Source organism: Anolis sagrei, chromosome 6 (assembly GCF_037176765.1).
Source record: "Anolis sagrei isolate rAnoSag1 chromosome 6, rAnoSag1.mat, whole genome shotgun sequence".
NCBI lineage: Eukaryota > Metazoa > Chordata > Lepidosauria > Squamata > Dactyloidae > Anolis > Anolis sagrei.
In genome coordinates, this window is record NC_090026.1 from 119,803,882 (window position 1) to 119,875,970 (window position 72,089).

Here is a 72,089-nt window from a genome sequence, read left to right on the forward strand (position 1 = left end):
GCCCCACCCCAGCCATTCCACAGATATATAAACCCATTGTCCTAATTCCAACAGACCTCACTACCTCTGAGGATGCTTGCCATAGATGCAGGCGAAACGTCAGGAGAAATGCCTCTAGAACATGGCTCTATAGCCCGAAAAAACCCACAAGAACCTAGTGATTCCAGCAATGAAAGCCTTCGACAATACAGAAAATACTGTGTTTTCTGATTGTCTTTGGTGATCTCTCTGACCATCCCCTCCCCCTCGTGACCTCCCCCCCCCCCCCATGGGTCCTGGCCTCCAGGTTGAGAAATGCTGGTGTAGTGAATGCAGTTTTAGAAAAGGACATTGGAAAATGAGGGTTCAAATCCCTGTGTGGCTATGAAAAACCACTGGTTTTCCTTCAGCAAGTCATGCTGTCTCAGCCTCAGAGGATGGCAAAGGCAAATCCCCTCTGAACAAATCTTGCTAAGAAAACCCAATGACCGGGTCACTTTAGGGTTGTCATAACCCATAAATAATTTAAAAGCAATCAAGAGTTATGCATAAGATCCCACACACTAAGCTGGCCGTTATCTCTTTTTGTGCTTCTGCTGAGTTATTGGTCCAGTAGAGGGCAGCGGTTAATATTTTGATGACCCAGTCTTAGCCCCAATCTGGAGAGCACTTGAAAGAAGACTTGCCAGGATTGTTGCAACAACTGGTTTATAGAAGTTTAGTTTTTGCTTTTAAGATAGTTGCCATTTCTAGGTAAGACAAAAAAGAAAAGATATGCAAAATGCACTGCTGCTTTTCAAATCGCCCCCTCTTCCTCCTCCTTCTCCACCACATCTACCATGTATCATATCGGTTTTGTCTCCCATGTCCCGATGCTGTGGGCCTTCTTATACTGCACAGCAACCATACTGCAGCTTCTGCCCCAGCTTCTGCCAACCTAGCAATTCAAAAACATGCAAATATGAGTAGATCAATAGGTACCACTTCTGCGGGAAGGTAATAGTACTCCAGGAAGTCATTCTGGCCACATGACCTTGGAGGTGTCTATGGGCAATGCTGGTTCTTCATCTTAGAACTGGAGATGAGCACCAGTCCCCAGAGTTAGACATGACTAGGCTTAGTGTAAGGGGAAATATTTCCCTTTTAACCATGCCAACTGGAGTTTCTGGGAAGGATAGTCCAAAGACAGCCACTTTCCCATAGTGTCCACTATTCTGGCACTTATTTTGAAGTTCGCTTGAGCTGAAACTTACATGTGGATCCAAGTCCTTCATTTTCTTGCTCAGACCAGTGCACAATCCAATTTCAGAGGTCAGGAAGTAGCTCATGAACTGCTGTAGCCTATTAAGATGATTGCTTGTTTACTATGTTATTCCTCCACAACTAGAGTGAAGAAAAACCTCAAACAAGTATAAAATAATGGCAGATCCATTTTGATAACAACTTGAATGAAGCCACTTATTTTAAATTAGGGTATATGAGTGCACTCCCTACCATTCCTCCTTTGGCCAAAGCTTGATGGCGTCACTCAAGCTTGGTTCTGCCCATTTGTTCCAAGCTGATAAGATCTGATGTGATTATTTTTCTATGAAACACAGTTAACCAGAAAGGCGAGATAGCAATTAAACCTGCAAGCCTGTTTGTAATTTGATACTGTGATTCCTGACTCAGAAGTAGGTCCCACTGAGTTCAATGGGATTCTCTTCCATGTAAGTGTGTCCAACGTGTTGGAGCATGCAAGGAATCGGTTAGTGTGTGTGTCAACAGTTAGTGTGTGTGTCAATTGTAAAATAAGATGTATGGAGCTGATTGGTTGGGCAATGCCTGGGGGAGCAGGCTGAGCCTGGCACTTTTGGTTACTGTTACATTTTTGTTCTGGCTTGAGCTACATAGGTGCTCAGAAAGAAGAAGAGTGAAGCAGAGAGAGGCAGCGTTTTGGAGTGTGCTCTCACTTCATGAGCTGCTGAAGGAGTTTATCCACATGGACAAAGAAAGACCATTTTAAATCTATATAAATAAAAATGTAATGTTCGTTTGTGGGATTAACAGAACTCAAAAAACCACTGGACGAATTGACACCAAATTTGGACACAAGACACCTAACAACCCAATGTATGTCCTTCCCTCAAAAAACATTGATTTTGTCATTTGGGAGTTGTAGTCGCCTAAGGGCTGAGAAAAGCGGTATATAAATTAAGTAAATAAATAAATAAATTCTGAAACCCACCAATGATGGAATTGAACCAAACTTGGCACACAGAACTCCCATAACTAACAGAAAATACTGGAAGGGTTTGGTGGGCAGTGTCCTTTGATTTTGGAGTTGTAGTTCACCTACATCCAGAGATCACTGTGGACTCAAACAAGGATAGATCTGGACCAAACTTGGAATGAATACTCAATATGCCCAAATGTGAACACTGGTGGAATTTGGGGAAAATAGAATCTCGACATTTGGGAGCTGTAGTTGCCAGGATTTATAGTTCACCTACAATCACAGAGCATTCTGAACCCCACCGACAATAGAATTGGGCCAAACCTCCCACACAGAACCCCCATGACCACTAGATTGGGCCACAGCAACGCGTGGCAGGGGAAGGCTAGTCTCTCATAAAAGGACATTATGTGAGTTGATGCAACTGATCACATTGTACATAAGTTGTTTTGAACTATGAAGAGTAACCTACTTGTTCTTTATTTTCTCTCTCTGGCAAGGCAGTGTGTGGACTGACCAAACATGAACTACACGTGGTTTACGTATTTTACATTACGCCACACAATGTATTTATGAGTAAGTTTGTTTGCATATGACTGGATCAGTGTTGTAACATTACTTTTGATAGGTCACCTTTTTGCATTTTGTCAGACCACGGTCATTTCAACCAATTTCATATTGATGAGATCTGCTGAGCTTTGACCACCTTCTCTTGGTCAAAGATTTCAAAGAGGAACCAACCTTTGTAGTTAAGGCCTAGTGCACTGTGGGATATTCCTGCTGGGAGGATCAGTATTTTTTAAATAGCAGAAATCTCTGATGTACAGCCTCAGAGAATCATTTGGAGAATCACGTGTGAAACTTTTCTCCTGTCCCTCTGAGCATGGTCCATGCGTAGATATTCTCTTTGAACTTGCTTCAGTACATTGTGGCAAAGAGTCACAGGCTGAGTACTAGTTTCAAGGAAACATAAGAAGAGACCTTCAAAGTTTGGTTTTTACCTTGGAATATCAGCCTTGTGGTTTTGAGGACATAGAAAGACTTGGGGGCCTAAATTCCTAAGGGCACCAGCTCTCATCTCATCTTCGAAGCTGAGCAGGGTCAGCTCTAGTTAGTATTTCAATGGGAGATTGCCAAGGAATACCTGATGCACATTCTTTCAGAGGAAAGAATGAACAATCTACCTCTGGATATTACTTGCATGAGAAAACTCTGTGAAATTCATGGTTTCACCATGAATCAATAGGTAACTTGAAGGCACATACACATAGAGACATCGTCAGGCACATGTTTTGGAAATAGCAACCTTCCAAGCCTCCACTAACTGTTTGTAAATGTTAACCTATATTGTATGTACATTTTGGTTTGCCAGTTTGACTGTACCTCTTTGGTGTGGGAGGGGCTTCAGACAAAAGACTCAATTTTGTTATATACTAGGGTTGAATGACAAGTAATGCCTCCACCTTCATTACTTGGGTTTGAATGGGAATGTTTTAATAAATCAAAGGCAGAAATAATCCTTAGAATGTGCTCTTTAACTAACACTGTTAACTGTTCCTCATAATCACCAGACAATTGGATACATTTCTGCCAACAATGAACAAGTTTTCTGAAGCCGTCACGGAAGAAGTCGACACTCTGTTTCCACAACCAGCGTCTCACAGTTCTTTCAATGTCTTCATCAGAAGCATAATTGTGTCCCCGCAGATCTTCTTTAATTATCGGGAACAGATGGAAGTCAGACGGTACTAAATCTGGACTGTATGGAGGATGTCATATGGTGGTGAGATCCAGTCTCTGAAGTTTCAAGTCTGTACACTTTTATTTTAGGAATCAGCATCCTGGGTACCCATCATGCACATATCTTCCAATAGCCAAGCAAAGCAATAATGTGACCCATACGTTCTTATGAAATGCTGATTATTCCGATTATGCTTGAAATGTGACCCACACATTCTTGTGAAATGCCAATTATGCGCAGATGGAAGCATTGATTGACCATATGTGCAGGGTTCCATACTTGGCACTTTAAAAACACAACCATTCAATTCTAAGGCTTCTCACCAAAATGGAACTGTAGAGGAGAGTCTACTGAACAGGCCAGTACCTGCCACATACCAGTACCACCATCTGTTGAGGAGTTACGAAGGTGGAGGCATTACTTTTCATTCAACCTTCGTAGTTTGCATCAGACCTCAGTGGAGGTGGATAAATATTCTTTTTGGATTTTAGTAGAGAAGAATGACTTCAGTAAGTACAGCTATACTTAAAGAATATGGACAATTAATTAAGTATCATACCCTGTGTACTCAATACAGAGAAGAAACTACATCTTAACTAACTGAACTCTAATAAGAAATGTGCCTGTATATATATATACAAGAAATTTATTAGTAAACCTGAGGTGCTATTTTTCAAAGAAGACTTTGTTTTGTCTCTTGTGTGCATGTTTTAAAAAGGAGGTTTTAAGGGAGAGTAGATGGGCAACTTCAACTTCAAAGAAACAACTGTCCTCTGCTCATCCAATACATTTTTGTAGTGGCATGTCTTTATCCTTGGCAGTTTAAAGATATGGTTCTTCAGTTTAACAGCTGAGTTACCTGTGTGCCATTACATGAATGCTTATGAATATCACTTGTTCAAAGGGTTGACTTCTAACAAGGTCATGCTTTTCTTGACTAGTGGTTTTCAGAAGGTGGTCTCCACATGTTCATGGAAATTCACATTTGCCAAACGGATGTGACATCATTTTTACTTTTTCAATAAGGTTATGGTGCACTTCTTTCCAATAGGTTATGGAATTTCCAATAAAATGCCAGTTCTCATTCAGAATAGAGAATTAAAGTGTATTTATTTGTCAATATTTTAATTACTTTTCAACTCGACAATATTTTAATATTACAATTTAACATAGAATGATAGAATCATAGAGATAGAAAGGACTCCAAGGAACATCTAGTGCAGGCATGGGCAAACCTTGGGCCTCCGGGTGTTTTAGAGTCCAACACCCACAATTCCTAACAGCCTCAGGCTGAGGGGAAAAGGGGGGCTGAGGGGGAAAAAGGAAAGGGCCTGGGAATTGAAGTCCAGAGAGCTTGTCCATGCCTGATCTAGTGCAATGGCCTGCCATGCTAGAATCCACAGCTAAAACACCCCTGAAAGATGGCCATCCCATCTGTGTTTTAACATGCCCAATGAAGAACAGCCCTGATTCTCAGTTACCATCAGGAAGTTCTTCCTAATGTTTAGGTGGAATCTCTTCCTTGCAGTTTGACTCATTGGTACAGATCCTACCCTTTCAAGCAGCAGAAAACAAGCCCACTTTCATTATCTACATGACAGTCCTTCAGATGTTTAAAGATAGGGATCATATCACTTCTCAATCTTTTCTTCTTCAGGCTACTTGTTTGGTTCTGTTTTAGGATTATCTCTTTTTGTCTGCCTTTACTTGTACATGCTTTTACCTGTACTTTATTTAATTTTCCTGTGAATCACCTTCAGTTTCAGTAGCCTCTTTCTGTGTTCTTGGGCATCACCTGGATTCTCCAGCATGCATTCTTCTAGTTCTCTTTGAGTACATAACTGCAAATAATGGCATGGCCAGTTACATCACACATATTTTATTGTTGTTGTTGTTGAAAACACTGGTGAAGCAGCAGATGTGTCAGCTGATAGCTTCTGTGTTAGTAGAATTGTAAATCCACTTTGGACTCTAGTCTGAACTTTAAAAGAACTATACTAGAAACTCCTTGTAATGTTCTGAATGTATTAGAAACTGTTGTCGCAGTTACTAGATATATTAATGTATAGTTTTATATGCACTGCGCAGTAAATATTGTATGATAAGGATCTGTCTGGAGGAGGTAAAAGAAAGGAATGTTGGCAATGACTTCTGAATTGCTGGATGATTATGAAGATTTTTAAAAGGCAGGTGTCTATGCCAGTTAGGTTAGGTTAAAAGTAGAGTCTGTTAAGATTAGGATGGTTAGGAGAGTTAGTCCCAGAGATAGAGATTAGTTAGTGTTCTGTCGTGTGCTGGGCCTGTAAAGAATTTCCTTTAGAACAGGACGTGCAACTTTTGCCCAGCGGGAAGCCAGGGGCCCCAAAGAGAAGTTCTCAGAGGTTTTCCACTACAAATGATCTTTAGATGGCTTGTGAAGTATAACAAAGTCCTTTATTAATGAACAATCAAACAGAAACTTCTCTTGTCTTCAGTAAAGATAAACAAATGATTCCAGGCTTTTATGCAACTGGTGGCTTCCTAAACTTGCCCATGAAGGACAGGCAACTGTCTTCAATAACTTCTTCTTTACTTTAAAGGAAAGTCCCCTTTTTAACTTCTCCCAGGCTGACTGTAATCTAACCCTTACTGATGTGGGCTCCGCTACCGGGTCGAACTGCTTCTCGAATGCAGAGTGGACCTACCAGTAAAGGCTTAGATGTTTTCCAGCTGGAGTTCTTTGGTCTTTAGGGCTGTTTCCCTGGAAATCTTTGGAGACTCTTAAGACTGTTCTCCCCCGGAAAGTCTTAAGGGTTGAAGCTTTTGTACAGGGGAAGCTTGCACACATCCTGTACATTAGCTTTCCTTGCTGAGACTAACTAAAAAATGGCTCCCTTCCCAATTGCCCTGAGCAAGGGGCGGAGCCAAAACTTAATGATGATGGACAGGTGACTTGCCCTATGGCTGCAACCAAAGGAAGCCACCTATCTGCAGAGTCCCTGAAACCTTGGACTGCAAACAAACATTTAATACAAAGCAAATAAAGTTGGAGCTCCTGGTACAGCCGTACCAGAACAGTTAGAAGCAGCTCAGAATGTCTGGCTGCTCCTGACACAATAAATAAAATAAATAGCTCAGAGTTAGCTAGGAGATTTGTGTGTGAGGGAGCAAGAGATACAATTTAGGTGTATTACATAAGTAATCTATGGTGTCATTCACTTTCTGTTTAATTTCATTTTTTATATAATATGACCCCTCTATCCCTAGGCAATATACTTCCAAACTTTGCTTAGAGAGTTGAAACCATGGATAATAGTAAACCCTATTGGAATGAAGCCACCAGCAGCCAGCCATTATCTGTTTGACAAATTTAAAAATTTATGACTCTTTAGATTGGGTTGTGCCTGTGGATTGCTTTCAACTCCATAAGAAGACTATTTGTGTGTGGACCTCCCTGGTCCTTAAAAATAATTTGCCCTAAAATTTATACTTCAGAATCCTCTAGAAAGCATTATCAGTGGTGGCTTCTGTGACAGTCAGCCAATGAATGCACTCTGGTGTCTTTAAAGGAGCTCTCAATGGGGGCAATATTCAGCACCTTGGATAGCTACTTCAACCTCTCAAATCTCAGAATGGGTTAACTATGCCCTGGTCATACCCACTGGCTGTCCCATATTAGCTATCTTGGGTGATTTTTATTTCTTTGGTCCCATTTTAGACGGGAGAAAGGGCTTTCTTTCAAACAGTCACCAATCTCCCCTCTTCCTGGAACTATCCCTTTCTAAATAGGACCATGGAACAACAGACTGGTTCAAGATTGGGAAAAGCGTACGGCAGGGTTGTATACTCCCACCCAACCTATTCAACTTGTATGCAGAACACATCATGCGATGTGCGGGGCTTGACAAATGCAAGGCTGGGGTGAAAATTGCTGGAAGAAACATTAACAACCTTAGATATGCAGATGACACCACTTTGATGGCCGAAAGCAAGGAGGAGCTGAGGATCCTTCTACTCAAGGTGAAAGAAGATAGTGCAAAAACTGGGTTTCAGTTAAAAATAAAAAAAACCAAGATTATGGCAACAAGAATGATTGACAACTGGGAAATAGAGGGAGAGAACATGGAGGCCGTGACAGACTTTGTATTTCTAGGTGCAAAGATTACGGCAGACGCAGACTGCAGCCAGGAAATCAGTAGACACTTACTTCTTGGGAGGAGAGCAATGACCAATCTTGATAAAATAGTGAAGAGTAGAGACATCACCCTGGCAACAAAAATCCTCATAGTTAAAGCAATAGTATTCCCTGTAATCTCCTACAGATGTGACAGCCGGACCATAGGGAAGGCTGAGCGAAGGAAGATAATGCTTTTGAACTGTGATGCTGGAGGAAAGTGCTGAGAGTGCCTTGGACTGTGAGAAGATCCAACCAGTCCATACTTCAAGAAATAAAGCCTGACTGCTCATTGGAGGGAAGGATATTAGAGGCCAAGATGAAGTACTTTGGCCACATCATGAGAAGAAAGGAAAGCTTAGAGAAGACAATGATGCTGGGGAAAATGGAAGGAAAAAGGAAGAGGGACCAACCAAGGGCAAGATGGATGGATGGTATCCTTGAAGTGACTGGATTGACCTTGAAGGAGCTGGGGGTGGTGACAACCAACAGGGAGCTCTGGCGTGGACTGCTCCATGAAGTCACGAAGAGTTGGAAATGACTGAACGAATGAACAACAACAAAATAGGACCAGACTGTCCTTATTTCCAAAGTTTTCTCTGCTGTATGTTTTAGGAGAGTACGATTCACTAATTTTAGCCCCACAAATGAGAATGTAGAGATTGTGTGTCAGAAACAGTGGATGCAGGGTAGGTACTAGACATGTGCATTCGGGGTAAACCTTGTCCCATTATGTGTCCCAGCTTTTGTTGGGTGCCTCAATGCAATTCTTTTGATTTGGGGACCCAGAAGAACTCTTGTATGTTGGAAGCAAGTGTGAATGTTGCAATTAATCATCTTGATTAGCAATGTAAATCCTTGCAGCTTCAAGACCTGGCTGATTCCTGCCTGGGGGAATCCTTTGTTGGGAGGTGTTAGCTGGCCTTGATTGTTTCAGCATTGTTTCATGGCTGGGATTCCCCTCTTTGCAGCGTGTTTTAATGGGGCAGTGGGAGAAGTCCCCAAGGATGTGCCTAATGTTATGATGCCTCTTTCATTGCAAGGGAAAGTATCAAAGCCATTTTTCCTTGACAAATATCACAGATTTTTTTTTTGAAAGATTCCAAAAATCCAGCTTTAACACTTGCTAAAGTGATAATTGTCCTTGATAGGAGGTGAATGTAGAAGGAGCATTTATTAAAAGTGTGATTAAACAACAGTTTCCAAAGCCACGCAAACCAAGCATCTGGCTGGGGTTTCCCCCTCCCTGTGCTCAAAAAGCTTCTCCATCGGCTGTGTTGGCACTGCATTCATAAAAGCAAATCACATCAAGCCATTGAACCTTGGGAAGTTTAAAAATAAGACCTCAACCAACTCAGCTGCCAGAGAAGATGTTCCCTGCCCTTAAATAATGCAAAGTAATAGGCTACCAGTTCAGTTATTTTTAACTTTAAAAAGACAAAAATAGATGAGATCTCTCCTCTTTTCGGTGACTGAATCATGATGTGGAATAATGAAGGCAATGCATAATGGTGGTGGAGCGGAGGTCTCTCACAGTTGGGCTTACCCAAGGGGGGGAGGGGGGGAGAAGCTGTGGAGGAATTCTTACCATGGTAGAGGGATTTTGCAATGGAACTAGATTCTGCAATGGAACCTATATGGTTCCAGCCAGTTTACTTGTCTGAACATATCTCCCTCAGAGTTTACAATCATTGGGGGAGGTCCTGCTCTCGATCCCACCACCCTCGCAAGCGTGATTGGTGGGGACGAGAGACAGGCCTTCTCAGTGGTGGCCCCCCATCTGTAGAACGCACTACCCAGTGGAATCAGGGCAACTTCTTCTCTCCTCTCCTTCAGGAAGAAACTCAAGTCTTGGCTTTGGGACCAAGCATTCGGGCAGCTGGCTGAGCAACATCTGTAATGACTCGTGAGAACTGTTAATTAAAAGACCTTGGACTGGAACTCTGGACTATGATTTAGATTTGTGGACTCAGATTTAGTTGTGGTAATATTTTAAGGGCCAATATTTTTAATGTATTTTATTGTCTTTTAATGTATTTTTATAGCTGTTGATTTGTTTGTGTCAATTGTTGTGCTCTGTTTCTTTGTCGGCATCTAATGACTGCCAATGGCAAGTCATCCTGAATTCCCCCTTCAGGGGTTGAGAAGGATGGGATACAAATGCTCTGAATAAGTAAATAAATAATAAAATATGAACAGGGAGGTCCAATGGGACAACCCATGGGTCCAATCCAAATGTCCAGGTTAGGGACAAAACTATGGATGTGATATTTTCTCCAGTGGTGCAGGGCTGACACTACACAAAAGGAGAAAAAGACAATTTCCAGGGATGAGACAAGTTACTTTCTGGGCTAAAAGATCCAGAATACCCATCAATATGGTTGCTAGGAAAGTTGGTGTAGAGATTGTAGGAATAGTCATCTGGAAAAGCCTGTGTTGCCTTGTGTAACATCTGGAATCCCACGCCTTCCCTTGGACCTGTCCTCTGTAAGACACAGGAGAATTAGGAGTGCAGAAGACATAGCATGGTCACTGCTGGAGAAAGAGAAGCTTCACAAAGACTGCAGTCAGAGAGACTGGGCACAGTGCAGGAGGATACTCAAAGAGGCATCTAGAAAAATGAATGTTTGGGCTTGAAATGTTCTAAGATAATGTGAGATGAGAAGAAGAGAGCTGTAGACCAAGGTGTGAGGAAGGCCAGAAGTTCTCCAAGTTGTTTTGAAGGCCTTGAAGGAGAATGTCCACAAGGACCCTTTGGTATCCCTGCACAAAGCACTAGAGCAGTGGTTGTCAATCTGTGGGTCCCCAGGTGTTTTTACCTACAACTCCAAGAAATCCCAACCAGTTTTCCAGATGTTAGGATTTCTGTGCGTTGAAGGCCAAAACATCTGGAGACCCACAAGTTGAGAACCACTGCACTAGAGAGAAACAGTAATCAGTTTTTACAACAAGGGGAAAATGCATGCCCTTGAAGATGTTGCTAAACTCCAACCTCCAGCATTCCTCACCACTGGCTTTTCTGGTCAAGCCTGCTGGGATTTGCAACATGTGGAAGACCAAACAATTCCCATCCCTGTCTCAAACTTTCACAGTGGAAGACGGCCGTGACAGAATAGTGGTGTGAGTGGTGGCCTCAGTTCAGAATGGTAACACATTTTTAAAAATAAACCATAACAGTTAGTGAGTTCTGGTTGCTGCAGTCCAAACACTGCAGTATCCAATGCTCTGTGAGGGGTGAAAATCCTCCGGTACAACCTTTGAACCAAGTGGTAGAGCAGGCATGGGCAAACTTTGGTCCTCTAGATGGGCAAACTTTGGTCCTCAGCTCCCACAATTCCTAACAGCCTACTGGCTCTTAGGTAGGCTGAAGGGCCAAAGTTTGTCCATGCCCAAAGTAGAGTGAGTTGCAAGTGCTGAATGAATAACAGAATCATAGAATCATTGAGTCAAAAGAGACCACATGCATGATTCTGTAGCAGTTCAAGTGGTGTCAAATTAGGACAGGCATGGGAAAACTTGGACCCTCCAGGTGTTTTGGACTCCAACTCCCATAATTCCCAACAGCCTACCAGCTGTAGCAGTTCAAGTGGAGTCAAATTAGGACAGGCATGGGCAAACTTGGGCCCTCCAGGTGTTTTGGACTCCAACTCCCACAATTCCTAACAGTCTACCGGCTGTAGCCGTTCAAGTAGCATCAAATTAAGGTGCTGGTTTTGACCTACAAAACCCTGTACGGTTCTGGTCCAGTGTATCTGTCCGAACGTATCTCCCTCTACGTCCCACCTCGGAGTCTGAGATCATCTGGGGAGGCCCTGCTATCGACCCCATCACTGTCACAAGTGAGGCTGGTGGGGACGAGGAGCAGGGCTTTCTCAGTGGTGGCCCCTCACCTGTGGAACTCACTCCCGGGGGAAATCAGGGCATCATCATCCCTCCTCGCCTTTAGGAGAAAGGTGAAGACTTGGTTATGGGACCAGGCCTTTGGGCACTCTGGCAATTAAATCAGACAACCAGGCGAGTAAGACCAGCAGGATTGATGAAGTGGAACGTAAAACTAGATCTATGAGTAGCGAACGCTGACCATGTAAGAGGAGAAACTGGGTTTGTATTTGGTTTTATTGATTTTATTGATTTTATGGTTATAATGTATATTTGGTGTTAACTGTGTATTGATGTAATTTTGTGTTGCTTGTTTTTATGATGCAAGCATCAAATTGTGCCTTGCTTTTGTAAGCCGCCCTGAGTCCCCTTCGGGGTGAGAAGGGCGGGGTAAAAGAACCCCAAATAAATAAATAAATAAATAAATAAATAAATAAAATTAGGACAGGCATGGGCAAACTTGGGCCCTCCAGGTGTTTTGGACTCCAACTCCCACAATTCCTAGAATTGTGGGAGTTGAAGTCCAAAACACCTGGAGGGCCCAAGTTTCCCCTTGCCTGAACTAGGACCAGTCTGTGAGGCGGGTGGGATGCACTCTGCACATGCCCAGGAGCCCGCGAACCTCGCCTGCATCATTGCCGGGATTCGGAGGCGATTCCCCAAGCAAGTTCGGACTTCCGGCACGAATAAGTATGATGTTGTTGTTGTTGTTGATGATGATGATGATGATGATGATAACAATAATGATGAAAAGAAAGCGTTTCGAAGCACCCTCTTGGAAAGGCCAATGGAGAGGTGCGTCCCTAGAAAAGTAGTGGATCCCAGGAATCACTTGCGCTGCCACTCAACGGAGGATCCAGCGGAGTTGCGCCTGTGCCGAGATAAAAGCGCCGTGTGGACAGGGAGCCTCCTGCCGTCCCCTGGAGGTACTGGCACGAGGGGAGGGCGGGGCGGAGGGGCCACGCGAGGAGGAAAGCGTTTGTGGAAACACACTTTTCCTCATCCCCCCAAAATAGAAAAGGGGGGATATGAGGCCGGCCAATTCCCCCCAAAAGTCGCATCGGATTTAGGACCAAAGTGGGAGAGGTGAAGGAAAGGGGGGGGGGGCAGATAAACAAGGGTAGGAGGGGCGAGAATGAGGAGGAGCAGCCAAGTGGACAAGTGAAGTCGGAACAGGATCGTCTTCCATGTTCAAACCCCTCCATCCTCTTCGGAAGAAAGAACATGAGGAAGAAATTCCTAACTGAGAAAGCTGTTCAGCAGTGGAACCCTCTGCCTCGGAGTGTGGTGGAGGCTCATTCTTTGGAGGCTTTTAAGCAGAGGCTGGATGGACATCTGTCAGGGGTGCTTGGAATGCGATTTTCCTGCTTCTTGGCAGAATGAGGTTGGACTGGATGGCCCACAACCCCATTCTGCCAAGGTCACAAGGTCTCTTCCAACTTTGTGATTCTACGATTAGTTGGAGTTACCCACCCTCCTTTTCTAAACGCTTGGGAATCTCCTTGCCCCTCAAAGAAGTTAGACACTGGCAGCCCTCCTTTGAATCTAGTTGATGTACTACAACTCCCAGAATCCCCCTTCCATTCAACATGGTCACAAGGGAGATGAATGGACCCTCAGTGTCCTTAAGAAGGAGGGACAGGTAACTGGGAGCAAGTAATTTTTGTGTAACTTTTTTTCCAGAGCCCATCCTTTGTGTTTCCCTGTTAGATGGAGATACATAGCAGCATCATGCAACTTGAACTGGCCTGCTTCTATGCTGTAAGCTCCTGGGATTTGTAGTGTGGTGAAGGGCTTAGGGTGGTGTCCTGGTTTGAGTGTTCGGCTAGGATCCTGAACATCCACTCAGTGACCTTGGCCAGGAATACTCAGAGGAGAGCAAGGGCAAAGCTCTTCTGAATAAACCTTGCCAAGAAATTGGATTGTTGTGTGTTTTCCAGGCTGTATGGCTATGTTCAAGAAGCATTCTCTCCTGACGTTTCACCTGCATCTATGGCAGGCATCCTCAGAGGTAAGACCTCACAAAAGCCTGCCATAGATGCAGGTGAAACATCAGGAGAGAATGCTTCTGGAACATAGCCATACAACCCAGAAAACACACAACAACCCAGTGATTCTGGCCATGAAAGCCCATTATTGACCAAAAGCCTGATCCCAGAGCCAAGTTTTTAGTTTTTTCTGCAGGCCAGGTGGAAGGGAGGTGATCTAATTTTATTGGGAAGGGGGTTCCACAGACAAGGAGCCACCACTGAGAAGGCCCTGTTTCTTGTCCCCATTAGTCACGCTTGCAAGGGGGGTGGGACCAAGAGCAGGGCCTCCCCTGATGATCTTAGCCTCCAAGATGGATCATAGAGGAAACCTGGACCAAAACAGTTAGGGCTTTATAGGCTAAAGCCAGCACTTTGAATTCTGTTTGGTAGCAGACTGGCAGCCAGTGGAGCTGATGCAATAGAAGGGATGTCCTCTCCATAACCACCCAACTTCCTTCCTTGGTAAAATCCCTCAAGGCTGCATATATTAGGCCTTTCCTAAGCATTTACCAGTCATGAATCTGCTGAGCTTCAGTAAAGTTGTAGTTTGGGATATACAGATGAAGATGCAGAAGCTATGTCATAAAAAGAAAGGTGTGTGGTGATACTTCTCATGAATGTTGTGTGTGTGTGTCAAAGGGATGAACTACTTTGTTAAGAAAGAAAGGAGGTAGGAGTCTAAGGGAAGGTGGCAAGGTCTTGAAAATCTCTCTGAGTCTCAAAGATTGATTCTAATTATAACCTTAAAGAATGATAGTTAATGAAGCTACCAGAACACACACTCCTCCATCATTTCCCAAACTTTGGTCTTCCAGATGTTTTCAGCTCTAGCTCCCAGAATTCCTGACTTTTAGCCAAGCTAGTTGGGGCTTCTAGGAGTAAAGTGCAAGAGAGCTGGAGCCCAAAGTCTGGGAATCACTCCAGCCTTTTTGTCATCAATACAGACCTCACAACAATCACAATGGGTGATGGGTATTGTAGTCTGACATATTTCTGGAAAGCCCAGGCTTCTGGATACTACCTGGCCCAATAAAACCTAAGAGAATGTGGATGATGATGATTACTTTTAGTTGTTGAAATCCCCATATCCAAGATGCAAATAGTGAGCCTAAATACCCTAAAAGCAGCACATCCTTTCTGATCTTGAAAGCTAAGCAGGGTCAGTCCTGGTTACTATTTGGATGAGAGATCACCAACGAATTCCCTGGTGCTGTAGGTGACATTTTGGAGCAAGGAACTGGCAAAGCCATCTCTGCAGGTTCCTTGCCTAAGAAAAGTCCTGTGCAATTCATAAGGTCACCATAAGTCAGCTAACAACTTGAAAGCACTAAGGATTCTTCCACACTGAAGAGTTACTCCTGTTTGATACCATTTTAACTTCCATGAGCATATCCTGTGGAATCCTGGGATATGTAGTTTGGAAAGAAACTGGAGCTCAAGTAGAGAAATTTTAAATGTTTGTTCCTATACTACAATTCTTTGTCTTTCATAGGATGCACCTTTGTCAATCGAAGCAGTCTAGAATTGGGTATGGAATGAAAGGAGGGAAGGGGGGAGGGAGGGATGGGAAGGAAGGGGAATGAAGGGAAGGAATGGAAGGAAGGGAAAGGAAGGAAGGAGAAAGAAAGAAAGGAAGGAAGGAAGGAAGGAAGGAAGGAGGAAGGAGAAGTAAGAGAAGGAAGGCAAGGATTGGAAGGGAAGCGAAGGGAAGGGAAGGAAATGGGAAGGAAGAAGGAAGGAAGGAAGGAAGGAAGGAAGCAGAATTAAGAGAAGGAAGGCAAGAAAGGGAAGGGAAGGGAAAGAGAAGGAAGGGAAGGAAGGAGAAGGAAGGGAAGGAAGGGGAATTAAGGGAAGGAAGGGAAGGGAAGGAAGGGAAGGGAAGGGAAGGTAAAGGAAGGAAGGAAGGAAGGAAGGAAGGAAGGAAGGAAGGAAGGAAGGAAGGGGAAGGAAAGGGAAGGAAGGGGAATTAAGGGAATTAAACGAATTAAGGGAAGAAAGGGAAAGAAGGGAATGGAAGGAAGGAGGAAGGAAGGAAGGAAGGAGAATTAAGAGAAGGAAGGCAAGGATGGGAAGGGAAGGGAAGGAAATGGGAAGAAGGAAGGAAGGAAGGAAGCAGAATTAAGAGAAGGAAGGCAAGAAAGGGAAGGAAAGGAAAGAGAAGGAAAAGAAGGAAGGAGAAGGAAGGGAAGGAAGGGGAATTAAGGGAAGGAAGGCAAGGAAGGGAAGGGAAGGGAAGGGAAGGGAAGGGAAGGGAAGGGAAGGGAAGGGAAGGGAAGGGAAGGGAAGGGAAAGGAAGGAAGGAAGGAAGGAAGGAAGGAAGGAAGGAAGGAAGGAGAAGGAGAGGAAGGAAGGAGAAGGAATGGAAGGAAGGAAGGAGAATGAAGGGAAGGAAAGAAGGGGAATTAAGAGAAGGGAAAGGAAGGAAGGAAGGAAGGAAGGAAGGAAGGAAGGAAGGAAGGAAGGAAGGAGAAGGAAGGGAAGGAAAGAAGTGGAATTAAGAGAAGGGGAAGGAAGGAAGGAAGGAAGGAAGGAAGGAAGGAAGGAAGGAAGGAAGGAAAGGTCTTGTTTAGTTGACATGGGTGTTATGTTGGGTCATTTTTGAAGGGAAGCAAAAATTATTCTTCAGAGAACTTTGGCATTCAAAAGTAGGATATTACATGGTACCAACTTGGGATGGGATATGGAGCTGTACAGCCTGGCTCTCCATAGTGAAATGAGGAGAACTCTCCAGTTCCTCTGACAGCTGTTTTTGGCCTCTTCCCGAAGACACACACAGAGACCCAGCCAAAGGGTTTCACCATAGATGAGTTTCCTCTCTCTGGGGCAACTGTCTTCCCATTGATTTTTTTAATCCAAGTGACTAAGAGATTAATCCCTATGCAGAGTTCATCCAGGCCCAGGAACTGGAGTTGTTTGGAGGGTGTTTGTTTTCTTTCGATGTGTTGCTTCATTTTTAGTCTTTTTGCTGTCATCATATGAAAAAAATAAAGGTCTTTAAGGCCCAACTAAGTTGACAAGCAACATCTGAACCACGAGTCTCTCAGGTTGAAAACATTTCCTCTTGTTCAGATGTCTTTTGCAAAGAGTTAGATGGGTGTCAGGTTGGGAAAAGGGGGTGGGATGGCCTCCTTGGCGTCCATCCTGCTTATGGTGACCCTCTTTGCCCCAGAAAAAACAATTCTTCACCCCGTCTCCCCTGAGCAGGACAAGATGGCTTGGCTTTAAAGTACAAGGAACTCTTAACAGAACCAGTTCAAAAGCTGGCCTGACAGCAAGCCTGGAGTGGATAGATCTGCCGCTTAGAGGGAAGAGCCATGGAGTTCAATGGAATCCTGGGAGCTGTGGTTTGGTGAGACACACTTTGACACAGAAGGTGGGCGACCAAAACCACAACTCTCTTGATCCCATAGCACTGAGCCATGGCACTTCAAGCGGGGTCAAACTGCATTCATTCTATAATGTAAATACAGCCCAGGACACCTTTTAAAGGGATGCCAAAGACTGCTTCTGCAAAATGGCATTGCTCTACCTTCCTTGGAAATAGGATTGGGACAGGGCCTCATTGAGCAGCATGAAGCAAAGGCCTCAAGGAGCAAGGTTGGGGTTGGCTAACATAAAAAGGCAGAATATGCTGCTTTTGGAGGTATTTTGGAGTTTGTTTTTGGAACTTCTAGAGGGGTTGGCCAGGCCTCTTTTGGGAGTGGAGTGGAAGAAAGAAAAGGAGAGGAAATGTCCCCTCTGAAGAGAGAAAGAGCATTGGACAGCCTAAGCTTGGCATGGGCAAACTTGGATCCTCCAGTTGTTTTGGACTTCAACACCCACAAATCCTAACAGCCTCAGGCCCTTTCCTTTTCCTTAAGTGGCTGAGGGGGACAAGGAAGGGGCCTGAGGCTGGGTTGCTGTGAGTTTTCCAGGCTGTCTGCCCATATTCCAGAAGCATTCTCCCCTGACCTTAGCCCACATCTATGGTAGTAATCCTCAGAGGTTTTCAGGTTTGTTGGAAACTAGGCAAGTGGGTTTTATATACCTGAGGAATAATGTCCAGGGTGGGAGAAAGAACTCTTGCCTGTTTGAGGCAAGTGTTAATGCTGCAATTGATCACCACGAGGAGCATTGCAGCTTCAAGGCTTGGCTGCTTCCTGGCTAGGGTAATCCTTTGTTGGGAGGTAGCCCTGAGTCTGTGAGGAATGGTGGGAGTTGAAGTCCAAAACATCTGGAGGGAGGGCCCAAGTTTGCCCATGCCTGGCCTAACCTGATGGGCTATAAATATACTTTCCCTACTTGAATTACATTTCATAGAATCATAGAGTTAGAAGAGACCTCATGGGCCATCCAGTCCAACCCCCTGCCAAGAAGCAGGAAAAATGCATTTAAAGCACCCCAACAGATGGCCATCCAGCCTCTGTTTAAAAGCCTCCAAAGAAGGAGCCTCCACCACACTCTGGGGCAGAGAGTTCCACTGCTGAACGGCTCTCACAGTCAGGAAGTTCTTTCTAATGTTCAGATGGAATCTCCTTTCTTGTAGTTTGAAAACATTGTTCCTTGTCCTAGTCTCCAGGGCAGCAGAAAACAAGCTTGCTTCCTCCTCCCTATGACTTCATCTCACATGGCTACTATCATGTCTCCTCTCAGCCTTCTCTTCTTCAAGCTAAACATGTCCAGCTCTTTAAGCCACTCCTCATAGGACTTGTTCTCCAGACCCTTGATCATTTTAGTCACTCTCCTCTAGACACATTGCAGCTTGTCAATATCTCTCTTCAGTTGTGGTGCCCAGAATTGGACACAATATTCCAGGTGTGGTCTAACCAAGGCAGAATAGAAGGGTTGCATGACTTCCCTAGATCTAGACACTAGACTCCTATTGATGCAGGCCAAAATCCCATTGGCTTTTTTTGCATCACATAGTTGGCTCATGTTTAACTTGTTGTCCACGAGGACTCCAAGATCTTTTTCACACGAGGTAGTATAAGAAGGGAGCTCTAAAGGATTTGAGATCTCCAGAGCTTTTTAAAAAACCATTGAAGTCCTCCCATTGGCCATTCTGTCTGGAGAATTCGGAGCTGAACTTCTGAAAGTGTGGCTTCTCTCCGGCCTCCTTTGGGAAGCAGGGTTGGCTCCCCACTTCCTCCCTTCGCTCCCTCTCTTCCTCGCCTCCCACTTGTCTTATTCCTCGCGTGTAGTTATTGATCTTTCCTCGGTCACTTCCTCCCCTCTTGCTAAGCTCTGGTTTGTACATCTGGGAGGCTTGAGATCCACGGAAGGCACAGGAGATTTGGCTCCTGAAGACCGTGCCGACTAGGGCGCATTGCCTGCCCCCCTTTTCCTTCCCAAAGAGAAGGATCCGAAGCCCGTTTCCCTCGTGGAGAGGAGTGGGTGCGTGGAGAGGGGGCTGAGCCCGAAGCCTGCCTTGGTTCACCCTCCTAGCTTCATGGGAAGGAAACTTTTTCTCGCGCAAAGTTTCTGCGGCTTCTTCTCCCCTAGATACTTTTTTGAGTTTGGAGACATGACTTGGAGGTCCCAGAATCCACAGTCTCGTCAACTTTCGGGTCGGGTGGATTCTGGGAGCGGTGGTGCAAAATCAAACCAACTAAGACGCAACTTGTCCGAGTTCGGAAAAGTTTGGAAAAGTTTGGAAAAGTTTTCACGGGACGCCTCGAAACTTTCCAAACTTTCCTTCCCACAGATCCCTCAAATAGACACCAAAGACGGCAGAGTTGGGAGCAGAGGGTCGGTAGAAAATACTAATGAGGCATTCAAAGTTAACTTTTTGAAGAGGGTCGACTTTTTTTAAAAGTCGGATTCACCCACTCTTGGATAGGAATCCCGAGTTCGCTCCCTCGCCTCTCAACGAGTTAGGAAACGAGCCGAGGCGTTATTCTGTCTTCGTTTCCCGGAGAGTAAATGCATTTATTTCTATGGACGACTTTCCCAAGTAAGGTGGGAGTTTCACGCAGGGACAGCCTCATTTCCAAGAAATCAACAGGTGGAAAGATCTCCAAACGAGAGCTCCAAGCCCTCAGAATGATCAAACGTGGTCTCCTTTTGACTTCTAGGAAAGTTTCTGGGAGGCTTGAGATGTCTTGAACGTGAAGAATATCTAAGTGCAATTGTTCAAAAATAAATATCCCATCCATCTCAGTATGTGGAAAAGTAGGTCCATCCCAATAAGTAGTATATATGGGGGAAATGGTATTTCTCAATCCACCCCAACCTATGTGGAAAGACAGGATTTATCTCTCAATCTACACCAGTAAGTAGAAAGAAGTAGGGTTATTTTTTATTATTATTTCAAACCCAGCTCCCAATATTGATCCACTCCAAGTCCTTGAGTCAGTGACCTGCTGTTGCGGAGTTGTTGGAAGGAACTCTGCCTTTCCCCCCACATGGAGAGAGGTGCCTTCCCTCCTGGAAAGAAGACCAACTCCGCTGCTTTTCGGGCTGGAGTTGCGGGCTCCCATCTCCGGCGAGGCTGCGTGGATCTGGGCGAGCGCCTTTGTCTGTCCCGAGTCTGCTGCATCTCCAGCCAGAGAGCCACTCATGCCGCATTTCCCTCCGCGCCACTCACTTGAGGTCTGCCTCTGACGTGTGAAGAGGCTTTCCGCGCCAGGGAGAAGGAAGGAAAGGGAAGGGGAAGGGAGGAGGAAAGAGGGGAGGAAAGAGGGAAGGAAGGGAAGGGAAGGGAAGGAGGGAGGGAAAGGAGAAGGAGAAAAAGGAGAAGGAAGGAAGGGGAAGGGGAAGGTAGGAGGAACGAGGGAAGGGAAAGGGAGGGAGGGAAGGAGAAGGAAGGAAAATTAAGGGAAGGAAGGGAAGGAAAGGAGGGAGAAGGAAGGGAAAGAAGGAAGAAGAGAGGGAAGTGAAGGGAGGGAGGGAGGGAAAGAGAAGGAAGGAAAGAAGGAAGGAAGGAAAGAGAAAGGAAGGAGGAGGAGGAAGGGAAAGAAGGAAGAAGAGAGGGAAGTGAAGGAAGAAAGAAAGGGAGGGAGGGAAGGAGAAGGAAGGAAAATTAAGGGAAGAAAAGGAGGAAGAAGGAAGGGAAAGAAGGAAGGAAAGAAGAAAGGGAAAGGAAGAAGAGAAGGAAGGGAAGGAAGGGAAGGAAGGGAGGGAGGAGGAGGAGGAAGGGAAGGAAAGAAGGGGAAGGAACAAAAGGAAGAGAAGGAAGGAATGAGAAGGATGGAGAAGGAAAGTAAGGGAAGGGAAGTAGAAAGCCCTGGGAAGCCTTACCTGGGGCTCCGATCAATACCCTCAGAATGGGGAGCAAGCCTCCTCTTGCCTCGCAGCTCAGCCCCATTTTCCTCCAAGGTCTCCTTTGGGGCGCCAGGACTCCTCGAGATGTTTAATTGCTCCTTCCATAAAATATTGTGTGTGAGCATGGCTGCCCACACTCACATTCGCATTCTATATTGCACCCTACAGGTGGTGAAGCCCAATTATAGTCGTAAGTACCGTAAGACCCATTGTAATCAATAGGGCGGACAAACGAGTTGACTCAGAGACCTCTATTTTTTCCATTCCTAATATGTAGGTAGGTACCTCACATGTACCTGTGTACACTTCTCCAACAGGGATTCTCATAGATAGATAGATGTGTGCCTTCAAGACACCTGTTGACTTATGTTGACCCCATAGGGCTTTTTGGGTCGTTCCTTCCTCTGAAATGCATCCCACAGCCCCTGATATTCCCTGGTGGGAAGTACTGACCCTGACTCGTTTCCAAAATCAGGTGGGATCTGGTGCCTTTGGGGCATTTAGGTCAGGAAAGAGAGGGGGGTGTAGACAGAAGGACCTTAAGGCAACCTATTGGGAGCTTTTGCTGGTTCAGAAAGACTTTTGCCCTGGCCATCCTCTGATGTGGGGAGAGCCTGGTCTCCAGAGTCCACGCGGCTCAGGTGCAGATATATCCGTGTATCCTTCCCTATATGACACACAGGGAGGGATAGGCAGGCAGACACACCAAATCAAGAGAGACGTTTCTGTCCTAATCCCCAAACTCGCTGTCAGGTGCCTGGCTGAGCGGCTGGCTCCCCTTCCACGCCTTCCTCCTCCTCCTCCTCCTCCCGACCAGCATCTGCTCCTCTTGCCCTAGAAAAAAGAGAAAAGTTTCCGAGTGGATGGAGGGCCGAGAGGGAGGCAGGAAGGAAAGCAAGCAAGAGCAGCCTGGTTGGGGGGCGCCTCTTGTTGCGGGTGCGCCTCTCCTTCTCCTTCTTCCTCATCATCCTCACCTTCTTGTTGTGGTTGTTGTGTTGTTGTTGTTGTTGGCCTCCTCGAGGGTTAACGCCTCCCTCCGCCGGCGCGCTCCTCCCGCCTCGTCCAATCAGCGCGCAGCCCTGGCAGCTATAATATCCCAACTAAAGGCAGGCTCCTTCGCAGCACACAGCGCAGCGCCCGGGCGGCGGAGCTCCCACTAGAGACCCACGAGCGAGAAAAGGAGAGAGACAGAGAGAGAGAAGGAGGGAGAGCAGAGAGAAAGAGAGAGCAGCTCCCCGCCTTCCTTCCTTCCTTCCTTCCTTCCTTCCTTCCTTCCTTCCTTCCTTCCTTCCTTTTCCTTCCTTCCTTCCCTCCCCACCCGAGACGCGTGGCTCCCCTGGCCTTCCCTCTCTTCCTCCTCCTCCTCCTCCTCTTCCCCGCCCCACGGCCGGCCTTTCTCTGGGGCGTCCCGTCCACTCCCGCACCTGCCACGCAAAGGATCGGACGCGGAGGAAGAAGGAGCGCAGAGAGAGAGACAGAGAGACAGAGAGAGAGGCATCGCACCATCGCAGAGGCGCAGAGCGATCCCCGAGCCTCCGGGAGTTGCTTCTCGGGGGGAGGCGGAGGCTTGCAGCCGGCTCCCCCCTCCTGCTCCCTCCTCGCCTCCTTCCTCGCCTCCTTCCTCCTCCTCCTCTCCTCCTCCTCCTTCCCGGGCCGGGATGCGTCTGCCGGGGGGCGCGGGTCTGGCGTGGGGGGCGCCTGCGCTCCTCCTCCTGCTCCTCTGCCCCTCGGGCCTGGCCTGCGGCCCTGGAAGGGGCTTCGGGAAGCGGCGGCACCCCAAGAAGCTCACGCCCTTGGCCTACAAGCAGTTCATCCCCAACGTGGCCGAGAAGACGCTGGGCGCCTCCGGGCGCTACGAGGGCAAGATCAGCCGCAGCTCGGAGCGCTTCAAGGAGCTCACCCCCAACTACAACCCGGACATCATCTTCAAGGATGAGGAGAACACCGGCGCGGACCGGCTCATGACCCAGGTCAGTGGGGTTCCCCCTCTCTCCCCCCTGCAGACCCCCACCTTGCTTCCCTCTCGCCTTTCCCCTTTCAGGTGTTCAGCTGGAGATAGTCGAGGTGTGTTTTGCCCCCCTCTCTCTTGCTAGGGACCTGACTCATTCAGAGAGAGGGTTTGCCCCCCATTCAGACCTTCCTCCACGCCCGGGGCGGGTCTTGGCTTGCCTTTCTAGCTCGCCTTTCCACCTGCGGCAGGTCGAATTGGTCCTTGGCCCTCTCAGGCTGGCCCAGGCCAGCCAGTGTGTGTGTGTCCCCAACTCAGACCTTCATTTAGGGCCCCCTTTCTCGCTTGTGAGAGTGTGTGTGTGTATGTGTGTCCAACTCAGCCTTCATTTAGGGCGACCCTTTCCCGCTTGAATCCCCATAGCCTCCCCCTTCCTTTCCGAGGTGCTTCTTGGCCCTCTCTGGCTCGCCTCTCCCCACCTGCTGACCTAAGCCAGCCAGAGAGAGAAAGAGGTATTCCCACCCATTAGGGGCCCTTTTTTCGCTTGACTTCCCCACTCGAGCACCCCCACAGCCTCCCCCTTCTTTTCCGAGGTGTTCCTTGGCCCTCTCTGGCTCGCCTTCCCTCAGCTGCTGATCCAGGGCACTCAGAGAGAGAGAGGGGGGAACCCTCTCCCCATTCAGACCTTCATTTAGGACCCCTTTTCTTGCTTGACTTCCCCACTCGAGCATCCCCACAACCTCCCCTTTCTTTCCGAGGTGTTCCTTGGCCCTCTCTGGCTTGCCTTCCCCTAGCTGCTGACCCAGGACAGTCAAGAGAGCAAAAGAGAGGGTTTTCCTCAATTCAGACCTTCATTTAGGGTCACTTTTATCCCTTGATTTTTCCACTCGGACATCCCCACACCTCCTCCTTTTCCGAGGTGCTCCTTGGCTCCCTCTGGCTCGCCTCTCCCCACCTGCTGACCCAGGCCAGTCAGAGAGAGGAAGAGGTATTCAGACCTTCATTTAGGGGGCCTTTTATTGCTTGCCTTCCCTACTCGAACACCCCCACAGCCTCCCCCTGGGGAGAGGGCTCTTTGGCCCTCTCCCCAGCTGATAGCCCAGGCCAGTCAGAATGGGTTTCCCCATTCAGGTGGATCTTGCTCCCCACTAAGTTTGCAAGAGGAAGAATAAGAGCTGCAAGGAGAAGAGGAGGAGGAGGAAGGGCGGAAGGCTTCCCACCTGCGTGCCTGCCGTGCCTGCCTTTCCCTGGGATGGAGGAGGAGGGGGAGGCGCAAAGACTCGCGTGGCGGGCGTGGGGTGACACTCGCGCCACGCCGATGCCCTTCCCTGCCACTTGGTTGGTCGGTGGGTTGGTTAGCCGGTTCTGACTGCTTCTCTCCCCCCCCCCCCCACCGCTCTCCCTATTCCTCCTCTTTCCCAGGATCCGAGGGGAGCCCACGCCACGAGAGAGAGAGAGAGAGAGAGAGAGAGATCCCTTCCTCTCTCTCTCCTTCCTCCCCTCCCTTCCTGCACCTTGCGCTTCCTGGCCAGCCTCCCTTGAGGTCCAGAGGCCCAGAAGGAGAAGGGGATGGAGAAGGAGAAGGTGGGGGCTCTCTTGCAACCCACGCCCTCCTCCCCTTCTCTCCTTTTCCTCGCCATCCCCTCGTGGGCCACTGCGCCCAGATGAGCATTCAGAGATCGATTTCCCTTTAAGGATGCTCCCCCATTAGACCTGCTTTCCCACCAAAGGCCGGGGGGGGGGGAGAGGAGAGGGGGAGGGAGGGACGAGTAACTTAACCAGCATTGCATCACTTCAATGGAGGAAGGAGGGAGAGAGAAAGAAAGAGAAGAGCTCAGACTGAGGACTCTCTCTCTTTCTCTGTGTCTCTCTATGAATGAATCCTCCAAGGATCCAAGGCTTCAGACCCAAGGCTAAAAATAGGAAGTGGGTTTAAGGGGTCCATCCTTCTCTTCCTCTTGATGCGGAAGCTTGGGCTCTTCCATCCCTCTTCCGCCTTCTTCCTCCTCCTCTTCTCCTCTCAGTTCCGGAGTTCCTCCAAACTACCTGCCGCCCAGCTTGGCATCCTTCCTTCTTTCCTTCCAAATATAGGTCAACAGTCTTTCTGCCTCCTTCCTTCCCTCCCTCCTTCCGCTATTCATATGTTTAAGCCCCACCTTCGGGTCTCTCCTGGAGACTGAGGAGGCCGAGTGGGGATCGTGGAAGGGGACACAGAGACGGGACCCCCTTAAATCCCCCTTTTCCTCACCCTATTGGGTCTGCCACTCTCCTTGCTTCTCCTTCTTTCCCTTCCACCTGCTTTCCCGCACGTCCAGGAGAGAAAGAGAGAGAGAGAGAGAGAGAGAGAGAGAGAGATCTCCTCCCGACCACCTTAAATCTCCCGACTGTTACCTGGGGAGGGAAGCAAGGAAGGAGGCACGCGCGATGCCTCCACAGAGAGCGGGAATAAAAGGGCGAGGGAGAGGCAGAAGGAGGCAGATCCTTGGTCAGAACCATGGGGAGGGTCCCCGGCCCCATCCCGGCCCCATTCAGACCCCAAAGCGGCAAGGAAAGGGGCGCGAGAGCGAGACAAGGGCGCAAAGCGTGGAAAGGCGCTGTGGGTTGGCTCTGCGTCGCGTCGCTTGCTTGGAAATCCCGGCCACCTCTCTCTCTCTCTCTCTCTCTCTCTCCTTCTGTCTCTCTCTCTCTCTCCTTTTCCTTCTTTCTTTCCCCTCCTCCTCCTCTTCCACTCCTGCCGATCTGCCGAGACGCGAGCTCAGGCTGAGCCTCGTGCGGCGGCGGCGGCGGCGGCGAGTCAAGCCCCTCTTCCCGCATTTTCAGCTCCACTTACTCCTCGCGTATCGATCGCAAACGGCTAGGATTTCAGCTTGTATCCTTTTGAAAGAAGGCCCAGGAGGAAGGCGGAGGCTGCTGCTGCTTCTGCTGCTCCTAGGATCCTAGGAAAAGCCCCACTCCTTGGGAAAAAAGGAAGGGAAACACGCGTGGGGAAAGCGCGCGTGGGTTTGTGCTTGCGCGCGCGTGGAAAGCTGTGCGCCGAGCATAAAAACCCAAAAAAACAGTGGAGCGTTGAGACAGTGTCTTGCCTCCTCTATTTCAGAATAGCAGGGTAAGGAAGCCCTTTTTCTCTCCGATTCCCACGCGCGAAGACTTCTCGGGGGTTCCCTTTCTTCCTTTCCTCCCTTTCCTTCTACATGGCTGGCCTCCTTCTCCGCCGCATTAGCTGGCAGCGCTTGAACTTCTGACCTTCTGTCAAGTTCCCTCGGAGAGAGGAGAGGAGAGGAAAGGAGGAGGGGAGGGGGGAAATGCCCGGCCGCTTCCACGCCACGCGCGACTCCCGGGGAAGACGTCCCTCTTGACACGCGCAGCGTGGCCTGGGATGAGGAGGGGTTGAGGAATCCTCAGGAAGTCCTTATGCCTCCCCTCTCACGAAGCCTAAACCCTAACCAGACACGCGTGGGAGCCGGGGTTGTTGGAAAGAGAGGGATCGATGTGTGCCTGAGGTTTAAGGTGGTGATGAGGGGTTGAGGAAACTTCAGGAAATCCTTATGCCCTTCCTCACAAAGTTTAAACCCGAGGCAGACACGCGTGGGAGCCGGGGGTAGTTGGATAGAGAGCGACCAAGGTGTGCCTGAGGTTTGAGATGGTGATGAGGGATTGAAGAAACCCCTGGAAGTCTTTATGCCTCCCCTCACGAAGCCTAAACCCTAACCAGACACGCGTGGGAGCCGGGGTTGTTGGAAAGAGAGCGACCAAGGTGTGCCTGAGGTTTGAGGTGGTGATGAGGGATTGAAGTACTTATGCCCTTCCGCACGAAGTTTAAACCCGAAGCAGACACGCGTGGGATCCGGGGGTAGTTGGAAAGAGAGGGACCGAGGTGTGCCTGAGGTTTGAGGTGGTGATGAGGGGTTGAGGAAACCCCAGGAAGTCTTTATGCCCTTCCAAGCCAGCGTGGTTGGAGTAGGACATGGTTTCTGATCCTGGGGAGAGATTACTTGGCGACCTTGGCCGAGGCGTGCTCTCTCGGCCTCGGCCTCAACCTTCCTCCTCCTCCTCCTCCTCTTCCTCTTCCCAGTCTTTGCTGGAAAGCGCCCTCAAGGCTGGACTGGGTCCACTTTCCGCCCCGGCGCTTGAATGCCTGCCTACTCGGTGACGAGTTAATATTCAACTGGGAAGAGGGAGAGGGAGGGAGAGAGGGAGACTGAGAAGGAGCCTTGGCATAGGTGACATCGGCTTCTGGTACAGGGAGGACTGTAGAACAACTTTCTGTGGTTACTGGGGGGGGGGGGGGGGGAGTGGAAGATACAAGCCAACCCCTCCCTACATGGCACAGCTTTAAAATGGAAGTAATTTCCTTTGATGAAGAGTCTATATTGTAGAATTTATGAAGCCTGGGAACACTTTCATGACCTAGGTTCTATGCTACAGAACAGTGGTTCTCAACCTGTGGTCCCCAGATGTTTTTGGTCTACAACTCCCAGAAATCCCTGCCAGTTTACCAGCTGTTAGGATTTCTGGGAGTTGAAGGCCAAAAACATCTGGGGACCCCAGGTTGAGAACCACTGCTATAGAGTCATGAGAGTTATAGTTTTACAAGCAGCAAAGAGTGGCGGTGCATCAGTAGACTACAAATCCCAAGATCCCATAGCATGAAAGTGGTGTCAAACTGCATTAATGTACCCTTAGTGTTTTGGACTTCAGCTCCCACAATTCCTAAGTCTAAAGCACCTGGAGGACCAAAGTTTGCCCATGTCGGCCTTAAACTCAGGACAAGGGTTGCATCAAAGTTTGCCCCATACCTTTGTTGGTCCCTTATATCCCTTATATCTTCCCTCACACTATTAGGTTTTTATTATTTTGAATTTGTGCCACAAGTTCACAGTTCACTTTAATGCGCAATTTAGCTCTAGTAGTCCTAATACCAGTTATCTGCAAATGGTAGCGGCAAAACCTGCTAGATGTACTCTTTTCCACAGCACACACACCATTAATACAACATTTTGGGTTGTGGTATCAGCCACAGAAAAGCAGAATAGAACCCAATCCTGTGAGATCACCCCTTCACTTCTATTTCCCAACCTCCTATTTCTCAAATAGGAGGCAAAAATATAATTTGGGTTGTTGTAGGTGTTTTCGGGCTATATGGCCATGGTCTAGAGGCATTCTCTCCTGACGTTTCGCCTGCATCTATGGCAAGCATCCTCAGAGGTAGTGAGATCTGGAACAGATCACTACTTGCCATAGATGCAGGCGAAATGTCAGGAGAGAATGCCTCTAGACCATGGCCATATAGCTCGAAAAAACCTACAACAACCCAGTGATTCTGGCCATGAAAGCCTTCGACAATACAAAAGTATAATTTCCCACCAGTTAGTAAAACTTGCGAGCCCATCTTTTTCTGTAGGTTTGAGGGTGTGTCTACATTGTAGAATCCATGCAGTTTGATACCACTTAATCCTGGAATGTGTAGTTTGATGAGGCACCTCTGATCTGTGTTAAAAAGACAGCTAAAGCTACAAGTCAGAAACAGGACCAGGAAAACATTACTCCAGAATGAAAGTGTCCACACCAGTCTGCCGTCCATGGTCTCAGGAATAAGGGGGGGGGGGGGGGATGAGGCCATGCCTCTCCAAATACATTTTCCTTCCCTCCTCCAAATTTCTAGCATTGGAAAGGGAGAGAGAGACACTGAATGGTATTCAAGTCTCAAGCTTAACCTTTGCTGCCTTAACTTGGTTTGGCCCTTTTTCTTTGGTGCTAAACTCTACTTCTAAGTGTGAGGCTGGATCTTTCAGTTCTTGCAAGGCTAGACTATAGTCATTTAGGGGGGCTTAGTCCTTAGAGGGGTACTAATGCCCTCATGACTCACTGTTCCCACTGTATATCTGTATTCCACTCTGAATAAGTATTTTTGGCCCAGGAGTTGGAGATGCATCTACACTGTAGAGTGAATGCAGTTTGACACCACTCGCTCGTTACTATGGACTCATGGGGAGTTGTAGTTTGGTGAGGCACCAGCACTCTTTGGCAGAGAAGGTGAAAGACTTTGTAAAACACAACTCCACACATAAGATGGAGCCATGGCCCTTCAAGTGGCATCAAACTGCATTCCGTCTACAGTGTAGATGCTGCCCCAGTCTTCTCAGGTGACACAATATCTCCATTCCAATTTCCCATAAGGAGAAAAGGCCACCAAAGATTCCCACCCCTAATTCTGTAAATAAAAAAAGGAGGAAGTGGAGAAAAAGACCATTCTGTTGTGTTATCTTTGCCACATTTGTGAAACTTTTTACTAAAGTTGAGAAAACCCGATGTCAGGCTGGATCTGGGCAGCATTAAATGATCAGTATAGACAAGGCATGGGTAAACTTGGACCCTATTGGCTGATAGGAATTGTGGGAGTTGAAGTCCAAAACACCTGGAGGGCCAAAGTGTGCCCATGCCTGGTATAGAGCAGTATTATATAGTCCAAACTGTTAGTGTATGATCTCACCCCAGCCTAAGAGGGCATCTACACTGTAGAATTAATTTCATTTTCCTGTGTTTACAATGTGAGCGGCTTTAAGTCTCAAGTTTGAGATTGGGAAAAGCGAGATGTAAGTAAATATAATCACAAGGAAGAAAAGGGTTGAAACCTAGGGGAGAGGCAAAGGGAGAGAGAGCGACCACCTCCCTTTTTTCACTTTCTGAACTGTAAGAAGTTTTTGGATAAGTGGAAACTCTCCTGTCCTGAGATACCGGGCAGGAGAAGAGGGAGGGAGGGAGGAGAGAAGAAAAGGAGGAAGGAAGGAAGGAAGGAAGGAAGGAAGGAAGGAAGGAAGGAAGGAAGGAAGGAAGGAGAGAAGAAAAGGAGAGAGGGAGGAAAGAGAGAAGAAGGAAGAAAAGGCGGAAGGAAGAAAAGAAGGAAGGAGAGATTGAGGGTAGAAGAGGAGAAAAGAAGGAAGGTAGGAGAGCAGAAAACGAGGAAGGAAGAAAGGAAGGAAGGAAGGAAGGAAGGAGAGAAGAAAAGGAGGAAGGAAGGAAGAAAAAGAGGAAGGGAGGGAGGAGAGAAGCAAAGAAGGAAGGAAAAAAAGAAGGAAGGAGGGATGGAGGGAAGAAGAGAAAAAAAGAAAGACGTAAGGGGGGAAGGAGATAAGAAAAGAAGGAAGGAGGGAGGGGATGATAGAAGGAAGGAAGAAAGGAAGGAGTGAAGAAAAGAAGGAAGGAAGGACGGAGGGAGAGAAGAAAAGGAGGAAAGGGAAGATGCTTAATCCTGGATAGCCCCCCTGAAGCCCACCTCGAAGGTCGAAATCGAAGCAAGAACTGCCTCTACACCTTGGACTGTTCTTTGACACCACTTGGGCATAGAAGGCTACAGGCAGACAATGTCAAGCTACATCTCTTATGATGCCACAGCACTGAGTTATGGCATTGTAAGAGTTGTAGCTTGACAACGTCTGTCTGTAGCCTTTTCTGCCCAAGAATGCTGGTGTCGCACCAAACTGCAAATCCCAAAATCCCATAACATTGAGCCATGGCAGTTCAAGTGAGGTCGAACTGCCTCTAAGCTCCACTTCATAGTGGGGCCAAACTGCATTTATTCGACAATGTAGATCAGGCATGGGCAAACTTGGGCCCTCCTTCCAAGTGTTTTGGACTTCAACTCCCACAATTCCTAACAGCCTCAGGCCCTTTCCCTTTCCTTCCGTGTCCTTGCTTTGAAAGCAGGGATTCTTGTTAACTACTTTGGGGAAACTGCTGGAATCCTCAAACTCTTTGTCGTGGATTGCAGTTTTCTTCTCCAACTCTGGACTCAGCTTGCCTATCTTTCTCACTGTCTTCTTCACTTGATTCCATGAGATCCCTAGAAATAACAAACGGGAACACGCATCTTGGTTCGTCTGTATACAGGAAGGTGTAAAACCACAACTCCCATAGTTCCATAGCGTTGAGCCTTTGCAGTTCAGACCTTATCACACTAGAGAATTCTGGGGTTTATAGTTTAGGAAGGAAACTTCAACAGCCTCACTACAAACCCCAGAATTCTGCAGGAGGCAGAAACCGGATTTAAAGTGGATTCATTCTCTAGTGTGATGAAGTAAGTGTGTTAAACTGCATTCATCCTACAGTGTAGACTATACTCCATGCACTGCCTGGATTGCTGTAGCCTTTCCTCAGATTCTGGAGGGTTTCCTTCTAAAGCCAGGGTGCTAAACCATGGCATTAATGCAGTTTGACACTGTGGATTTTAATTCGTATTTAAACTCTGTGTATGTCTGTTATATGCCATTTAATAGTATTGTATCTCTTGTTGTAATGATGTTGTAACCCGACTCCAGGGATTATTATTATTATTATTATTATTATTATTATTATTTAGTGTTTAGGCCAGGCATGGGCAAACGTGGGCCCTCCAGGTGTTTTGGACTTCAACCCCCACAATTCCTAACAGCGAATTGTGGGAGTTGAAGTCCAAAACACCTGAAGGGCCCACGTTTGCCCTTGCCTGGTTTAGGCTGATGGATGGGTTCTCTCTCTCCCCTCCTTCTTCTAGTCTTCCCTCCTTTCCCTACTCGGGGTAGTAAGTAAGTGAGTGAGTAACCCTGTGCCTTGCCTTGTGCTTGCTCACCACAGCGCTGCAAGGACAAGCTGAACGCCTTGGCCATCTCGGTGATGAACCAGTGGCCCGGGGTGAAGCTGCGCGTGACCGAGGGCTGGGACGAGGACGGGCACCACTCCGAGGAGTCCCTCCACTACGAGGGCCGCGCCGTGGACATCACCACCTCGGACCGGGACCGCAGCAAGTACGGCATGCTGGCCCGGCTGGCCGTGGAAGCCGGCTTCGACTGGGTCTACTACGAGTCAAAGGCCCACATCCACTGCTCCGTCAAGGCCGGTGAGTGGGAGCCGCGTGGAGGTGGTGGTGGGGGAGGAGCATCATTTCATCAAAACCAAGGAGAATGTTGGCGTTAAGTACTTACTACTAGTAGTAAAGTTATCGTAAACGCTTTAGTGCAAAGCGAGTATTTCACATTCATTTGTGTTATTTCATCAGCAGCAAGGAAAATGTTGGGTGTTAAGTACAAACTAGTAGTAAAGTGATAGTAAATCTGTGCAAAGCAAGGAGTGTTTCACAATTTTGTTATTTCATCGACATCAAGAAAAATGTTGGTGCTAAGTCTTTACTACTAGTGGTAAAGTGATAGTAAATTCTTCCATATGAAGCGAGGGGTATTTCATTCATGTTATTTCATCAGCAGCAAGGAAAATGTTGGTGTTAAGTACACACTAGTTGTAAAATGATAGTAAGCACATCTGTGCAAAGCGAGGAGTGTTTCACATTAATTTTTGTTCATTAACATCAAGAAAAATGTTGGCGCTAAGTTCATACTACTAGTAAAGTGATAGTAAATGCTTCTGTGTGAAGTGAGGGGTATTGTATTCATTTGTTATTTCATCAACATAAAGAAAAAAGTTGGTGTTAAGGACATACTACTAGTAGTAAAGCAATAGTAAATGCTTATGTGTGAAGTGAGTATTTCATATTCATTTATGCTATTTCATCAACATCAAGGAAAACATTGGTGTTAAGTACTTACTAGTAGTCGTAAAGTGATAGTAAACAATTCTGTGCGAAGTGAGGAGTATTTCACATTTATGTAAACACTCTTCAGTTTCCTCAAACTCCAGTGACAGCAGGTTGTAAGAGTTGGTGCTAAGTGTGTTGTATGTAGTAAACTGATAATAAACACTTCTGTGCAAAGTGAGTACAGGGTGCTTCAAAAAGATGGACTCAATTTGAAATTGCTCCTGTTGTATTTCCCATTCATTTATTAAAATGAACGCTACAGAGTAGAATAGATCTAGTTCTCATTGAACTCTCCTGCCACCCTGACTCCTCCATGGTCTAAAACTCTGGTGACAGCCCTTTGTAAGTAAATTTTTTTTTACTATTAGTAAGCATGTGGTAACAATTCTAGTGCAACGTGAGGAGTATTTCATACTCATTAACTAAAACTAATACTACATAGTAGAACAGAAGTAAGCCTCACTGAGCTCTTCTAACACCTTGGCCTCATCAGTTGTCCAAAACAACAGTGAGCAGCACTGCCTGTAAGAGTTGGTGGTCAATGGTAAGAACTTACTACTAGTAGTAAGTTGATAGTAAATGTTTCTCATGCAAAATGAGTATTTCATCTTAAATTATTAAAGCTGACACTATGGCAGGAAAGTCCTATGTAGTAGAAAAGATGAAACCCTTAATAACCTAATGTTTGCTCACAGTAGTAGCCACCAGTACAGCTTTTGTAATACAAGCTGTTTATACCTTATCCAAAATGCATGTGACCTGAAGTGTTTTGGATTTCAGATTTTGTAATACTTCTATATCCATAATACATTATAGTGGACATAATATTGAGTCTAAACACAACATGTATTTATGTTTCATATACTCTTTATACATACAATCTACAGGTAGTTCTATGCACAATATTTTAACTAATTTTGTGCATGAAACAAAGATTGGGTATATTTATCTGTCATTAAGCACCTATATGGACAATTTAGATTTTGACATATTTTGGAATTCTATATAAGAGATGCTCAACCTGTAGTAAAACCTATCCATTTGGGGCCAGATGGAGACCTGAGTGGCCATTGATTCATATACAGCAATTATTACTATTAGGAGTATTTTTACCACAACTACTTGTTTATTACCATATTACTACTTTACTATCATATCCTATCCAGATACTACGCAGAGGTGTGTGATTCTTGTTCAGTCTATATTAGGGAAATGGAGCTCAGCACTCTGGATAGCTCCTTTAAAGTTTGGACTAAAAGCCAAAGTGGACGTGTTGACCTGTCGATAGGAAAGCTCCAATTAGTATTGAGAAACAGGGGAAAGTAATAAAAGGGATAGCAAATGGATCATAGGGGATAGTGAGGAATGAAGAGGGTTATTTCATGATAGAGTAAGAAGGATGCAGGCAGTGGACACATGGCAAGAAAACCAAGTTGCAAAAAGAGTTTCTCCTTATTGTAAAAACATGGGATTTGACTGTGAGTAATTCGGTGATTGGCAAGAGGAAGGGATTCGTGAACAGCAGTCAATCAAATAACTCTATTGGTGTGACCCAAGTGCTGGTCAGACTCAATTCAGACAGATCTGTGTCTAAGGCTCTACAGTCATCAAGCTTTTCGTAAGTCTGTAAAGCAGACATGGGCAAATTTGGGTTCTCCAGGTGTTTTGGACTTCAACTCCCACCATTCTTAACAGCCTCAGGCCCCTTCCTTTCCCCCCTCAGCTGCTTAAGCATAAAGGAAAGGGCCTGACGCTGTTAGGAATTGTGGAAGTTGAAGTCCAAAACACCTGGAGAGTCCAAGTTTGCCCATGCCTGGTGTAAAGGCATGGAGCTGGGCCAACCTCTCCTTTAAAAAGTAGCTTCTCAAAGCTCCCTCCCAGAGCTGATGGGCAAAGGTTTGGTGGGCCTTCACTGGGAAGTCTGTAAGAAGGTGTCTCTTGTGCTTGAGTGTAAGCTGAGCAAGGGAGGAGGTTGGCAAGATGGGCATCCCAGGTGGGCACCTGCTAAGGATCCCTTGATAGGACTCTGTTCTCGTATTCTCAGTGTAGTGGGAGTCAGAATCTTCCAATGATGGTGTGAAGCCTGCAGTGAAAATCCTAAACAGTCAGCCTTGAGTAATCAGTGAAGTTGACTCTATTAAATTCTCCAAAATGGAGAAATAACAAACTCAAACATCAGTTCATGGATCATTGGGCTTGTAGTCAACATAGCACCTGATAGGAACTTCAACAGAATAGAATCATAGCTTAGTGGAAAACATTTCTTCTTTTGGATAACTACCTTTTATTTTGGGTGGCGAGTCCCATTGTCCTCAGCAGATTCTGGGGGCCCTTCCACACAACGGCATAAAATCGACATTGAACTGGATTATATGGCAGTGTGGACTCCGATAATCCAGTTCAAAGCAGATATTGTGGATGACCTGCCTTGATTTTCTGTCTGGAAGGGCCTTAAGACTTGATATGGCTGTCTGGAAGGGCCCTGAGACTTATCATCCCAAAACTTTTCTGAACTTTCATAGATTTAGAGTGAGTTGGATGAGCTGCATTAACTCTCTGCCTGGTGATCCATAGAATCCATAAACTACTTAACTTCTGAGTATGTGTGAATGCTTTTTCAGAGATTGATGGGAAGCAGAGTGACGTTTCGCCTGCATCACTACCTCTGAGGATGCTTGCAATAGATGCAGGCGAAATGTCAGAAGAGAATGCCTCTCGAACATGGCCATATAGCCCCCAAAAACCTACAACAACCCAGAGTGGTTTCTTACAGAACATGATTCCTCTGACAGAAAGGTTGCAGCACCCAGTTGCATTTTTGCTATTGGTGGACCAAAAAAAAAAGAGTCTTGAGAAAGAAGGTGGAACTGGTCCTGCACAAATTCTAGTGTATTTAATGACACCCTTTCACCATTCCTTTCTCAATCTTCATCCTAAAATAAGTATAAAACTAGTTTTTTTTTTGTCCTTATCTACTTTCTTCATCTTCCTTGTTGCTCTGAAATCATGGTAATTTTGAAGACAAAAAATGCAGTTCCTATCAATCTGGATTACAAATAGTGACCATTTAAAGGACCGAAAAAGGACCTTTAGTTCTACCTGGACTTCTGGGAATCCCCTGTTCTTATAGCGCCACCTGCTGGGCTGTTTGAGAAAGGTGTAAAACATGTCGCTTTTCCTGCCAAACAGTATAGAATCATCATACTAGAGTGGAAGAGAAGACAAAGTCCATTCAGTCTAACACGAATGCACAGTCAAAGCATTCCCAAGCATTTCCTTAAGCTGTTCCTCATAGGCATGATTGAAGGGAGATGTTGACAACTGGGAATGTGTCCAGAGGAGGCCGACCAAAAACCTGGATGTTCCTCAATTAAGCATCTCACCAGTAATTTTCTGTCCCCATTGAGCTCTGCACTTTACTCAACCCTCAAATGGTCTACCTCAACATGCTTTATGACAGCATTTCCCACCCAATCTACTAGCCTGTTGCACTTTTCTCACGCTCCAGTAAAATGTATTGCACTCATTGAATGTACTTCAGTTATGTTCTCTTTCCCAGCCATATTGCTTTTATGTGATTTACAATTGTGTTGTATGGTTTTTATATGATGTTTTTAATTGATGTGTTTTATTTCTGTGTTTTAATTGTAATTTTTGGGCTTCTAAGTCGCCCTGAGTCTCCTGGGGAGATGGTTGGCGGGGTTTTGGACTGGATGGCCCATGAGGCCTCTTCCAATTCAATGATTCTATGATTTCCAGACCTTTGATCATTGTGGTCACTCTCCTCTTAACTCCTTCAAGCGTGTCCATATTCTTCATGATTTGCTCAGAACTGGATATAGTATTGTAGATGAGATCTCGCCAAAGCAGAATATAATTGTACTATTACTTGCCTTGATCTTGACTTCTTTTGATGCAACCTAGAACTGTATTGGCTGTTTTAGCTGCTGTATTACACTGTTGACTCACGTTCAGCTTGTGATCTCCCAAGACTCCGCGATCTCTTTCGCCTGTACTACTGTCAAGCCAGATATCACTTTTCCTATATTTATGCATTTCATTCATCATTTCTAAGAGTAGTATCTTATATTTCTCCCTGTTGCAATTCATTTTGTTAGTTTTGGCTCACTGCTCTAATTTGCTCTGATCTTGCTTTCTGGGGTATTAGCTACCACTCTAATTTGGACAAGTGAGCAACATGTCCTCTGTTTCATCATCCAAGCAACTGATAAAGATGTTGAATAGCACTGGGCCCAGAACAGACCCTTGTGGCACCCCACTGGTCACTTCTCTCACGGAGGAAGAAGGGGAGTCATTCATGAACACCCTTTGGGTTTGGTCGGTCAACCAATTACAAATCCACCTGATGGTAGCATTGTCTAGCCCACATTTTACTAGTTTGCAAGAATATAACGAAGCACTTTGTCAAAGACCTTTCTGACATCAAGATATGTTACTTCCAGGGCATTCCCTTTATCTACTAAGCTTGCAACTACTTACAAAAATAAGATAAGATTAGTCTGGCATGACTTGTTTTGAGAAATCTGTGTTGACTTTTAGTGCTCATAACATTCCTTTCTAAGTGTTCACAGGTTGTCTCTCTAGAATTTTTCCTGCTGTTGATATCAGGCTGACTGACAGTAATTATTTGGGTCCTCTTTTTCCCCCCTTATTGAAGATTCAGATAACATATGCCCTTCCCTAGGCTTTTGGGACTGTTGCTCTTCCTCAAGAATTATAAAAGCTTATTGCCAGTTGTTCTGAAATCACTTCTGCCAGTTCTGTTAATATTCTTCAATATAGTATATCTAACCCTGGAGGCTTGAATTCATTTAGAGTAGCCAGGTGTTCCTGTATACCTCTTTACTCATTCCATGCTGTCTTTCTCCTACTTGATCATCTGCTCCATTTTGCCTAGGTTGAGCAATGTTTCCCCCCCTTTTTGGAAAATACAAAGGCAAAGAAGGTGCTTCTCTATCAGTGGCTTTTAGAGCTGCATGTTTTGCCACCTCCTCCCTCATTTGTCATTGGCATTTAAAGAAAACTCTTCTGAGGGAGCCAAGAAGCATGCAAGCGCAAAAGGAAAATAATGACCTTAACACTAAATATACCAATTGACACAAAAAGGAAGGGCTAAGAAAAGGTGTGAATGAGCCCCATTCATGATGTTGAGTGAAAATTTAGAAAGAACTCCACTGTGAGAGCAGATCAGGTTCTTTCTCTCCAGATTTCAACAACAGGTTCATTTTCTGAAGTTAGGCCAAGGGTGTAAGCTTATTTTCCCACCTCTGATTATTTAATTCAGTTCACAGTATAGCCCAATATCTGGCCCACAGGCAGCATTTATCCCAGTAGGTTGACCCATCCATCCCACAGAATCTTGGGATGAAGTCTTTCGCACTTTGAAAGCCTTCCCCATCATGAATCTCTATTCCTTCCAAGTATTCCCCCTTCCAAAACAAAACAAAACAAAACAAAGGCTTAGCTATCCAAACAGAAATAGAAACACTTCCTTCCCTCTGTCCCAGATCAGTGAATGCATATGCACATATTATACATATCTAAAGAAATCTGGGGTTCACTGTTGAAGCCACAGCAACGTAGTTAACATACGGTCTTGAGAGTCACAGTGTTCGCACAGGTTCATGCCCAGAGTTAGTTTCAGCACAGATGGGAAAAGCTTTCCCCAACCTGGAATTCTCCAGATCTGTTGTGATTCATATTCCAACAGTATTAAGTGTGTGTGCGTGTAGACACCTGAAGTCATGCTGATTAAATTAAGGCAAGTGATACATCAACTATCAAAATACCAAACTAATTAATTTTAATTCCCCCAACCTTCCTTTCTCTCTATATATAATTTTGCATTACTATTACTATTACTATTACTATTATTACTATTACTATTATTATTATTATTTAAAAAGGGAATTGCAAAATTACAGGATGGAAATCCATATCAGTTCAGGCAATGTATTGTTGAAGGCTTTCATGTCCAGAATCACTGGGTTGTTGTAGGTTTTTCAGGCTGTATGGCCATGTTCTAGAAGCATTCTCCCCTGACGTTTCACCTGCATCTATGGCAAGCATCCTCTGAGGATGCTTGCCATAGATGCAGGTGAAACGTCAGGGGAGAATGCTTCTAGAACATGGCCATACAGCCTGAAAAACCTACAACAACCCAATTCAGGTAATATTTGATAAATTAATTAGGATGCAGAGCATCCTGTCATGTTCTTTGGTTCGGGCAGCAAAAGTTCTTGGTCTGACTTGGGACCCTTCCACATAGCCATATAACCTAGAATATTAAGGGGAAAATCCCACAATATCTGCTTTGAATTGAGTTATATGAGTCCACGCTGCCATATATCCCAGTTCAAAGCAGATAATATAGGATTTTATTCAGCTGTGTGGAAGGAGCCTTAGAGCTGCATATACAGGTCTGTGCGCGAAAGCTATTGAAGTGTGGAAATGGGTATTGTAGACTCAACCATTTGAGTAAAGGATGTTTCCACTTAAACTGGGGGGGGGGGTGTAGTTAACCTTGATTACCTCTAAACTGCCTGCCATCCCCAACTAGCATGGTCAAGGATTATGGGAACTGCAGTCCAAATCATCTATTGAATACAAGGCTGCTTCTCCCAGAGAATTCTGATTGGCTTTCGTCTAATGCAATGGGCTTGCGAACTACTACCAACAAAGTCAGCGTGAAGCAAATGATACTGCCATAAAAAGTTTATAGAGTTATAACATCAGTCAATAATTTATGCCTTTGAATTATTTTTAATAGTCCTTTGATGCAATTTACTTTGACAGGCAACTGTTACTCCACGTTAATGTCAGTAGTTTGGAATGTGTGTGCTGCTTGTAAGTATGCACATTGCTTTATTATTGTTGTTACTCTGTGCCTTCAAGTCATTTCCAACTTATGGTGACCTTAAGGGGAACCAATCACAGGGTTTTCTTGGTGAGAGATTTTTTGGAAGGTGTTTGCTGTGACTTGGTGGAGGTGATGTAGTAGGTCTGCATATGTTTCAATGGGCAAGTATGAATGTGAACCCTCTTCTTGCAGAGTTTTAGTTCAGTATTCAAACTAGTGAACTATGTTGGCTCTCTCATCCCTACTTTCTGTCTTTTCCTTTATTGCAGGCAACAAAAGTTTTTGTTGTGACCCAGAACTACACATATAGGCTGTGTGCACAGAAAGCCACTTACCACTCAGGCCTTGACTCAGCTTCACAACCTTTAAATGCCTGTTTCCCCATCGGTACTTCTAACTTGGGTGCACAGATGTACCCCATTCAAAACACTGAGGAACAGTCTTATGTATTTCCTAGGAAGCCCCTGGTTCCATGATGGCAAACCCAGGCATTACTATGCAATGCACAGCTGGCGTTTGGGAAGGGAGGGGGACTATGGTGGGGGGACATGTCAGGCGAGGTCGTGTGACTGGACGAAGTGGATTTCCTGAGAGCTGCCTTGAATCCCCTCCCTTCCAGCTGGTTTCCAATGGCCGGGCTCTGGTTCCATGCCTGAGAATCCAATGAGAAGATTAAAAACCGAACAGTTCCAGGCCGGGCTGTTTCTTTGAGGCGGCCATCTCTATTTGCAAAAAGTATGATCCCAGAGATTGGAATGCGGAGGAGGCGACTTCCCTCCTGCAAGGCCTGAATGGCTGTCAGGAGGGGCAAGGAGAAGAGGGCAGGAGTGGCAGAGAGACAGGGATAATGAGGGCCAAGTGAGGGGGCTGGGAACAAACTCCCTCCATTTCAAATTCAAATCCACATCTTGAGTGTTTTGGAAAAGGCTCTGGGTCTGTGCAAATAGGCCATGGAAAGTCTTAGGCCGAGAGGGCATTGTGGGGGTCTCTCTTTTTGGAGTGCATGTGTGTGAATTGGCCTCAAGGGTGCCCCCCAACACCTGAACAAATAGCCGAGCGGGGAGGAGATGGGGTGGAGAGCTGGAAGTGTCCCCTCTCTTCCCAAAGTGCCTCCCTTTATTACACAGATCAGAATGACAGTGCCGGCTCTTTATTGGATTTTAATTAGAGAGCCCCCAAAGAAGGGCCAGCGGCTCAAAGGAGCAGATTTTCACACCTCCACCAGTTTGCTGGCATGTTTGCCGAGTTGCTGCACAACTGGACCTATTCATCAAGCCCCTCTGAGTGGGCAAACAAAGCCCAGGCTGAGGGTGGAGGGGAGGGGTGGGCACCCAGGAAAGGGGTCCTTTGCTTCCTTCGAAAGGGCAGTTCTTGTTGCGTCTGTACAGTCTCCCACCCCTTCAAAGGAAACATTTTTCTGGCCGGTTCATTCCTGTCTCCCACTCCCCAGCAGAAGAGATAAAATTGTTCAGCAAATCAATAACCATCTTGTTTTGTTTGGGGCTTTCTTTTCACTGCCCTTCCTGTGAAAGGCATTAGGACAAGTTCCAAAGCTTGCTTTCAGGCTCTAATAGCTCGGTCTGCAAGCCGCAGAGAGTACAAGGTAGGCATGGGGCAGGCTCCGAACCTCCAAGTGTCCCTGCCCAGCAGCTTTTAGGAGGAAATGGGGTCTGGCTCAGGAGGCAAGAGGAACTTTGATGAGCAGAGGGAAAGGAAAGGGAAAATATGTGGTTATCAGATGATATCCATCGATGGAAGGAAAGAGCCGTGCAGGGACATTGGATGGTTTCTGGCTCAGTTAAAATTAGGCACAAAAAGCAACCAATAAGTCCTGCTGTCTGAAGGACTGCAGAAAACAGAGTTGCAAAAGTTAAGTTTTCTGAGTTTCAGTATTTTTGAAATGATCTTGTTGTTGGGGCCAGGAGACACGTACTGATGATCTTTTATGATATGCCATATTTGAGAAAAATGGTAGAATCCTTAAGTTCTGCCCCAAACATTTCACTTAGGAGAGTAAAACCTAGGAGCATTATGTTAATATTCCTATGATATGATGACAGACCACAGACAGATGCATAAGTTGGAAGGGACTACAAGGGCCAACTGATCAAATCTTCTAATTTGACATTTATATAGAATCATGACATTTATATAGAATCAATATATTTAGAAGGTCAGCACCATGTAGAAGTTTGTGTTGGATGACTCTGGAGAAGGCATGGGCAAACTTGGGCCCTCCTGGTGTTTTGGACTTCAACTAGGTTTGAGTGTTGGACTAGGACCCTGGGACTCTGTGGTTTGAATTGAAGCTTAACCATTGAAAGGTACTGTGTAACCTTAAGAAAGCCACACTTTTCTCAGCTTTAGAGCAAGGCAAAGGCAAATCCTATCTGAACAACTTTTTGCCAAGGAGATTCTGGTGTAGGGTTGCTGTAAGTCAGCATTGACATAAAGCAACATAGCAACAATAACAATAATGATATCAATGGAATGCCTCTGTTTCTTAATTAGTTACATGTTTAGATGCTTTCTTGATACCCAAAAATATATCTCAGTTGTGAAACAGTTGAAGAGCACTCATTTCCTTATTGCCTTCAGCTTTCACAATTTTTCTGACTCAATTCCTGTACCTATAAAATGGGAATGATACTACTTAAACTCACATGACTGGTATAAGGCTAAATCATTCCTTACAGTGCTATATTAAGGGGTTGAAATACTTGACTGTTACGACTAGTTAGCCTGTATATTATCTAGAGAGAACCATTGTGGTGTAGTGGTTTGAGTATTGGACAAGATTTCTGGGAAACCAGGGTTTGAGCCCACCGTGGATGACCTTGGGCAAGTCCCACTCTCTCAGCCTCAGAAGAAGGCAGTGGCAAACCCCATTTGATTAAAACTTGCCTTTAAAAACCCATGATAAGTTCTCTTTGGGGTTGTCATAACTCAAAAATAACTTTAAAGCACACAACAGCAATAGCACTGCATAAGGACATAGCCACAAAACTCACTGAGTCATAAAAAACATTAAATACCATTCATTTGCTAACAAGGCAGTTTAAACCAGTAAAATCCATAAGATTGTGGAACTGGTTTAGAAAGAGTAACTTGTAAATGCATGCAAAGCAATGGCAATGGGCCCTATCACACAGCCCTATATCCCAGAACATCAAGGCAGAAAGTCCCACAATATCTGTTTTGAATAGGAATATATGGCAGTGTGGACTCAGATAACCAAGTTCAAAGCAGATATTGTGGATTTTCTGCCTTGATATTCTGGGATATAGGGCTATGTGGAAGGGCTCCAAGTGCACCCAGCCCCATGGTTATTGGGTCACTGAAGGATGAGATTCCACCTTTCTAAAGGCATGTTACTTAACTTCATTAACTTTCAGTGTGGTCATCTCGAAGTTACCAAGTATCCAGATTGAGACCAATCCCACCTCCATTTTCCAACCGATGCAGCTCATACTCTCAGGATGTGAAAATCTCAATTTCACTTGATATTCTCTCCACGCCCTATTATTTTCCTATTGTTGTCCTATATTTAGAAGGTCAGCACCATGTAGCAGTGTTGCATGACTCTGGAGCAGGCATGGGCAAACTTGGGCTCTCCTGGTGTTTTGGACTTCAACTACCACAATTCCTAACAGCCAATTGTGGGAGTTGAAGTCCAAAACACTTGGAGGGCTAAAATTTGCCCATGCCTGCTCTGGAGACTAGGATTAATCCCTACTCTTCCATGGAAACCTACTGTGTGGCCCTGGGAAAGCTACACTCTTTCTTCCTCAGAGTCTTGCCAAGAAAACCTTGGAATAAGATCACCATGGTTGGATAGGCATTGAAGGGATCCAACAAGAGCAACTATATATATAACTATATATATAGGGTAAAGGTAAAGGTAGTCCCCTGACATTAAGTCCAGTCATGTCTGACTCTGGGGTGTGGTGCTCATCTCAATTTCTAAGCCGAAGAGCCAGCGTTGTCCGTAGATACCTCCAAGGTCATGTGGCCGGCATGACTGCATGGAGCGCCTATATAGGCCTGGATAGTTTATCCTTGATTCCTAGGAGTGCATTTGTCCCACTTCCTGAACCAGCAAAAGATCTTGGGCCAGGTCTGAAGCTTGCTATGCTGTTTTGTGAGAAACCAGGCTGCATATTGTTGACCCCAGGTGACTTTGGTGTGTCCATAAGCACTAGAAGCTCTCAAGGGTTTTTAAAAATCTGAATATGAGTACTTGAGCATTCCGCAAGAAACAAAAACCCCAAATCTGAATGTGAATTTGAAAGCTGCTTCTTGTTTGAGCTTGACAAGCAGCCCTTGTTTGAGCACCGATGTTTAACTTCCTGGGTAGAGCCAGAGACCCACCCAGTATGTTTGGACTCTTGGAGGGAGGTGTTAAATTGTTTCAGGCAATAAATATATCCGAGGAAGTTGGTCTATTTATTACAATAGAGAACACGAAGAAAGTCTATAAGAAACTAACTGAGACCTCGGGTCATAGAAAGAGCAAAATGCCACTCTGTTTCATGTTTTAACTGGGATCCTCTGTTTCAGATGAAGGGGGGGGGGGGAGACAAAATCTTGACCTTCTCAATAGGGTCTGGGGAATAAGGTATGTGGATTTGGTCGGCAGACTGAAATGTACAACTGTATGAGGAATTTGAAATTACTTTATCATGTCTCCATCTTAAGGAATCCTAGGATTCTTTTGCATTCCCCTAAATTGCAATCCGGGTCCCCTAAGTGCATTAAATTGATTTGATCCTCAGTCCGTCTCTTCTGATGATACCTTGGGAACCATAGTCCAGGGAAGTGGACTAGAACAGTAGTTCTCTGTCTTTGATCCCTCAGGTATTTTGGACTTCAGTGTGTTGGGGCTTCTTGGAAAAGATGCCTAAAACAAGTGGAGGACCAATGTTTGTGAAGCATTAGACTAAAGCTCTCTAGCATAGTGTTGGGTCTGATCAGGAAAACATCTATATCTAACAAGACTGACACGGGGTTGTTGTAGGTTTTTTCGGGCTATATGGCCATGGTCAAGAGGCATTCTCTCCTGACGTTTCACCTGCATCTATGGCAAGCATCCTCAGATGGTTCAGTTTCATTCACTGGACCAAATTTGGTACAAATACTCAATATGCCCAAATTTGAATACTGGTGGGGTTGGGGAGGATTGATTTTGTCATTTGGGAGTTGTAGTTGCTGTGATTTATAGTTAACCAACAATCAAAGAGTATTCTGAACTCCACCAACTCCTCAGAGGATGCTTGCCATAGATGCAGGCAAAACATCAGGAGAGAATGCCTCTAGACCATGGCTAGTATATAGCCCGAAAAAACCTACGACAACCCAGTGATTCCAGCCATGAAAGCCTTCGACATTACATTAAGACTGACACAATTAACAATTCCTACAACATCATACCCGATCAGGGAGCAACACACAACTTCAATAGAAACCTGCTGAACAGAAGCTAATACATTTATTACTTCCAGCTCCTAGTCATTATCTTATTTTGCATTCATAAGCCTCATGCACCCACATAGTACATCCCTGTACATCAGTGTTTTTCAATCTTTCTAATGCCGTGACCACTTAATCCAGATCCTCATGTTGTGGTGACCCCCAAGCATAAAATTATTTTCGTTGCTTCTTTCATAACTATAATTTTGCTACTGTTCTGAATCATAATGTACATAAATATCTGATATGCAGGATGTAGTTTCATTCACTGGACCAAATTTGGCACAAATACTCAATATGCCCAAATTTGAATACTGTTGGGGAGGATTGATTTTGTCATTTGGGAGTTGTAGTTGTTGGGATTTATAGTTAACCAACAATCAAAGAGTATTCTGAACTCCACCAACAATGGAATTGAACTAAACTTGGCATATAGAACTCCTATGACTAAGAGAAAATACTGCAAGGGTTTGGTGGGCATTGACTTTGAGTTTTGGAGTTGTAGTTCACCTACATCCAGAGAGCACCATGGATTCAAACAATGATGGATCTGGACCAAACTTGGCATGAATACTCAATATGATCAAGTGTGAACACTGTAGAGTTTGGGGAAAATAGCCCTTGACATTTCGGAGCTTTCATTGCTGGGATTTATAGTTCACCTACAATCAAAGAGCATTCTGAACTCCACCAATGATAGAATTGGGCCAAAGTTTCCACACAGAACCCCCATGACCAACAGAAAAATAGTGTGTTTTCTGATGGTCTTTGGTGACCCTCTGATGGTCTTTGGCACCCCACCCCCCCCAGGTTGAGAATTGCTGCATTAAACTAAAGCTCCCTAGCAGAAAAAAGCAAAGTACAGGATGACCTCTTTATCCATGGATTCACTTGTCCATACTCCAAAAAATAATCTCCCATGGATGTATTTGTGGGTCTCTCTAGATCAGGGGTTCTCAACCTGTGGGTCCCCAGATGTTTTGGACTTCAACTCCCAGCAATCCTAACATCTGGTAAACTGGCTGGGATTTCTAGGAGTTGTAGACCAAAATACCTGGGGACCCACAGCTTGAGAACCACTGATCTAGATCCTGCAGTGCCATTGTATGGTATGCTTTTGGCCTAAGTAGAGTAAAAACATAGGCTTTGCCATTATCCATGATTTCAAGTGTCTGTGAGAGATCTTGGAATGCACCCACATTAATATGGGATCATATTGCATTTCGCTAGACAGATAAATCCCAAGAATCCATAGGTTGGAGTCAAATTGGGATAACCGTGAAGAATAAGTGCACTTGCAGTGGCCCAAAGGGAATAGCAGAAAGAGTCAAGAGCTGAAAACAAGCTTATTTAAATAAAGAACTTTGATAGAAATCTTGCTCAATTCTTTTGGGGGAGCAAATACTACATGAAGTGCAGTGCACAAACATGGTTTTTTTTCCGAGAGACTACAGTTACTGCAAGGTGCTAACAATGTAAATTTTGTCCCTGGGGCAACCATGCAGGGAGAGAGAGAAAAAGGGAGAAAAATGGGAGGTTAGGTGTACTTGGCCTTCATTTCAGGTATGTGTGTGTGTGTGTGTGAGAGAGAGTTCCTACAGACATTTTCTGCAGCTTTATTAACCTTCTCTCAGTCGACACATGGCTGTCTAAAAAAGTAGGCCAATAATGAACCAAATTAAAAGTGTGCTGACCTGGGATGTGCAATGCCATTAGTAAGAGTATAGATGTGATCTGCTGTTTGAAGCACATCTCAGGGCACAGGTTGCCTCTTCTCCCTAGCAACCGTGTTGCCATAGCAACGGAATTTCGGTGGCCACCAAGACATCATGCAGCTCCATCCTTTCTTGTGCGACAAAAGTTACACCGAGTGGTTGTCCTTGAGTCATAATCTTTCCCAACTTTCATGATAAAATAATCTCAAGACAGGGATGCAAATGGACATGTCTCCTGCCTGTCGGTATGCCTTCCATGTCAGTGGAGTATGGAAACACTGCTTAAAGATACAATCCAAAATGTTGAACCATATGCCCTAAATAGGTTCAGCACCTTGGATAGTTCCTTGCCATAAAAGGGAACCAATGCACTATCCAGTTGAGTTGGGAGACACCAACCAATGCTGCCATCTGTTTGTCTATTCTATCTACCTAAGTTTTATGTAATGGTAGATTACTCTGGAACCAAAGAAGGACAAGATATCATATAGATAACATACCTAAAATGATAAAATAATCTTCTCTAGTGGCACTACCTTTCCATGGGCTCATTGTACCCTGTTGTGTTTACTGTCACTGTCAGAATCTCTGTCCTTTTCCATAATCTTCCATCTGGAAAAGGATCAGGCCTAAGAGCTGGCACATATAAGTCACCTGCCCTGCCATTAGGAAGATGTGGTTGTTCATATTCACTTGACAGAGGGGTGTATGCCATTGCTTTCTAAACTTCATGCCTGCCAAAGAATCCCTGAAGCTTGGAGAGAATTGTGGTACATTTCTTGGTACATAGTTAGTTAACCAGGATGCTGGTTGTGGGTCTCCTAACCTTCATGAACTGAGACACCACTAAACATATCATACCCTTCAACTCTCCCTATTAATCTTGCTTCAAAAAAATCTTGCTTTTCCCACTTTCCTGCTTTGTATTCAGCTCAATCCTTTGGGTGCAAACTGAGTTGAAAGTGCAAAAGTATTCATTCAGCTAATTTATCATGGGGTGGAGAGAAGAGCTGCCCTTCCCAATAGGCTCAGGCAAAAGCAAATTGCTGTGGTACCTTCTAGCTTAGATAAAGGCTTTTTATTGAAACAGAAAATTTTGTGATTCCCTGGTTGTGCAATAAGGTCTTTCCGGAATGTGTGTGTCTATATGTGTTATTATTTTATACTTTTAAAGTAAAAAAAAAAAAAAGCTTAGACAGGATAAAGCAAATTAATGGTATCTTAGGCGGTTGTAATAAAACTAAGGTTGGGTTCCTCAGAGAAAATGGTAATGAAATATGGGATAGCCTAATAAGCAGCTTTGGTTTCTCTTCTGGAATTGGCAGGGGAACACTGGATATGCTGTGTGTGTACCTTCAAATCACCTCTCGATTTATGGTGACCCCATGAATTTACAGGGGTTTCTTAGGCAAGGAATACTCAGAGGTAGTTTTTCCAGCTCCTTTCTCTGAAATATAGCTTGCAGCACCTAGCAAGCAATGAGAGTCACCCATCCAAGTATGTTTCCTAGCTTCCAACACCAGATGAGTTTTTGTGCCTTTGAGATATCCCAGCCTGGGTATGACATTTCGCCAATATATCACACAGAAGAAAACTGGGACCCTTTTGGCCACATAACATTACTAATGAGGAAAAACACAAAGCAAGGAGAGGCTGCAGCAGTTTGCTTTTGCTGGAGTCAACGGGGAAGAACAAGATTTGGCTCCTTCTCTTCTCTCTGCTGTGTTAACTGTTAGCACTGCTTGACTATCAAGCAAAAAGTGGGTGCTAGAAAAGCTGACTGGCACAACCGGGGATCACAGCCAGACACCATGAAGACATATGCCCTTGTACTTTTCTACTCTGCTGCTGAATACACATGCCCAGTGTGGAACATATATCATCATGCTAAAACAGTGGGTGTGGCTCTTAATGAGACATACCACATTATCACAGGATGTCTACACCCCACACCATTGAAGAAATTATACTGTTTAGCCGGTATTACAGCACCTGACATCCACCAGGAAGTAGCAGCCAAGAATGAAAGGAGCAAAGTAGTGACATCTCCAGCCCATCCCCTGTTTAGATATCAGCCAGCACACCAGCACCTTAAATCAAGAAATATATATTTTAAAGATCTATAGAGATACTCGCAGGAACATCTCAGCAAGTGAGAGTCCAAAAGTGGCAGGCTAAAACCTGGAACCTCAAGCCATGGCTGATACTGAATGAGAGACTCTCTCCTGGGTATGGAACTGAACAGACTGTGTTCTGGCACCATAAGATGCAGAGCCAACCTTAAGAAATGGGGCCACAAAGTGGAGTCCACAACATGCAAGTGTGGAGAAGAGCAAACCAAGACCACCTATTACAATGCAGCTTGAGCCCTGCCACATGCACAATGGAGGCCTCCTTATAGCAATAACAGAGGCACTCCAAGTGGCCAGCTTCTGGTCAAAGGATATTTAGTATAATGCCAAGTTTTTAAACTTTGTTTGTGTTTTTAAATATCCTCGGTTTGCTTCTGTCACAATAAATAAGTAAAGTTTGCTGGAGTGAAAGCTAGAGAGGATTCCTGTCCTTTTACTGGTTATGTGGAAAAGAGAATTTCAGCTAGTGTAGTTCAAAGAGTCATGGTTAATAATTTTTCAGTCTGGCAACACTATTTCATTCTCACCCATTTGAAGAAAAAGCCATTTTCACAGGCATTGCCATTTTGCCAAATGGCTGTTGCTAATTTCCCCTTTCCTTTTGCTGTTTTAGATATGTTGAGCCCTTGTTCATCACCTTTGTCAATGTGTAGTTTTTAAAGTGGAGATGGGAAAATATTACTCTAATGACGAAGAATCGTTACAGGGTTCAGTTCAAGATAGACAGACCCTGTACTTAAACCCATCTTTTCCATCCCACCTTAAAGTGGTAATTTCAAAGCAGGTGTCTCAGATGTGCAAACTGCTTTTTTTAAATGTTAAAGGTGGGAGAATGGGGAGGAAAAGGATGCTGTATTGATTTCTCCCTTGTAATTGCGTATGACTAGCATCTGGGCCAGAGAGAGAGGAAGCTGAGAGACAGCCTGGTAACATTTCCTTTTGCTATCCCTTTAATTCTAATGGGATGCGTGCTAACTTCATAGGTAAGGCAGCAGGTGTACAAACATGTATGGGTGGAGAGGGGAGGGCAGGGAGATTAGATTTCAAAGCCTCCTAGCCTGTCCTGGGAAAGGCATGTCTTGCTAGAACTCCTCTGTCTGGCATTATTATAATGCACATACACACAGCCAGGCACCGTTGCCAACGGTAGGGATTTTCCCAGCATTTAATTTTTTTCAAGAAAAAAAAGAGTAGTTGCAGGGCTCAAAGCTCCACCCTTGGATCTGGAAGTCGGCCTCTTAACCACAGAGCCAGAGTGGGAGCTGGTGGTGGCTGAATCCCATTTGGATGCATATGTATGTATGCCATAGGTTCAGCCATTCTCTTGTTTCACCTCCCAAGGCTAATAGCAACAAGAAGAAAAAGTGGACTAGAGATCAATGCTTGGGAAAGAGAAACAGGAGGAGCCGAGAACAAGTAAACAAGACCCCAGCTGGGACTTCCCTTGATTTCTTGCAGCCTCTGAACATTTAAATGCAAATGGAGATGAAAGGAACCATCAACACGCACGTGTTTAGTCTGTGCCTACTTGGGAAGAGAGGCCACTTTCTGTTTTGGAGCGTTCCCCACCTTTCTTGCTTTAAATAGTCCTCTGGCACTAAAAACCTGTTCCTGGACTGATCCTTGCTCAAGTTAAGCCTTGGATTTCCCCATATACATAGGAGCATATTAGAAAGATAATTAACAAGTTGAGGTCTAGGGGCAGTCATGGAGCCCAGCCAGGAATATAGTGTATTTTTCCACTTTAGCATGGGAGGATCGCTTTCGGAGAGGTAACATGGCACAGTCACCTCTGAGCTGAAGGTCCCTTCTTGTGCTAACATCTAAAGAAGATGAGGAGAATCCTTAACCCTCCAGGTGTCTTCTGCTATAGTATTTATTAGTTTATTTGTTTATTTATTTACAGTATTTATATTCCACCCTTCTCACCCTGAAGGGGACTCAGGGTGGATCACAAGGCACACATACACAACAAACATTCAATGGTGTTTTGTAGACATACATACATACAGAGGATTTTTTTTTTGGCATTTACACTTCGGTGCCTGGAGGTTATGCTTGATTCCGGCCACAGAGGGGAGCTGTCGCCTCATCCACTATGATGTTGAGTAATTTCGATCGTATTTCCTCCTCGCTCTTTGACTGCTGGCATTTTTATGGTGTTGTAAAATACCTCCCCCCCCCCCCACACACACTTTTAAGCTGTCCCTAATTTCTCTACTCACAGCTCAGCTGTTTTTAAATTGTTGAAGGCTTTCACGGCCGGAATCACTGGGTTGTTGTAGGTTTTTTCGGGCTATATGGCCATGTTCTAGAGGCATTCTCTCCTGATGTTTCACTTGCATCTATGGCAAACATCCTCAGAGGTAGTGACCTCACTAGCTCTGAGGATGCTTGCCATAGATGCAGGCAAAACGTCAGGAGAGAATGCCTCTAGAACATGGCCATATAGCCTGAAAAAACCTACAACAACCCACTGTTTGTGAATTGCTTAGGTGGACAGTAAGCTGGGCTTAACAGTCAGGTGCTGAATCCAACTCAGACTTCAAACCTGTCACCTTCTGGTCAGCAGTGATCTATTGCAGCTGGTGATTTCTTGAATCTCTTTCCTTTGGTCATGCTGACTATGGATTCTGGTATTTGAAGTCCCAAACAAACGGAAAGCCAAAGGTCCCTTAGACATATGGGAAATTTGGAATCTCTATTAAGCAGAGCGAAGCAAGATGGCTGCAATGTGTGCTTGTGCTAGAAACAAGATTAATTAGATCTTCAAGTGACATTTCTCTGGCAGGGTGCACTTTGGGATTAAGTGCTGTTCCTACTGGATCTGAACAAGCCTTAAAATTACTTTTCTAGAGCAGAGCTTCCTTTTCTCTTCCTGGAATAAATTCTGGGAGGAATCATCTAAAAGCAGACATCTTCTTTCCAGCAATATTCTAATACAATGTTTCTTGTGTGGGACCAGGAGGAATTTCCCTTCCTAATGTTTCAGGGACTAGCAATGTAGTTGTTATCCACTGACGACAAATGTTGTTTTCTTTTCTGGAAATTTGCCAAGTCTTGAGACAGAGTCACAATGGTCCTCAAGTCCCACTTTGAGTAGCTACACACCAGAAGAGAGTTGTGCCAACATATGATTTTCTGGGATCTACTTTGTTCATTTGTCTGGTGCATCTCAACATCTGTAAGAGACCCATTGCTGAGCAGCATCTGCACAGAGACTTGGGCAGATAGCCAGAGATGAGAATGGGATCCACAAGTACCCCTTGCTCACACTACATAATCACAGCAGTATGATTCAATGTTAACTGCCATGATTCTGTGCTGTGGGATCCTGGAATCTGGAGTTTAGGAAGCAGATTTATAATTGTCAACTAGAAAACTTTAGCTCCTCAAAACTCTAAGCCCCAAGTTGCTATAGGATGTAGCCAAGTTGAAATCACGGTACAATAATTAATGGTGTGAAATGATTGTATGATGAACCAGTCATCCTCATGCATCTCATAGACTGACATTTTTTTAATCATGTCAGAAGCGACTTGATAAACTATACTGACATGATCTACAAGTGGTGCTATGGGTCAGAGACAATATAAAAAGGAAGGGATGTTTTGTTAGTGCTGAACAATGGAAAATTAGGATTCCTGCACATTTAATTTAAATTTCAGCAAATTGACAACGGAGCACAACAAAAAGTTCTATCCACACTTCCTCTAAATGAGGAGTGGGTAGCATGTAGCCCTTCAAGTATTGTGGGGCCACAACTCCCATTAACCCCCACTATACTGCGACTGATGGGATTTAGGGCCCAACACCTGGAATGCCACACATTGCATGGGTTGATATTAAACAACACATACTTTTATAATGGGCCCCTTGGTGGTGCAGCGGGTTAAACTGCTGAGCTGCTGTACTTGCTGAATGAAAGGTTGGCAGTTCGATTCTAGAGAGCGAGATGAGCTCCTGCTGTTAGCTCCAGCTTCTGCCAACCTAGTAGTTCAAAAACATGCAAATGTGAGTAGATCAATAGGTACCACTTCTGCAGGAAGGTAACAGTGCTCCATGCAGTCATGCTGGTCACATGACCTTGGAGGTGTCTATGGACAATGCCGGCTCTTCAGATTAGAAATGGAGATGGGAACCACCCCACCCCCCAGAGTTGGACACAACTAGATTTAATGTCAAAGGAAGCCTTTACCTTTACCTTACTTATATAATAAAGTGCTCACTAGAGATTCTCCTTTCTTGTAAAGTCTAGTATGATCCAATATGATTTGGTGATGGCACCATACTTTAACCTGCTTCTTATATGACTGGTTGAGTTGGGTTGCAGGTGGGTAAATGCACAACAGGATGCCATAATGCCACAGTATGATGTGGCAGAAATCATGAGGGATCCAGTGTGGAGCCAACATATGAAATATGTCTTGTCCTTGCAGGTTCCAGCTCTGTTCATCACCCATAAATGCTCAATGATTCTCCAGATACTGTGTTTCCTGTTGTTTGTTGTGTTCTGATGCCACTTCTTTTCCTCTCCCTTTCTCCCATTCAGAGAACTCAGTGGCCGCCAAGTCGGGTGGCTGCTTTCCAGGCACCGCTTGGGTTAACTTGGAGCAAGGAGGCACCAAACTGGTCAGAGACCTCCATCCTGGCGACCGGGTGCTGGCTGCAGATCTTCAGGGCCGCCTGCTCTACAGTGACTTCCTTGCCTTCTTGGACCAGGAGGAGCCTCCCATCCGCAAGCTCTTCTACGTGATCGAGACCCGGAGCCCCCGGACGCGCCTGCTGCTGACGGCCGCCCACCTACTCTTTGTGGCCTCGACACAGAACAACCATTCCCAACCCCAGCCCATTTTTGCCAGCCGGGTGCAGCCGGGACAACGCATCTATGTGCTGGGCCATGGGGGGAGGACACTTTTGCCAGCCGCCGTGCACCGAGTGTCCCTGAAGGAAGAGGCCTCGGGGGCGTACGCTCCACTCACTGCTCAGGGCACCATCCTCATCAACCAGGTGCTGGCTTCCTGTTATGCCGTCATTGAAGAGCATAGCTGGGCCCACTGGGCATTTGCCCCTTTCCGGGTGGCACATGCTCTCCTGGCCATGCTGTACCCCGCTGGCCTCTCATCCCCTGCCCTCTTTCCGGCTACAGCGCCGGAGGATGCTCCAGGTGGCGTCCATTGGTATTCCCATCTCCTCTACCATCTTGGTCTTTGGCTGTTGGATTCTGAGATGATGCATCCCTTGGGCATGGCCAGCTGAGGGAAGTGGCACGATAAACTCCGCTTTGACCCATCGTAAGAATAAAACAAATCCAACCGGGGAGGGGAGGGGACGAAAGATGAAGAAAGAAAAGGACAAGACTTTGAATCGATAATAATAGTAGGACAGTCCAAAGTAGACTTTTTAAGGTACAGGAAGACCTGAGGAAGTTTTATGTTGCTGTCGTCGTCGCCGTTTTAGTTTATAAATATAAATATATATATTTTTATTTGATTTCTATTTTTTATTTTTTCAGTCTGTTTCATCGTTTTTGTTTTTTGTTTTTGTTGTCCTCATCTCCTGGATATTTATTTTCTTCGGTATTTTGAAATGTTTTAAAGAATATGAACCCAACCTTCAAGAGCCTTAAATTGTTTCTTTGATAATTTATTATCATGTGAACTGTACACTCACAGGGAGAAGAAAAAAATTATTTTGCGAGGCCAAGCAAAACTGCACAGAGTTCTATTTTTCTATGTGTCATGTTGTGTGTCCTGACTTTCCAAAAGTAGCCCTCCTGTCATTCTTCCCATTGATCACATTGCTTTGCCTTTTTTCTCCCAGCAGCGAGTCTTGGAACAAACAGAAGACCATGTGGAAGAGGGAGGGGGGAATCCATAAATTATATTTTTATACACAGAATTGTAAATTCAATTTTTTTTTGCGAGAGAGAGAGAGATCAATACTTAACAAGTCACATTTCATTTTTTTAAATAGTGTAAATTACAAGAATATATTATTTTAATTTAAATAGTATCAAAATGTAGTGTCATCTCCTGTATTGTTTCTGTTGTCTCCGAAACATTTTTGCTTTGTGTGGGAATCACTCCCGGCCCTTTTGTCCGTTCCTTGGAAACTCAAGACTGTTACACCACCTCCATCTCACCCATTTGCAAAGCTGTAGGGAGAAGAAGCTCTCTTATTTTTACCTTCCAAACCAAGAAGAAGAAATTTATGAGAAAATATTTTTTAAAAAGCGCACATGTTGGCTATTATGTGACAATGGAGACTAGTTTGTACAGAGCAGTGAAGGGGGGAAAGGATGTTTTGGATTAATAAACTGATAAATAACCGCTGTCAATTTACTAAAATGTATTTTTGAATATTTTGTAATAGTTTTAATAGTTTTATAGAAATAAAATGTGCCATGCACACTCTGGTTAGTATATAATAACAAAGAATTCCTGGTGCATCACATTGTTTTTCTTTTGAAATAGCTGTTTAGGTAGGAAACATGGATCGTCATGTCATGCTATGTTTTATTGACTGGCCAAAGCTGTTGAAATGTGACTTATTTGGGAGGAGTGTCAATTAAGGGGGGTACTATAAAGGAAACAGAGGTACACCATATCAGTTTACAATTTTCATTACCTTCACATTTTGCAAAAAAATATCAGTGGAAAAAAATGGCATTTCACTCTGGAGGCAAAGCGGACTCCTGTGGCCCATTCACACTGTAGAACTATAGTGCTATTATTCCACTTCCACTGCCATGTTCCCATCCCATGGAATCCTGGTTGGCAAATTAATATATATTCATTTATTGGGCCGGGCTGTAGCACAAATGGTTAATCGCCAGCAGCAATAGATCACTGCCGACCGAAAGGTGGCAAGTTCGAAGCCCAAATCGGACTGAGCACCCGACTGTTAAGCCTAGCTTAATTCTATCTAAGCAGTTTGAAAATAGCTGAGTTGTGAGTAGAGAAATTAGGCACCGCTTAAAGCGGGGAGGTATTTTACAACACCATAAAATGCTGGAGGTCAAAGAACAAGGAGGAAATACTATGATCAAAAGGGCTTGGCATCATAGTGGATGAAGTGATAGTACCCCCACCCCCCATAGCCGGAATCGAGCATAACCTCCAGGCGCCAAAGTTGGAAAATACCGAAATACCTCTATCTGTCTGTCTATCTTGTATGTCTAAAATCAGCACTGAATGTTTGCCGTGCATGTGTGCCTTGTGATCCACCCTGAGTCCCCTTTGGGGTCAGAAGAGCAGAATATAAATACTGTAAATAATATAATATAATATAATATAATGATACTTTATTTACATTTTGCCCTTCTCCCCAAAGGGACTCATAGCAGATTACAGTTTATAATCAAACACAGCAGACATTCAGTGCCTTATTACAATGACATACAATGAGACACAAACACACAGGCAAAGGCAAAGGCTTCTCCTTTCATTTCCAGCTCTAGAGGCGGTGTTCATCTCTGGCCTTGGGGGAAGTTCTCTTTCTCCATTTCCAAATTGAGGAGCCTCCTTGTTGTATGGCCGGCATGACTGCTTGGAGTGTCTTTTTGCCTTTTCCCACTACAGCGGTAACTATTGATCAACTCGCATTTGCATGTTTTCAAACTGCTAGGTTGGCAGGAGCTAAGGCTAGCAGCAGGAGCTCACCCTGTCCTACAGATTTGAACTACCAAACTTCAGGTCAGTGGTTCAGCAGGACAAGTGTTTAACCCATTGCACCACTGGGACATTTATAGTCATCAACCAAAGTATATCAATGCCTTATCAGTCTAACAAATTCAATAGGATACATGGCAATTATTTAGAATAGCAACGCTCTGGGTGCATCTGCACTGTAGGATTACTGCATTGTGACACCACTTTCGTTGCCATGGATCAATACTATAGAATCCTGAGTTGTACCTAGGTGAGGAACCAGCACTCTTTGGCAGAAAAGGTAAATTTATTTTCAATGTATTGTCGAAGGCTTTCATAGCCAGAATCACTGGATTGTTGTGGGTTTTTTGAGCTGTATGGCCATGTTTTAGAAGCATTCTCTCCTGATGTTTTGCCTGCATCCGTGGCAAGCATCCTCAGAGGTTGTGAGAATGCTTGCCACAGATGCAGGTGAAACATCAGGAAAGAATGCTTCTAGAACATGGCTATACAGCCCAAAAAACCTACAACAACCCAAATTTATTTTCATTTATTTATTTATTTAAGGTATTTATATTCTGCCCTTCTCACTCCAAAAGGGACTCAGAGCAGATCACAAAACACAAACATTCAAGACAGACAACTGTACATAGAGGTATAGATAGGCTTTCCCATCTTCGGCATCTTGGAGGCTGTGCTCAGTTCTGGCCACAGGGGAGTGCTGTCGCTCCACTTTCCTTACCAAAGAGCCTTGTAAAACTACACCTCCCAGCATAAAATACCATTGAGCAATGGCAGCTAAAGTCATATAAACTACATTAATTCGGCAATGTAGATGGCCTTCTTAATTCTATAGCGTGAATGGGTGCATTGAGAAGCCACCTCACTATGTTGACATTGCCAGTTTCGTCTCGAATTTTCCAAAGATTTGACCCATTGAAATAAATGGGACATAAGACCACTACAACAAGCCCAAGCACCATTGTTTTTAGTATGGCAACACAGTAACTATAACTATGGCCTTATCTAGACTACCATATAATGAAGTTCAAAACACAATAATATAGCAGTGTAGATAAGGCCTAAGTTTGAATCTTCAATCTCTCATCAACTAAGTGTTTTAGTGCTAATAGGCCAGGGCAGGCATGGCCAACTTCAGCCCTCCAGATGTTTTGGACTTCAACTCCCACAATTCCTAACCGCCGATAGGCGGTTAGGAATTGTGGGAGTTGAAGTCCAAAACATCTGGAGGGCTGAAGTTGGCCCATGCCTGGGCCAAACAGTCTCTCTATCGATCTATCGATCTATCTATTTATCTATCTATCTATCATCTATCTATCTATCTATCTATCTATCTATCTATCTATCTAGTATTTATACTGTATAGATTTCTTCATATGATCCCCATGATCTTATTTTATGTAGAGTTGGGTAGCTCTACATTCTTCTAAAACTTTGAGGACACCTTATTCCCAAAATGCCTGCCTGTGAGAGTCCTCACTGTTATATATCTTTTCTCTGCCTTTTGGGAAATATTTTCCCCAAATTATGGAGGCATATGATTAAGATTGATATCTATCCAGCAAGACCCACTATACCACATAACAGTGAGGTAGTTGTGGCGGCTTGTGGGGAAAGCAACTATCTATTCAAATTACCCTATTTTGGAAAAGAGTTGAGCGTGACTTTTGGCCTTAGGTGCCAAAATAAAGGAGACAGCAAGGGATACTATGCATTTTGGTTTGAGGGAATGTGGAAGCAAACCAAGTCTGAGTATCTTAGGACGCAAAGATATTGAGTTGGCTTTTTTTCCCAAGACTGGGAGTGCATCTACACTGTATAATTAATACAGTCTGACTGATGTGATCCTGGGAGTTGTAGTTTTACAAGGATTTTAGCTTTCTCTGTGTCTTACCAATTACAGCTGTCAGGATTCTATTGCATTGAGCCATGGCAGTTGAAATGGTATCAAACTGTGTTAATTTTACAGTGTGGACATACTCTTGTACCTTTGGAGAGTATGTTATTGACATCTAATCTCAAGGAATTGGTAGTTACTTTGCTCCCATCCAACATATTGAGAGCCCCCAGTGGCGCAATGGGTTAAACCCTTGTGCCAGCAGGATTGAAGACTGACAGGTCGCAGGTTCAAATCTGGGGAGAGTGCAGATGAGCTCCCTCTGTCAGCTCCAGCTCCCCATGCAGGGACATGAGAAAAGCTTCCCACAAGGATGGTAAAACATCAAAACATCTGAGCATCCCCTGAGCAACATCCTTGCAGATGGCCAGTTCTCTCACACCAAAAGTAACTTGAAGTTTCTCAAGTCACTCCTGACACACACGCATACAAAATCCAACATATTGTGTTGGTGGGAGATGATGAAGGTTTTGGTAGAAGATACACTTGTAAGGCAATGGCATAATTTGGGTCTGAAAACACATAATGGAAGAGTCTCTGGTTCATTCCCACTTTGCACTAAAAATGAACTTTGGCCTCTGATCACATTGAAAGACAGCCAGTCGCTGAATTCCTGTCTAAGTCTACGTGTCCCATTCTGCTTTTTCTCAGAGTGTGTCAATAATCCCAGCCTTATAAACCCACCTTTAGGTGGGGAGCTAAGTAAGAACAATCCTCTGCATAAAGCGATGGCCTTCTTTGGGCTTGTTAAAGTCCTTCTCTATCCATCCACCCAACGTTGTGTCAATATCATTAAGGTTGTAAAGTCTCTGTTACTGGAATGTAGTTAATACATCTGTAGATTATGTACATTTAGGGGTGTGTGCCACGGTCTATAAAAACTCGGAGTGATTGATCCTTCCCTTCTGAAAGTCTCTGCAAACAGGCGACTTAAAACTTTCGTGTTATCAGCAATGGCAGCTGAATAACCCTCCCAGGAGTCAAATCTTGATGTTATGTCAAGACGTGACCCACCAACCTTGATCAAATGATCCCTTGGGGATACAGTGGAGGTGCTGGACAAGCAAGGGATGGGGACCTAACACTAAATCACTACTAAATAATACAAAATATGGTCTTTGAGGGTTGTCTACTTCGGTCTATTGCAAGTCCTGAGATTTCAGAGCCAAATCCGGAGACGTAGAGGCAACCCCTTGTGATGTCCTAGGGGTCAAAACATGGAGATATACCAAGGGTGATGTTATAAACAGGATCCCCTGGTGCATAGAAGATCAATTGTAGGATATGTCAATCAAATAGGAAAATCAAGGCTAACAAATGAAGTGAAAAGATCTACCACTTTTTCAAGACAGTGCTCTCACTCTGAGATTCCTTCTCCACATCTTGATGATCAGAGAAAAGAAACCAGGCTGACCAAGTCTGGAAGTCATATAGGAGATCACGTTTTCATCCAAAGAGCTCAGGAGAGGAAATTATAAGGCTGGGATGTCAAACCCATTTTCATTGAGGGCCACATCAACCTTATGGTTGTCTTCAAAAGGCCATTTAATCCATAGATGGAGGTTCCATGGATACTGAAAGACAACGATAATTTGTTTACATACTGGTCAGTGCTCTTTTGTCTGGGTTCTTAGATGTTATGGAATGACATCTCCCATCACTTTTGATTATCTGCCATGCGGATTGCATGGGAATTGCAACCCAAGTGCACTTTGGGCATTGAAGTTGGGGAAAGGATCAAGGATATTTAAAATCAGACATCAGATCCACAAGTATTTAGATTCAAATCCCAGTATTCTGTCTGAACAGAGCAAATGGCAACCTTTTAGAGGTTACTGTATCACAACTCTCATCAGCTCTAGTCATGAGGGATATAGGAATTGGAGTCCAGCATCTGGAGGGCCACATAAAATGACACGACAGGCCGGATTTGGCCCACAGACCTTGAGTTTGGCACATATGATATAGGAATAACCTTACTTTAAATCTCACTGCAATGTCCTGGAGCACATTTGGAGCAAAAGAATGAAAATTGTCTGGCATCACAGCAAGTAAAAAACTGAAACTTAGACCAACCATGATGCCACACTTGCACACACAACCCAAAAATGCATGTGCATTGAGAACAAACTTCTGAAACAATTAGGCAGCCTATGTATCTCTTCCTTTTCTAGCCCCTTCACATGGACCTATATGGGCATAAATGAAATGGTGTCACCCTTAGTCAACTAATTGAATTCATCCTCTCAATGAAAAGCTAATGTTTAAAATGAAACATGAAACCCTAAAACTTTGTTCAGATTTATACACCATGTTTCTTACCAGCAAAATTCGGAAGGAAACAGACTTTTTAAATGCCTGTTTGGGTGACAAAAAAATCAGTTTATGCAAGCAGTCCTCCACCCGCAGCTAATGACTACTCATACACAGATGAATATGGATTAGTTCATATACAACAATTAACCAAATCAGTCCTTTAAGTAGTGAACTCAAGTGAGGAATGCTGAATGAGAGAGACAGACAAGTGGGTGACTGAAAAGGAAGAAGCCAGTATCAGGATAGGATTTACAGCAGTGCAATGGTCTAAATACAAATCCCAGGTGCTATAGCAGGAATGGGCAAACTTTGGCTCTCCAGATGTTTTGGACTTCAACTCCTCACAATTCCTAACCATCTACTGGCGGTTAGGAATTGTGGGAGTTGAAGTCCAAAACACCTGGAGGGCCCATGTGTGTGTGTGTGTGTGTGTGTGTGTATATATCTGTGCTATAGATTATATTTTAGAGGTAGAAACTGACAAAAACACCTCTGAGTATTCCTTGCCTAAGAAAACCCCGTGAAGTCCATTGGGATGCCATAAGTCTTGCAGGCATATACCTAAAAAGCCAGTAGGGAATACCCTCATTTTCTCCATGAACCAATTCAAGGTGGTCACAGCCAGTGGCATCCATGGTAGAGGTGCAATACATCTACTCTGGATTTTATTTCCAAACTTCCAAGAATTTGGAATGGACATCTCAACATCTCGAAATAATTTCAGCACCATGGACAGAGTGTCCGCAGAGAAGGAGACCCCCAACCATCCTTGATTAGATGAAGCATGCATTATAGTCACAACCAGGCACATGTCTGATGCTTATGGTGATGAGGAAGCAAATTTCATGTTTGGAAATACTTTGCTAGTTATTTCTTTGCTTTAGTATTGAAATATTCTAAGTAAATGGAGTTTCTTTTGGGTGCTTTGACAAACAGGCCACAAAAAGTATCTTGGGGATCTCTTGTAAAGAAAGAAAGAATACAGCAACTGAAGACAAGAGCTCAGTTATATCAGTTATGGGCAAACCCAGGCCGGGGGTGGGTGGGGGGTGGATGCGGCCCCTTGGGCTCTTTTCTCAGCCCCTCTTTTCTCTCACCATCCTATCCTTCCTTCCTTCTCTCTTTCCTTCCTCCTTCCCTCCCTCATTCTCCTTCCACCCTTTTGTCCTTCCTTCATTCTTTCTATCCTTCCTCATTTCCTCCCTCTTTCTCCTTCCCTTCCTCCCTTTCATCCTTCCTTCATTATTTCTTTCCTTCCTCCTTCCTTCCCTCTTTCTCCTTCCCTTCCACCTCTTCCTTCCTTCCTTCCTTCCTTCCTTCCTTCCTTCCTTCCTTCCTTCCTTCCTTCCTTCTTTCTTTCTTTCTTTCTTTCTTTCTTTCTTTCTTTCTTTCCTTCCTTCTCTCGTTCCTTCCTCCTTTCTTCCCTCTTTCTCCTTCCCTTCCTCCCTTCCATCCTTCCTTTCCACCCTTTCATTCTTCCTTCCTTACCTTTTATCTTGAAACTACAACAATATTTATTAAGGTCCATAGACCTTCCTTCTCTCCCCTTTTCTCTTCCCATCCTCCCTTTCATCCTTCCTTCCTTCCCTCTTTTCTCCCTCCTTCCCCCTCTCCCCTTTTCTCTTTCCATCCTTCCCATCCTCCCTTTTGTCCTTCCTTCCTTCTCTCTTTCCTTCCTCATTCCTTTCCTTCTTCTTAGCAGGAAGTGCTAGCATGGGGCCTCAAGTGAGAAAGTTTGCCCATGCCTGAACTATATGATCAGAGGAAATAGCTGATTGTCTGACTCAGGACTAGAAAGAAACCCAGAAAATTAAGGATCTCAGAAACACAACCCTGGATTTAAGTGCACAACTACCATTCTTGTTGTTATTGTATGCTGAGCTTGTATATCCGGGACTTGACTGAGCTGCTCATATACATGGCAGAAATGGACAAAATAATGAGAACTAGCTCTCAGAGCAAATGTCAATAAGGCTCAGTTTGTACTTCTCTCCTTTGGTTGGTACAGGCAACCATTTGTGAGCTCTCTCTTCCAACTCTACCCACCCACATCCACTGGCACTCACTTATTACACACTTGTCTTTAGGCTCCACTCCAGAATCATCACTTGGCTCAAAGCCACAATTTCCTCCCCTTTCTCCTTCCTCTGCCTCTCTCTACATACCTGCCTGGTGTTCAGGAAATACACATTCAGGTCAGCATCTAATTCCAGATCTCCTGCTGACCCATTTATCCTTAACCCTTATGTTTAATACAAGATGACATGATTTGCACGAATCTAGATGGTGGAAAGAGGCTTCAGTCTTCCACGAGGAGCAAAACTGAGCAGTGTTTGCTGATGGTTACTGCTATGTATTCTACTAATACTGTATTTATTTATTTATTTATTTATCATGCCAGAAGTGAATTGAAGGTACAGTTAAATGTATTTTAAAACACAAAGTAAAAAACTTGTCATTATGCTAAATGTCCTTAGACTAGAAGTTGGCTACTCGGAGTGCCTCTAATGTCGCTGTAAGAAGATCCTCCATTGTGCATGTGGTGGAGCTCAGACTGCATTGTAGTAAGTGGCCTGTGGTTTGCTCTCCTCTACACTCACATGTTGTGGGCTCCACTTTGTATGACTTGCGGCACACTAATACTGTGAGTTGTTGTTACTGTTGTGTTCCTTTAGGTCATTTCCTACATGTGGCAACCCTGAGGTGACCCTAAACCCTATTCTTAAAGGTAAAGGTTGTCCCCTGACATTAAGTCCACTCATGTCTGACTTTGGGGTGTGGTGCTTATCTCCATTTCTAAGCCGAAGAGCCAGTGTTGTCCATAGACATCTCCAAGGTCATGTGGCTGGCATGACTGCATGGAGCGCCTTTACCTTCCCGCTGGAGCGGTATCTATTGATCTACTCACATTTGCATGTTTTTGAACTGCTAGTTTGGCAGAAGCTAGGGATGACAGCGGAAGCTCACGCCACTCCCCAGAATCGAACCTGCGACCTTTTGGTCAACAAGCTCAGCAGCCCAGCGCTTTAACCCGTTGCGCCACCAGGGGCTCCTAAACCCTATCCTTACTCCTTCCTATAGTAGAATTGTGGTGTCTTCAATGAACTTTGACTTACAAAGACCCTATTTTAAGATTTCTCAGCCAGACTGATTCAGAGGAGGTTTCTCATTGCCATCCTTTGAGGATGAGAAATTGGAAAGGTGGTTTTTCCAAGGCTGAGCAATGACAGAGTTTTCTCAGCAAGACTTGTTCAGAGGTGGTTTGCCCTTGCTTTGCTCTGAGGCTGAGAGAGTGTGAGTTGCCTAATATCAATTATTGAGTTTCCATAGCCAAACAGGAATCCAGGTTCTGGTCTCCCAGAGTTTATTTATTATTATTTATTTAAAACTTTTATATCCCAATCTTCTCAACCTCCATAGAGGGACTCAGACTGGCTTACAGCAAGGATTAAATGCTAATAGTACAATCTAAAAACATCATATAATAACGAGTTAAAATACATTTTGATTAAAATTACAAATAAGCCAAATCGCCAAGATAAAATCATGTCCAACTCAGTCTGTATGTGTAGTCGATAATTTTGTTCTGTAGCCGCTTTCAACCATTACTCTGGGAATGCTTCCTTCCATAGCCAGGATTTCACCAGCCTCCTGAAGGACAGGAGGGAAGGGGCAGATCTGATCTCAATCAGGAGAGAGTTCCATAGCCGAGGGGGCCACCACAGAAAAGGCCCTGTCTTTCGTTCCCACCAGCCGCGATTGCGAAAGTGGCGGACCGAGAGCAGGGCCCCACCAAAAGATCTTAACTGTCTTGATGGTTCATACGCATGTAGCCCAACACTGGACTATCTTTAAGCATTTTTACTCCCTCATTTGGTTACTTTGTTTTATATTCCATGTAGCCCAACACTCACCCACTATATCACACCTTCAAATTACCTGTTGACATATAGCAATACTATTACTTCTATTGGGTTTTCTTAAGCAAGAAATACTCAGATGTGCTTTGACATTGCCTTCTTGGAAAATATATCCTACAGCACCTGGTATGACTTAGTAGTCCCCTTCCCAAGTACTAAACAGGCCAGTTAAGTTTCCAAGATCAGGTCCAATTTCATTTCTTTATTAAGACCAAACAAAATATCATCAAACAGTGAACTTGCTTTTAAATATCCTATACATTTATTCAAACCAGATAGTATGCTGAAAACTGAAAGGGTAGAGGAATAAGGGAGGAAAAGCAGGTAGATTTTTGCATAACACAAAGTCTGCACATAGTTACCTAAAGGAATACACATACACTATCCTCCTCCTTTAAGTGGAATGCATGCGCCCTCTGGTGGTACAACAGCATCTCTGCAGGAATAGAAATGAACCTGAACTGAACTCACTTTTGTGATGTAATAAAAACTGGATTATCTTTAAGCATTTTTACTCCCTCATTTGGTTACTTTGTTTTATATTCCATGTTTGTTCCAATATTCAGAAAGTTATGTACTGAGGCATGATCAAAACATGGTACAACATGATGAAAACATGGTTGTTGTTGTTGTTCATTCGTTCAGTCGTTTCCGACTCTTCGTGGCTTCATGGACCAGTCCACGGCAGAGCTCCCTGTTGGTTGTCACCACCCCCAGCTCCTTCAAGGTCAATCTAGTAACTTCAAGGATCCCATCTATCCATCTTGCCCTTGGTCGGCCCCTCTTCCTTTTTCCTTCCATTTTCCCCAGAATCATTGTATTCTCTAAGCTTTCCTTCCTGATGTGGCCAAAGTACTTCATCTTGGCCTCTACTATTCTTCCCTCCAATGAGCAGTCAGGCTGTATTTCTTGAAGTATGGACTGGTTGGATCTTCTGGCGGTCCAAGGCAGCACTTTCCTCCAGCACCACAGTTCAAAAGCATCTCTCTTCCTTCGCTCAGCCTTCCCTATGGTCCAGCTCTCACATCCGTAGGTGACTACGGGGAATACCATTGCTTTGACTATGTGGATCTTTGTTGCCAGTGTGATGTCTCTGGTTAAATGTGATTCATTGTTGCTTATTGTACCTATCTTCAAGCAAATCCAGACTTATAGAAACCCTATGCTAAGGATTTTTCAGGAGCATTTCATAGAGTCTTAGCACAGGAAAAGGCCATTTGGGCCACCCAGTCCACTTCCTGTCATTATTTATTATTTTTTATTATTAACTTTATTTGTACCCTGCTAGCATCTCCCGAAGGACTCGATGCGGCTTACAAAGGCCAAGGCCTCAAAACACAACATAACAATACACAACCTAAAGCAAATTAAAAACAGTCATGAAGGAACACATAAACAAAGCATTCCTGAGAGTTGGCCATTGAGCCTCTGCTGTGAAACCTCCAGAGAAGGAGACTCCACCAGACTCCAAGACAGAGTATTTCATTGCCAGACAGTTCTTACCATCAGGAAGTTATTTCTAATGCTGAGGTAAAACAACAACAACAACAACAACAACAACAGCAACACTTTATATTCCACCATATCTCCCTAAAGGGACTCAGGGAGGATCACAGTACACATATGTGGCAAACATTCAATGCTGTTTGGACAGTCAGGACAGACAGACAGAAAGAAGGCATGTTGTGTCGATGTCCAGCTTTTGGCACCTTTGGAGGTTTTGCTCAAATTCAGCCACAAGGGGGTGCTGTCGCTTCATCCTCTATGACAAAGAGCCATCAGGACTTCCTCCTTCCTTTTGGTCACCGGCATTTTCTGGTCTTTTTCTTTTTTTTATGGTGTTGTAAAATACCTTCCCCACTTTTTTAGCGGTACCTAATTTCTCTAATTAGAGCTCTAAGCTGTTTTCAAGCTGCTTAGGTAAACAGTGAGCTGGGCTGACAGTTGGGTGCCCACTCTGACCCGGGCTTCAAACTGGCAACCTTTTGGTTGGTAGATCTTATTGCAGCTGTGCTATAGCCCACCCCCACCTGTCCTACCTCTTTTCCTGCAATGCAAATCTATTGCTCCGTGTCCTAGTCTCCTAAGCAGCAAAAAACAAGTTTCCCCCCTTCCTCAATGTGGCATCTTTTCAGATATTTAAGCATAGCTCTCATGTCCCCTTCTTCAGGTAAAACATATCCAGCTCCTTGAGACACTCCTTCTAAACCTTTGACCATTTTAGTCATCCTTCTCTGGACATGTTCTATCTTATTTTCCGCTCCAAACATGTCCATTTCATACTTGCAAGCCCCTTTCCTATGAGAATCGATTCAATCCATCTTGTCCCATTTGGGAATAGGAAGAAAAGAGAGGGAGTGGGGAATTGTCTTTTGGTCACACTGGGTTGCTGTGAGTTGTATGGCTGTATGACCATGTTCCAGAAGCATTCTCATCTATGGCAGGCACCCTCAGGATGTTGTGAGGATGTCTGTGAAACATCAGGAGGGAACACTTCTGGAACATGGCCATACAGCCTGGAATACATCCACATTTATGCCAGACATCCTCAGAGCTTTTGAGGGGTTTGTTAGAAACTAGTCAAGTGGGGTTTATATATCTGTTAAAGGTCCAGAGTGGAAAAAAAGAACTCTTATCCATTTGAGGCAGGTGTGAATTTTGCACTTGGTGACCTTGATTAGTACTGAATAGCCTTGCAGCTTCAAAGCCTGGCTGCTTCCTGCCTGGGGAAATAATTTGTTAGGAGGTGTTAGCTGGCCCTGATTGCTTCCTGTCTGGAATTCCCCTGTTTTCTGAGTGTTGCCCTTTATTTGCTGTTCTGATTTTAGAGGTTTTTAATACTGGTAGCCAGATTTTATCAATTTTCATGGTCAACTCCTTTCTATTGAAATTGCCCACATATTTGGGTAGTCTGTCATGGTGGTTGTGAGAGTGGTCCAGCATTTCTGTGTTCTCAGATAATATGCTGTGTCCAGGTTGGTTCATCGGGTGCTCTGCTATGGCTGACTTCTCTGGTTGAATTAGTTTGCAGTGCCTTTCATGTACCTTAAGTCATACCTGGGCAATGCTGCTGCTTTTGGTGGTCCATATATAGACCTGTTCACAGCTGCATGGTATATGGTAGACTCCTGCAGAGATGAGAGGGTTCCTCTTGTCCTTTCCTGAATGTAGTATTTGTTGGATTTTCTTAGCGGGTCTGTAGATAGTTTGTAGGTTATGTTTCCTCATCAGCATCCCTATGCTGTCAGTAGTTCCCATGATATATGGAAAGAACATTTTTCCTCTGGGTGTATCTTTGTCTTTACTCTTGTGGCTTGATCTTGGTCTTGCAGCTCTTCTGATGTCTGCAATGGGGTCTCCATTGGCCTGTAAAGCCCAATTTAGGTAGTTCAGTTCATCTTGGAGAAGGTGGTGTTTGCAAATTCTTTTTGCACAGTCTGCCTGGGCTTTAATGGTGCTTCTTTTTTGACTTGGGTGATGGTTGGAGCTTTTATGTAGATATCTATCAGTGTGTGTAGGTTTTCTGTAACATGTGTGACCCAATCATTGATTGGGTTTGCAGATGACAAGGACATCTAGAAATGGCAGTTTTCCTTCATTTTCTTTTTCCATGGTAAATTGGATGTTTGGGAGGATGCTGTTAAGGTGGTGCAGGAACCTATTTAATTCTTCTTCTCCTTGACTCCAAATGGTGAAGATGTCATCCACAAGAGAAACGTCAGGAACATGGCCATACAGCCTGAAAAATCTACAACGATCCCGTGATTCCAGCCATGAAAACCTTCAATGTTTTGGGTTGTTGTAGATTTTTTCGGGCTATATGGCCATGTTCTAGAGGCATTCTCTCCTGATGTTTCGCCTGCATCTATGGCAAGCGTCCTCAGAGGTAGTGAGGTGAGGATGCTTTGTTTGACAGACGTTTTGTTTGACAGATGTCCCAGGAAACGTAGAAGTGAGATGTTTTCATTTTTCTGGATGGGGATCTGCAACAGTCCTTCACCCTGGATTGTTTATGTGCCCAGGGGTCCCTGCAAGCCCCTCGTTCAAGTCCACTGGAGAGAGAGGGCCTAATAGTCCGAAGCAACCCGAGTGTCTTAGAGAGAGGCCCCCTCCGAGGCTCCTTCATCATCAACCGCATTCAGCAGGAGAGGCCATTGTGCCTTTTTGAGAGGAGGTAATTATTTCTTGGCAATTAGGTTCAATCAGGGCACCTGAAGCAGCTGCCGGTCTATAATCACTCCGCCTCATTTACAACCATGATGGCCTTTTAGCTGTTCTAATTTTTCAGGCGCTCCTGACCACTTCTGCCATAAATCTGGGGAAATCAAAATAAATATCTTAAATGGCTGAGGATGAGGTGGCAGGAGGCGGTGGCGGGCGGGGGGGGGGGGGGTCAGAGAAGTGGCGGAGGGCCCTGAAAAATGCATCTTGGGCAGAAAACGAGGGTTTCCAACCACCCGCTGTTCGAAGCGCAGTGATTGAGGGTTTGGCTGATGAAAGGTGATGTCGCAGCCCCCACTTCTCTCCCAGGAAGGAAAATGATTTCTCCTTCAAGATGGCATTGATTAAAGGGGACATATGGGCAAAACCGAAGGAAAAGAAAAGAGCGGAAGGAGGGAGGCTGATGTCATGTTTTCACAGCATTTACTAGGCCTGGGTATCTGCTGTCTCACCCCAAAAGGATGTGACTTCAGGTTGTGTCCGAAAATAGATCAAGGGGACTGGGACGATTTGACCCAAGGTACTTGTGGTGCTTATGGTGGTGGTCACATGTTTTGTTCATTGGTGTTGAAGATGGCAACCTGACCACCTGCAGCAGGAAGATGCTGTTGGCTGTATTTTCCTACAGTGGAAATAACTTTGCAACATTGCCTCTTTGTAGTAAAAAAACACTTTTGAAACTTTATTGCTTGTTGTGTGCATTCAAGTCATCTCTTGGAGTCATCTCTTGGCAGAACTGAAGACCAACAGGTCGCAGATTCGAATCCGGGGAGAACGCGGATGAGCTCCCTCTATCAGCTCCAGCTCCAGCTCCTCATGTGGGGACTTGAAAGAAGCCTCCCACAAGAATGTTAAAAACATCAAAAACATCCTGGGGTCCTCTACACAATTTCCTTTCAGATGGCCAATTCTCTCACACCAGAAGCAACTTGCAGTTTCTCAAGTCGCTCCTGACATGACAAAAGGAAAAGTCATCTCTTACTTGAAGCCCCCAGTGGCGCAATGGTTAAACCAGTGTTTCTCAACCTTCCCTATGCCACGACCCCTTAATACAGTTCCTCACGTGCTGACCCCCAACCATAAAATTATTTTCATTGCTACTTCAAAACTGTCATTTTGCTACGGATATGAATCAGCTCCAGCTCCTCATGTGGGGACATGAAAGAAGCCTCCCACAAGGATTTTAAAAACATCAAAAACATCCTGGCGCCCCCTAGATAACGTCCTTGCAGACGGCCAATTCTCTCACACCAGAAGCGACTTGCAGTTTCTCAAGCCACTCCTAACATGACAAAAGAAAAAGTCATCTCTTACTTGAAGACCGCAGTGGTGCAATGGGTTAAACCAGTGTTTCTCAACCTTCCCAATGCCACAACCCCTTAATACAGTTCCTCATGTTGTGCTGACCCCCAACCATAAAATTATTTTCATAACTACTTCATAACTCTAATTTTGCTACTGTTATGAATCATAATGTAAATATCTGATATGCAGGATGTATTTTCATTCACTGGACCAAATTTGGCACAAATACCCGATATGCCAAAATTTGAATACTGGTGGGTTCAAGAGGTTGGGGGGTTGATTTTGTCATTTAGGAGTTGTAGTTGCTGGAATTTATAGTTCACCTACAATCAAAGCACATTCTAAACTCCACCAACAATGAAATTGAACCAAACTTGGCACAAGAACTCCCATGACCAACAGAAAATACTGGAAGGGTTTGGTGGGCATTGACCTTGAGTTTTGGAGTTGTAGTTCACCTACATCCAGAGAGCACTGTGGATTCAAACAGTGATGGATCTGGACCAACCTTGGCACAAAAACTCAATATGCCCAAATGTGAACACTGATGGAGTTTGGGGAAAATAGACCTTGACATTTGGGAGTTGTAGTTGCTGGGATTTATTGTTCACATACAATCAAAAAGTGTTCTGAATCTCACCAATGATAAAATTGGGCCAGACTTCTCACACAGAACCCCCTTGACCAACATAAAATACTATGTTTTTGATGGTCTTTGGCAACCCTCTGACACCTCCCTCATTATCCCCCCCCCCCGAGTCCCGACCCCCAGGTTGAGAAACACTGGATTAAACTGTTGTGCTGGCAGCTATTCCAATCCGTAGAGTGGGGTGAACTCCCATCTGTCAGTTCCAGCTTCCCATGTGGGGACATGAGAGAAGCCTCCCACAAGATGGTAAAACATCCAGGCATCCCCTGGACAACATCCTTGCAGACAGCCAATACTCTCACATCAGAAGCAACTTGCAGTTTCTCAAGTTGTAACTGACATGGGAAAAAAATCTTACTTATGTCAACCCAATCAGAGGGTATTCTTGGCATCAGAGGAGGTTTGCCTTTGTTTTTGCCTTCCTCTGAGGCTCAGAGAGTGTGACCTACCTATGGTCACCCAGGTGGTTTCTATGGCCAATTGAGAATTTGAACCCTTATTTATTTATTTTATTTGTCATGTTAGGGCAACCAGTCATTTATATTACATTTCTAACAGAACAAAGCAAACAAACAGACAAAATACAAAATTTGTGGGTTTGGCAGTTGATTAAATATCCTTTGACCAGTATCTGGCCACTTGGAGTGCTTCTGGTGTTGCTGCAAGAAGGTCCTCCATGGTGCATGTGGCAGGGCTCAGGTTGCATTGCAGCAGGTGGTCAGTGGTTTGCTCTTCTCCACACTCACATGTCGTGGATTCCACTTTGTAGCCCCATTTCTTGAGGTTGGCTCTGCATCTTGTGGTGCCAGAGTGCAGTCTGTTCAGCGCCTTCCAAGCTGCCCAGTCCTCTGTGTGCCCAGGGGGGAGTCTCTCTTTTGGTATCAGCCATTGGTTGAGGTTCTGGGTTTGAGCCTGCCACTTTTGGACTCTCGCTTGCTGAGGTTTTCCTGTGAGTGTCTCTGTAGATCTTAGAAAACTATGTCTTGATTTTAGTCGTTGATGTGCTGGCTGATACCCAAACAGGGGATGAGCTGGAGATGTCTCTGCCTTGGTCCTTTCACTATTGGCTGCTACTTCCCGGTGGATGTCAGGTGGTGCAATACCGGCTAAGCAGTGTAATTTCTCCAGTGGTGTAGGGCGCAGACACCCCGTGAACCCTG

General features: G+C 44.8%; 1 protein-coding gene across 1 annotated transcript; it reads left to right on the forward strand.

Annotated features, from left to right (window-relative positions):
• The first annotated feature begins 22,331 nt into the window (after positions 1-22,331).
• Positions 22,332-55,280, forward strand: SHH (sonic hedgehog signaling molecule). Its single transcript, XM_060782583.2, has 3 exons — positions 22,332-23,209; positions 31,798-32,059; positions 53,501-55,280. The coding sequence occupies exons 1-3, from the start codon at positions 22,898-22,900 to the stop codon at positions 54,205-54,207; spliced, it is 1,281 nt and encodes a 426-aa protein (XP_060638566.2). The 5' UTR covers positions 22,332-22,897; the 3' UTR covers positions 54,208-55,280.
• Positions 55,281-72,089: the final 16,809 nt, after the last annotated feature.

Coding starts and splice junctions, on each gene's coding strand:
- SHH (XM_060782583.2), top strand. CDS start 22,898: ATGCGTCTGCCGGGGGGCGCGGGTCTGGCGTGGGGGGCGCCTGCGCTC. Junction 23,210..31,797: donor CGGACCGGCTCATGACCCAG/GTCAGTGGGGTT, acceptor TGCTCACCACAG/CGCTGCAAGGACAAGCTGAA. Junction 32,060..53,500: donor CCACTGCTCCGTCAAGGCCG/GTGAGTGGGAGC, acceptor TCTCCCATTCAG/AGAACTCAGTGGCCGCCAAG.